Genomic DNA, 72,089 nt, shown 5'->3' on the forward strand with positions numbered 1-72,089 from the left:
TCGTCCGGGCGGGAGGGGGCCCACGATATCCATTCCATATTTGATGAACGGCCAAGGGGAAGTCACTGAGTGTAGTTGTTCACCCGCTTGGTGCATCATTGGGGCATACGTCTAGCATTGCTCTCATTGTTTCATGAAATATGCGGCTTCTTTTTTCATGGTGGGCCAGTAGTAGGGCGCCGCCATATGTCCTTTTGTATAGGTCGTTGTGAACGATGCTATACCTGGTTGCTTGCATCCGTAGTTTCTTGGCCTCTTTTTTTATCATTGGGGAGTATGCCATCCTGAAAATATGTAGCAATACGGTTGCGCCAGTCCTAAGTAAGGTTTACGGTTCTTACCTCGATTTGGTCTATCAACGAATTGAGGAGGTAGACTATACTTTGATCTCTCGTTGTGATGTTTTTAGTGGCTGCTGCCAATTTGGCGAGGCCGTCCGCCTTGATATTTTGTGCTCGGGGAATCTAGTCGAGCTGACATTTGTCGAACTCGGGTAGTAGTTTGTAGATTTCGGTCTGGTATTTTTGTAACCTCTGCTCCTTGATTCGGAAAGTCCCTGTGACTTGGTTGACCACGAGCTGATAATCGCAGCACAGCCTTAGCCTCTTCGCCCTATATTTGAGTGCTAGTCTTAGTCATACAATTATGGCCTCATACTCGACCTCTTTGTTAGTCATGTTCGGGCACCTTATGAACTGGCGAATCACTTTGCCCGTTGGGACTTCGAGTACGAATCCCAGCCCGGACCCAGACGCATTAGATGCGCCGTCGGTGAATAGGACCCAGAGGTTGTGTGTTTGAGAAGTGTAGAGGGCTTCCTTCTCGACTTTGTGCAGTATGTGCACATTGAAGTCAGTGAGGACCTGAGACTTTATCACCATTCGCGGTCGATATGTGATATCATGCTCGCTTAGTTCAATGGCCCATTTGGCCAATCTTCCCGAAAGTTCGGGCTTGTGTAAGATGCTTCTTAAGGGGAAAGTCGTGACAACCGAGATGGGAGGGCATTGGAAATACGGTCTAAGCTTCCGTGAAGCTACGACTAAGGCCAGAGCTAGTTTTTCAAGGAGGGGGTACCTCGTATCGGCGTCGTCTAGTGTGTTGCTAATGTAATAGATGGGAGATTGTGTACCTTTATTTTCTTGGACTAGGACTACGCTCACAGCTATTTCGGACACGGCGAGATAGACGAGGAGAGGCTTTCCTGGTTCCGGTTTTGAGAGCAACGGTGGCGAGTATACCTTCAACTCCTTCAATGCTTGGCCGCATTCCTTTAATGCTTGGACGCATTCAGGGGTCCATTGGAGGCCGTTCTCCTTTTTAAGTACGTTGAAGAATTTATGGCACCTATCGTAGGATCGCGAGATGAACCTTGACAGGGCGGCGATATGACCGAATAGCTTTTGGACTTGTGTTTTGGTGGTCAAGTGCTCTGGTATACCCTCGATGGCCTGTATTTGGTCGGAATTGACCTCGATACCCCACTGCAACACTAAGAAACCCAAGAATTTTCCTGAGACCACGCCAAATACGCACTTTTTGGGGTTTAACTTCATGCCGTATTGCCTGAGTATGCCGAAGGATTCTCTTAAATGAACGATGTCATCTTTTTTGTTTATGGATTTGACCAGCATGTCGTCGATGTATACCTCCATCGTCTTTCCGAATTGTTCTTTTAATATTTTCATCACCAGTCTTTGGTTAGTTGCCCTCGCATTCTTCAGTCCGAAAAGCATGACCCTGTAGCAGTACGTCCCCTGGTGGATGATGAAAGTGGTCTTTTCCTGGTCCGCTTCCTCCATAAGGATCTGGTTGTAGCCCGAGTAGGCGGCCAGGAAACTCAACAACTCATGTCCGATTGTCGCATCGATGAGTTGGTCGATATGAGGTAGTGGAAACGAATCCTTGGGGCAAGCTTTGTTTAGGTCGGTGAAATCCACGCACATCCGCCACTTGCTATTTTTCTTTTTTACCATGACCATGTTGGCAACTCATTGGGGGTATTTCGACTCTCTGATATATCCATTTTCCAATAATTTTTTCACTTCTTCACGCACCGCGTCATTGATTGCATATCTCTTTTGGGATAGAGTGGATCAACGTTCAATTTGTTTGTGGCGATCTCTTTTGGGATACCTGGCATATCTGCATGGCTAAAAGCAAACATGTCCGCGTTAGCAATTAAGAATTTGCAAAACTTACATGGCTCTTGGAGTTTGCAGCTGATGTAAGCTTTCTTGCTGAGATCGTCGACATCTAGTTGAACGGGGTCGAGGTTCTCTATAGTCGATCTTGCGGCCTCGACCACATCGGGGTCTTTGATGACGTCTTTGATGTCGTTGTCTACCGACCTTGACCCTGTTGATTGCTATGCTTCCTTCTCTTTGTCTTTCATTTGTTGAGTGGTCGTGCAGTCTAGGGCAATGCAGTAGCATTTTTGAGATGTACGTTGTTCCCCGTGTATGCTGAATATCCCCAGGAGTTGGAAATGTGATGATTTGGTACAAGCTGGAGGGTATAACTCTCATGGTGTGTATCCACGGTCGCCCTATTATGGCATTATATGTCGTGTCCTGATCTATGATATGGAATGTGGTCTCCAGAGTGATGCCACCAGCCAGGACAGAGAGTATGATCTCGCCAGATGTTTGTTCAACTGCAATGTTAAAACCCGTTAGTGTGATGCAGCGTGGTACTATCTTGTCCTCGAGTTTCATTTGTGTGAGTACTCGGGGATGGATAACACACGCACCGCTTCCGTCATCTACCATAATCCGTCTTACGTCGATATCTAAAATTCGTAAAGTAATAACATGAGCGTCATAGTGGGGGAATGCCAAACCGTTGGTATCTGACTTATCGAAGATGATACTTTCTTCGAGTTCGTCATACCGTTCGTGGGTGATCGACCATTTGAGCTTGTGGGTCGTGGTGAACTTTACGTTATTGATGGAAGCATCATCTTCATCATCGATGATCATGTGGATGGTGCGGGCTGGTGATGGTGGCTTCGGCGGTCCTTGATGTTGTTCACGCCTCCTGGCAAAGTTGGTTCTTCCCCCAGCTCAGCAGTTCTTTGAGGTGCCCCTGTCGCAGCATATTTATGACCTCCTGTCTTAAGGCGATACAGTCTTCGGTTTTGTGTCCTCGCTCTTGATGGAACTCGAAGATGGCGTCTGATATTTTGGAATTCGGGTCTGACCTCATCTTTTTCTGCCACTTCACCTTTGATCCGAGCTTTTTCAGGGCGTAGACGATCTCTATAAGTGACACGCAAAAGTTGTGAGCAGATCATAAATGGGGCATACCTCTTTCATTCCGGTGAGTCCCTGTTCTTGACCGGAGTAGGCCTTCTTCATGGCGGGGTGGGGGTATAGCGGTAGTTCTGACATATGGGAGATATCGGTCCTGGTTTTACCGTGAGGTTGCCGGATCTCTTTTAATATCACTTCTCCGATCTTTTCTGGATTCTGCTTGTACTGAGGTTAGTCAATGACTTGGCCCATTGAGGTCGTCTTCATCTGCTCGAACTTCGGCACAGTATGCATTATGTATTTCGTTCCAAGTTGTTGGGGAGTATTTCATAAGCCGGCTCAATAATTTTCTTGTCGCTCCCGAATAATTTCTGTTTAGTCCGTTTTGAAAAGCGGCCACCGCCATTCCTTCTGATACATTAGGCAAAGTCATTCTCACTCGGTTGAAATGGGCAAGGAAATCCCTAAGTCTTTTTCCCGGTGACTGTTTGATAGCAAAGATATCATTCACTCTCGCTTCTGCCTTTTTGGCTCCGGCGGTCGTCACGAATTTATCGGCCATTGCTTCAAAGGTTTCGATGGAACGGACTGGTAGTTGCGAGTACCTCTCGTGAGGGTTTTGCCGAACTTCTTTAGCAGAACGGAGGATACTTGTCCCTTTGTAAGGTCGTTGCCTTTTACGGTGGTGACGTAGTGGGTCACATGATTCTCGGGGTCGGTAATGCCGTCATATATTTTCAAGTAGGGCAGCATTTTGAAAGTCTTCGGTATGGCATGCAGGGCAGCGCCGTCGCTGTACGGCTGCTCGACAAACAGACCTGCATCTCTCTTCGGCAATAACTTAGGAGCGCCCGATATTTTATTGACCCTTTCCCGGTGCTCACTCATTTGGTCCTGCAGTGCCTTGTTCTCATTTTTCATTTCTTCCATCCTTTTCAGAATGGTTGTGAGGGCGTCATTGTCTGCACTATTAACAACATTGTAAGTGATACATGTCATTGCGGGTGGGGGGCGAGTTGATCATGTTGCTCGTTCTCTGGTGGCGTAGCACATGTTCTCGCAGTTGTTGCAGCCACGCCCTGAACGGGCTTATGGAGGACGCTGGTCAGTGTATCAGTTAACCAGGCCTCAAGGAGCTTCTCTATCACTGGCGGTGCCTCCTCTTCCATGGATGTGGAGGCTGTCTTGCCAAGGGATTTCGTGATGCTGCAGTAGGGAGGGGGTGATCCATCTCGCCTAGGAGAGGCATTGGGCGTTGTGTCCTCGTCCACTGCTTCTGAGCTCTCGTGGATGATGTCCATGAGGTTGGTTGGGAGGTCACTCATAAATCTTGCTCTTGCTTCTTTGTTACCTGCCATGTTAGATCTATGCAAGTGGAGAGAAAAATGTTTTTTTTCTTTTTTTTCTTTTACTTCAGCAATCAGTGCCGGTTGTAGATCTAGAAGAAACTAAAAAACTTAGCTAGAAGATCCCCCACATACGACGCCAAATTATTTAACCAAGAAATATAATCTCCGATTAAACTATTAAATTTATATAATGAAGGGTCAAATCTAGTTAAGGATAATGACTCTAGATAATAAGCATAAGGATGCACGATAGATGAGACCGAGTTCGCATATGATTGATGATAATAAATATGAAACACTCTTGCAACAAGAACATTAAATGAGATATATCTAGCAATAAATGTTAATAAATGGTATTTATGTAAATAAAAAAAAAATTACCCGATAATGAATGGACAAGGTGAATATTCTGCCTGACAACGATGAATGACAAGTAGATCCAAGATTTGCATGAACAATCCTTGGATATGGTGGAAAAGTGGGGAATAATATGAACGAGAATCTTTATAAAAAGGTAGCCTTTGTGTTTTTATCCGAAAGGGAGTCTTCTTCTCAAAAGTGCTCTTATCAGAGAAATATTATATGCCCTTATTATTGTCTCTTCTTTTTATATATATGAGCCCATTTTCTTAGAAAACCCTAATAGTACAACCACCGGGAATATTTACTAGAATATTTCCCTTTTTGATACCCTATTGACAAATTAGCCGTTACAAGTCTCGACCCTTGTTGACATTTTGACTGCGATCTCTATTGATATCTCGACCATGGCTTATATCGACACCACAACCATTAATCTCACTATGGCTTAGGTGAGCTCAAACGAAGACCTTCATTAATGCCATTCTATGCTAAATAATCCAAGGGCAGATTTTTAAGCTATACAGCTAGCTACCACTTTTTTTTCTCACAGTCTCTAAGGTTCTTTTGTTTTCCCTCCTCCTTTTCACAATAAGAAAACAAAAAGAAGTAACGTATGGTTCGGATAAAACATTACCACGTAACCATATTTTCAAAAAAGTTTTCAAGCTCGGGTCGAGATAGACCATAGAATTTTAGGACAAAATTACTACTCCCTCCGTTCATTTTTACTTGGCACGTTTTGACTTTTCATGCAACTTAAGAAATAATAAATGAACTGCATAATTTATCATGATATCCATATTAATTGATGCATATTTTATTGGATTTGAAAAAATAATTTGAAATGAGTAATAAATACTGTGGGTATAACAGGAAAAAAAAAATTGTCTTCTCTTGATATGCGTAAAGTGACAAGTAAAAATGAAAATCTATTTTTAGTATACATGTCAAGTAAACTATGCAACTTTCGTCTATTGTAGTTTAGTTCGAGAGCATTATTATATGCAGATTACGAGATAACCATTGTAACACAATGTCATAATAATAAATGGATTATATCAGTGAGCTTATATTTGTTTAGGATGATTTTAAGAAGAAAAAAACAAATGTCATACATTAAAATGTAAGAAAGATCGGTAAATAAAATTTGCATTTCTCTTTTCAGTATGAACTATGAATTGCATATTTTAAAGCTTTGGGATAACTTTAACATTTACTATATAGATATTACTGGAAATAGACGAGGAATGTAAGATACTAGCTAAATAATCTGGAGTATAAAAACATTACAGCCATGTTATGTGGTTCTTATAAAACTATTGTTAATATAGACTGTTATTACACATTGCTTTTGGCATAATTAATCTAAAAAATATTATAGCATAACTTATACGGGATTAGCGTTACCAAAAAAAAAAAGGACAAGTAAACATTCACCAGTTGATATTATATTCAAAATATATATCACGGGGCAACCGGACTAATATTTTCTTAAGTCGCATGATTTTAATTTAAGAAAACCATAAATGCCTAAATGAGAAGAGAATTCCAAATAATACTTTCTTTATTCGTCGCCGTTGAAATGTTCAAACAACTGGTTCAATGCGTCAAATCAGAAGCTTCCCACAATTTAAACCGTGAAGATGGCGGCGAGAGTTAATTTGAATTCTTGTCCCTTTGTCTCATACGCCGCCGTGCTGGGAGTTTTCTGCTGACTCTTCTTTTTTTTCCATCCGTTGACTCCTATTTTCTTTTACCTTTCCACTGTCGCACTCAAACTTTAGACTCCATTCTCATCTTTTCCATTTTTCCCCCAACTTTTAAACTCCCCTTCACCTCCTACTTAATTAGATCCAAGTTTCAATCTTTTTTGTTCTAGATTCTTATTAAAGTTTCCACGAGGCAATTAAAAGAGTTGTGCAGAAATGGGAAGTGGAAAATTAGGTGAATCAGGTATGATTGCGCTCACCGCAAAAATCATGATGGCGGTAATCATATTCCTTTTCCTCGTAGTTGTTTTCATATTCTTTCTCCACTTATACGCCAAATGGTTCTGGGGGTACCGGCAAGAAGACAACGGCAATCCGAACGCCGGCACAAGGCGGCAGCGCCGTCGACGTTTCGACTTTGGTGGCGGTTATCAAGAAGTGAATGTACTCCGCAGCGGACTTGACCCTTCCATACTTAAAACCATTCCTGTAGTTCCGTTTAATATCAAGGATTTTAAAGACGGATTGGAATGTTCGGTTTGTCTTAGCGAAGTCTCTGAGGGTGAAAATACGAGAGTTTTGCCAAAATGCAAGCATGGGTTTCATGTTGATTGTATTGATATGTGGTTTCATTCTCATTCCACGTGTCCTCTTTGCCGAAACCCTGTTTCAGAACAGTCTGCAGAATCAATTTCCGAGACCATTGGGTCATCGGTAGAAGAGGGTTCAGCTTCTACAGAGACACAAAATATTCCTACTAATGTTCTGTTTTGGGGAGATGAGACTAGTACTACATCCTCAGCATCTACGAGCAATAGACCAGATGGGATTTTGGTGATTGATATTCCAAGACAGAATACAGAACAAGAAGAAGAGGAAGGACAAAAGACACCAACGTCAACACGATTGAGATCATTAACAAGGCTTTTTAGCAGGGTAAATCCTTACAACGTAGATGTAGAACAAGGAAGCAGGGGCCAGAGCTAGGATGGTTGATTGATCTATTGCATTCCACTGGTAAAACATTTTGGTAATTTCTGGCACTGATGCTCGAATTTGGAGATACGATCAATATAGCTTATCCTAAATTACTTGGCATTGAGGCGTAAAACTATCATTTACTAGGTTTAGGTTTATTGATTGATTGATTCTTAGTGCAGATGAAAAGGTTGTCTATAATTTTTAGATGTCTATGTATATGTGTATATATTGTATATGTATAATACACAATGCAAGCGCCAATGTGCTTCTCTGTTTGAGACTTGAAGTGAATCTATCTTCTCGTGTTAGGAAAAAAGATCAATACGAGGATTGATGTACATGTTTTGTTTCGTTTTATGTGATATATTTGATCAGACAAAGTTACTTAAAAAGAACATGTTATGATGTTTTTGTGACTTTAATAGCATGTCATTAAAAGTAAGTGAGAAATTTTAAATTGATTGTTTCTAAATAAAAAAAATTATTATTCTTTTTTAGATAGAGTAAAAAGTATGCATATAGAATGTTCATATTTCTAAATTCTAAAATGTATTGCTTTTTAGATAGACTAAAAAGTATACATATAGAATGTTCATACTTCTAAATTCTAATGTATTGCTAAAGTTATTTTTAAAAACCTAAAAAAAGAGACAAATTAGCCTACTACATTACAATCATGTGTGATTATATTTATAGGGAAAATAGAAACCTTGATGTATACGTTATTATTTCATTCAAGCTAAGTCCCTATTATATTTGACAAATTACATTTAACCTTTAATAAAATAGAAACTGTGATTTTACTCCAATCATTATAGCAAATAGTACATTTACTTGTACAAAGACAATTTAGGTCATCTAAGTTAAAAAAGATGGGGAGTTCTGGGAGGGAGGAAGCCGAGGGTCTATCAGAAACAGTCCCTCTACCCCAAGGTAGGGGTAAGGTATGCGTACACATTACCCTCCCCGGACCCCACCAGTGAGATTATACTGGGTTATTGTTGTTGTTGTTGTAAGTTAAAAAAGATTCCGTAATTTTTTTTAAAAGGGATATGCATTTTTTAACTTTGTGGGGTCCTATGACCCCTCCCCGCATTTGTTTGAAATGCTATTAATACCACTTTTGAGCTGACATGACACTTGCTCGGGTTTGCACTCACTGAGTGCGCGTGCAAACCCTAAAATATCATGGTTTTTTATTTTTTTTTCATATTTCTCTTTCTTCCCGTCAGCATCTTACAGGGGATTATAAGACTCCGCAGAATTAAATGGTGTGAAATGTCGTTCACTTTTTTGTCCTTTAAAAATAAATTTCACATTAGGCAAAATAGTAATTTAATTATTCTAACATTTAAGACTTTAAAATTAACTAAAATCTTACATATTAAATAATTACCTTATTTGAATTTTGAACTATTATGTAGGAAATCCTAATGTTTAGAACTTAAATATCAATACAATTTTACCCTATAGAGCTATAAGATAAATATAGTAATTAAAAAATATATAAAACCTAACCTAGAAGCTTCAGATAATCTATACTACTTTTTTTGAGGTATGGAATCCAACGGTAAATAAAGAGTTGAAATAATCAAATCAAATTTGACATTGATCTTGTTTATTATAGGTCTTATATGATTTTTTTTCTTTTACTTTTCGGATTATCGTTACATGAATCCATAAAAAAGATTAAGTTGATCAAATATTTTATGTGGAATAGTATGTAAGAAATAATAGTAATTGATATTGAGTGTATTAAAAATAAAGTATATTTCGTTTGTTACTCATTATAAATGTATTAGAGTATCTTTTACCTTCTTCTAATCTTTTCAAGAATATTTTCTCATCTGGTTTTGAATATCTCTCTTATTTTTACTTTACTTTTCTGTAAATTCTTTGGCCCTTATATTGTGTATTACTGGTTTATTTAACAATCTAAGCTTGCTATTAATATTTATAAATTTCAAAAGCTTACATGTTTGATACTAACTGAAACATATTTTCATGATATTTATTATGTAATTTTTAAAAATTTGTATTCAGAGACTAAACGTTTTAAATAACAAAATTTTGTACATTAGATCCTTCCTTGAATTATATAAGTTCTAATACTAAACATCTTGTATGAATAATATTAGTTGGCAGTCCTGCGATTTCTCTTATTCTTAATTATAGATTTATAACTGATCATAAAATTAAAACTAATTAATTTTATATAATTTAATCATCTTAGTAACAATAAAAAATGAAAATATAGAGAATGAATTTTTGCGAAAGATTATGTTTCATTCTCAGGTTATATTCTAATACAAATCCTACTAAATACTATTATTAGGTATAACTTATCTCATATTCATAATTATTATACTTTTTAACTCAACGTCAAATTTAAAATACTATCGAGTGAGACTTAATAATTGCACAAAAGATATGTAAAGTTTAATAATAATTCTATAATTTTGTAAAGTTTAATATTACTGATATAGGTTACACATGCAAAGCGCGTACCCTAAAGCTAGTATACTAAAATTCATATAGATAGTACGTTATATATTTTATAGAAAAATAATATTGGGAAGAGATATTATTTTATTCACGCTTAAGTCCCTGTGATATTTAATTAATACAGCTCGATATTGTCAAACAACTTACAAATCGCATTATTTAATTGTGATTATAACTCTGCATTCACAAAATGCTTCTTACAAATCGTATTCACTAAATGCAACTTAATTTTGTTTACCAAATGCGACTTACAAAAATAAATGTGAGTTACAAATCGCATTCGCTAAATGCAACTTACAATCTCATTTACCAAATGCACCTTACAAATCGCATTTATCAAATGTGATTTTTGAAATGTGTTGTTAAATACAATTTGTAACTTATAAAGAAAAAGGTTAAATGCAATCCCTTAAGTTTGGGTATAGACTCAAAACCAGTGGCGGAGCCACCTTATAGGACACCCCTTCACGGAAAAAATACACTGTGTACTTCACGGAAAAAATATACTGTGTAGCTAGATAAAAAAATAAATTATATATATATATATATATGTATTATGTATTGACTCCCCTTAATTTTCTGATATGTTTACTTTTATATATTTTGACACTCCTTAAAGAAAATTGTGATTTCGCCACTGTTCAAAACCGTCTATCATATATATACATGAACACTAATAGTCCTTGTAGTTTACATAACGTGAGTGCTATGTGCTGTCTGGCTTCGACAATTCATTATAAATCTATTTTACAGCTTACTTAAATATCTTGTTGTGCAAATTTTGTTGGTCTCAGCTATTACTTGTTATAACCTTATGTAGTGGACTTTTATAAGGCATTAACCATTGCACTCTAAGATCGCAATGGATTTAAAGCGGCTGGAGATACCAGCCAAATATTATGTATTTGAGTTTGGACAATATTTGATTGTACGTGAAAAACAGAGTTTGAATTTGAAGTGAAAAAAAAGAACATGTAGAAGTTAGACTTTTGTGAGTGCAAATTATTACTCACTTGAAGTACTATTCACATAAGTTTTTCAATATTTTGCCAGTATTTGCAAATATTGATGGTCAAACTTCAACTTGCAAAATCACTGAAGTATTTTGCCATCCCGAAAGCCTATATAATATATTGCAAGCCTCATTGATGATAAGATTTAGACTTATATTCATTTTTATTGGCAGCCAAACAAGTAGCTTAAGTCAGCTAAATTCAGGTTGGTTCAGGCCTATTTTCTTTATTGGTTGCTCATGTATGTGGTCTTCTACAGGGTATTGAATGATTTGGGGTTTTCTATGTGGGTTTTGAATGATTTAATCTCTTTATAAGGTAAGTAAGTAATCCCTTCGTCTCATATTATCAGTCGTGATTACTAAAAATAGTTGTCTCAAATTATTTATTATTTTAGAAGTTCAAGACAAAATTAATTATTTTTTCTTTTTTTTTTACCCTTAATAATAATTGTTCTTGAAGATGGAGATAACACATAAATAAAATAAATATTCAATGAAGAGAGATTTTATCTTAAAACATAAATAAGGATAAAATAGTCTAATCCCTTTCCTAATTAATATTTTTTAAGGGAGGTATAAAAGAGAAACACGAATTGATAATTTGAGAAATAATTAAGTCCAAGAAGAATTCGTTCACCTTATCACTTAGTTGATCCTTGCCGTATACGATACAGCTGCATTGATTACAACTGTCTATAAAAATGCTGGAAATTGGAAACATATTTGTGGAAAAAACTATTGAGCGTGACACTTTTCAACTATACGTTTTAGCCATGAGTACTCAAAACTTAAGCAGTAGACATGTGATATTGCATATGAATTCTACTTACGAATGTGCTTTGATTTTCCTGATACTTTGTCAAACAAAAATATCCTTTGCACCGCTAAAAAATCACAAACAAACTTCCTAGGTTACGAGGTAAATAGGTCCGTGGGATCGAACATCAGGAGAACTATTCTTAAACTTCTGAAGACAGAGATATGGTATTTCATTGTCCCCTCTGTTCATTGGACTGAAAAAATTTGTGAGGGGCCCTGAAGTGGGCTTTTTGGGCCTGACAGCTATAGCACCCGGCCCACTAATCCCTGTCATTGGACCCGAAACACATCCACGCTTTGGCTTGTTAATGGTGGATCCTTTTAAAGGTTCTCTGTTTCTCTGATTCTTCTTATTCTTCAGCCATGAAAACAGTGATCTTTTCCATGATTTCCTGCAAGTTTCCTTAATATCCTTTTCAAAATTGTTCTTTCCCAATTCCACAGGACGTGGAGGCGTGACACCAAATTTTTTCTCTTCTGATTCATGATTTCTTACTTCTGTCAAGAACTATAAAATTGTGCAAGTCGTAAATCATCAACAAAGAAATAAAGACTTTTTAAACGTGTACCGATATTTATGTGGCTATAAAATAGTGTAATATTGGATAATTAAAAAATATAATCTTAAATTATTTCTAGATATAAAATGATGTTATTATTTTGGAAACTGATTAAAAATAAGAGTATCAAATTAAATAGTATTCCCTCCGGTCCATAACAAGTGACTCTTTTGCTTTTTTTATTTTGGTCCAAAATAAGTGAACTTTTATATAATTAAGAAGGAATTAATTTTATTTTTCCAAAAATTCGCCCTTATTTACATATCCCATTGAGTCAAGTTAACAATATGCAAATTTTAATTATGGATAATTTAGTCAAAATACCTATTTTCTTCTGACAGTTAGTAAAGTCACTTATTTTACTGGTAAGCTTGTCACATGCATACAATTAATATTTCATATATACCATTAGACAATCTAAAAGCATTTCACCCCTATGGAAATTGGTACATATGATGAGGAAAGAAAGAGAATAAAATATGAAATATAATTGCTTTAAACTATATAGAAAGAATAACAATGACTTACATCCGTAAAATCTGATTGAGGATCAAACTCATATCCACAATAGTCCCCAGCTTCATATCTTGGGTATATAGGAAACTTGTTCATGATTTGCATTAGACTTTGAGGAATGCCGGTTTAGCTTCTGCAGTGTGAAGTGAAATTTTTTCAGAAAGCGTTAAAAATCATACCAATAGAGATACATTGTTCATTGCACCCGAATTTCCTAGGTAATTTTGTAGAAAGTAGAGGCTTCCCTAATGTTAGTAGATTCCAAAAGATAAAAGCTATTTTCTTTGATAAAAGGGGGAAAGGCCAGCTAATGCTTTTCCTATATCCCATTAGAGTGCATAAGAAATTATGGCAAAGAATGGTGGTTGGATTAGTTACAGAAAGCTATATCTACCAAAGCAGTGAAAAGAATGGAGCTACACAAGCAGCTGTTTTTTTTATAGTTGAAATGGGTCAACATTGTCATCAGCAGTACACAGACATAAATGAGCTAAATTACAAATCTGAAAAAAACGATATTTAAAAAGATAATGAGTGAAGGGATACCGTTTTCCCAATTCCATAAAATACATACCTAAGAAAGGAGCTTCTTCAAAAAAAACTGTCATTTCTAGCACGTTATTCTTGAGCTTTTCTGGAGTGAAGATTTGGATTCATGAAGAAATTAAGACGTGAATAAAGGCGCAATTTATTTCTCCTAATTAAATACTAGTTAAAGCAAGGAATAAAGGCGCCCTTTTTGTTACGTCAGACTTCTTGTCTCCACTATATACTACTAGTAGAGTGCTAAATTTATTTCTAAATTTTAATAAGATGAGGTATCACATATTATTGAGAGAGAGAGAGATGGAGTTTAAGAAAATGGGAGTTTTTACGGCGCAATTTTCGGAGTGTGGAGCGAGAGATTATTATAATTTTCCAGTGGGCGACAAGGCACGTGAAAAGAGGATTAAGTTAGCATCATCATGCCAGGGGTTATGGGTTTCAAGCATGGTTCTTGCTATTATGGATTTTCAACAGTTTTACCATACCTTAGTGCTAATAAATTGCTGATTAAGTGAAGTATAAGCGATTAACGGAAAAGCAATGATAAAATTATCTCCGTGTCTAGAGTAGACCTACGTCACTCCTAAACCATAGTCCTTCCCCGAATTCATTATAAACGCAAAATGATTTGTACACCAAACTGTCATTCAGTGATGTAGAGGTTGATAGTATTCAGACAACCATTCAAACTTATGGCACTGTGTTGTTTTATCATAACCTAACTAATCGGCAACAGACACGTAGTTGGCTAAGTGATATATTTCTGTGTTCCATAAAAAAAAAAGAAACTCAGATTTTAACGAACAAGTTTAAACCATGCATGGCCTTGTCACGAGTGAGATCCTCACAGAAATAATTGGTTTAGTTAGCAATAAGTTACCCCGCACGGAATAGTTGATCGAACACGCGAACATCAGCACGAGGAAAAGCATTAGTAATGATAGTTTGCTTTTTATGCCACCATTTTCATACTAAACAGATTTGTTGCTGGAAAGAAAGAGTTGAAGCACTTTCACTATGCTTGAATTAGCACGGCTGTCCCTCTTTGCTGGTTAAGGCTCGGCCTTTGACTTTACTTGCTGAAAATGTCAAGTGAATTTTTACCAAGTCTATACAATATACCTCACAAGAGCATACACCCCCTACCATGTTCCTCCCTTCCCCAAAAACGAAGGAAAAAAAAAAACGATAAACCCACATTTCAAAACTACATGGAAAAAGCAAACAATTACCTCCTGCAACTCTGAGCCCTTCATCATAAAACCACATAATGTTATCTCCACTCACGTGCGCAATAGGAAAGAAAAGCACATTAGCTAGATTAAAGATCAGTTTAATCTTGCCCTGCCTATACAATCTCCCATAGGTAAATGAAGGACCTAGACAAGTAAATATCAGGAACCCAGAGCGGGATAACTATATATCTGTGATTTACTGTGCTCTCTTCTTCAGCGTAGTGCACTCGACAAGATTCCATTCATCAAAGCTGAAGCAGAGGCAAGGCCATTACAACACCAAAAATTGAAACTAGCAACAGCAACAACCAAGTAGGGAAAGATTGCCTCTGTCGGTTTTTGACATCTTTTATAGGCTTCACTCTATTCACGTCATCCTTAGTGGAATTACCATGTTCATCCAACAATGGTCTAGACTTTTCTGCTTGAGTTGGCACGGATGATACCTGCTCTGGAACAGGTTGGGCTGGTAGCTGCTGCTGTTCATACTTCTCCACATACTCGGGAAACAATTTCCTAAAGGTTGGGCTATTACAAAAAATAGAGAGTAAGTTACCCCGACCTTATAAAAATGTAATTAAACAAAATGCAGCAGATCTTCAACTGTGGAAACTAAAAAGCTTGAGGCAGTCATCTGAGAGAAATACAACACAACAGTAAGGAACTTGTAGTCAACTCACTTTTTACAATTAAAAGCCAGAGACGTCTTTGCAAGCTTCTCTTTCTCAGCAACTGATGTTGTTACACTGCCTGTGGTAGGACTATTGTCCATCTGCAAGTAATACATTGATAGAACATGAAATTAGCAGCTGCATTACAAAATGCATCATTAACCAAATATATTTTGCGAAAAGAAATGATTCAACATATGCAGCAGATGTTATATAAGCAAGACATCAACTGAATCAGTAAACGATCTGTTCAAGGTAGAGATGGGAGACTTGGTTCATGTTTCTGAATATATTTGGTTTCCACTGGGCCATTCCAGGTGGTCGGAGAGAAGCTATCATCAGCTGGAAGGGTCAAAAGATGGATAAGAAGTGGTGATTTTTATGGCAAAAACCATACAGTTGGGCATCCTCATAGCAATGATGGCACAGGGAGGGTTTGGAATGCACTTCTTGGTAGGAAGACGTAGAGCCACAAGGGGTAATTTCAGAGCAACATCACCAAGTAGCAGAGCTCCCTCCTTTCCCCGTATACAGAGTGAGCTTTAATGGTTAAATTGATCTTACAACTTCAGATTGTTCTCAACCTCTAGCAGTGGTTTTGAAATGAAGAATCTATTCACTAGTACGGCTTCCATGCACACACAGACAGACAGACAGCACTCAATTGTCCAGACACATAAAAAATAAAAATTTGATAAAAGGAAATGCACGAAGCAGTTCAAGCACAACTCAGAATATATATCAACAGATGGAATGAGAACACCAAGGGTCGTTCAAAGCTGCATCAGTTGCGATGAACTTTACCATAAATGAGAGCAGTCCTGTCAGTATGCTGCATGCAATACAGGGAAAAATTAGCCCAAACAAGGAAGAAAGTATTTAGTCCAATTGATAATAAAGGTTCTCATTTTAGTTGTAGAAAAATAAGTAGACATTTTTCGCTACTCTGTTTTGAAAAGAATTCAGAAACATGTTAGATATCATATACTGAGTATAAAAATATTCATAACAAATTAGACACACATGGAGGGAAGTTATTGCAAAAGACAAATATTCTATCGGAAACTGTTTTAACTTAGCGAAAATGGAATAAATGGATGCAAAAGATCCATATAGGACACCAACTAATTGGGATTAAGACATATGGTGCTGGGGTTAGATTAGGTCCACTGTGTGTCAGGAGTTTTTTAATTTGTTAAAAATTTTTATGTTAATAGAAAAATATCAAGAACCTCTAGCGTTGAGAGCCCTTGATTTGTCTAAAAAGACAAACTATAGAGTATTTCTTTTACCAATAAGACAAACTATTGAGTATTGGTATTAAATGTGAGTGCAACTGGTGTCTGACATTTCATGACTACACCTAGTTTGGAATTGAGCATAGTTCTTTTTGTCATAGAAAGCAAGAACAATTTTGGTACGCAAAAAAAAAAAAAAATTCAAGAAAATTTACATAAATTGAGTGGATGGGACAGGGGGAGAGAGAGGGCAAGGGTTTAAGCTAAGGTGGAGGAAAAGGGAAGGCCTGGACGACCGTGGATAGGGCATCTTTTAGGGTGAGTCTGGACAGCACTGAGGCTCAGGTGGCAGGGAGAGACTGAGTAGTGGTCCAGAAAAAGAAAATGTTTCATAAGAGAAAACTCAAAACACATCTAACCTTTTAGTTTAGGAAATGATATTTTCTTTTGAAAATTACAAGAAAGATTTGTTTTCCCTTGTCATTGCAGAAACAAAAAGAGACAAGTTTCTTGTTACCAAACAGGCACTAAAGAAACTATTGCCCTATAAATAAGCATTATGGCATTGTTGATAGCTCATACCTTGAAACGGACCACATTGGATTCCAACTCTCTGGGTGGACTGTGAAGCAATATGGAGATCAGAAGTTAAGAACAGATAAAGATCATCTCAAAGCAACAGAGAACTGTGGCTACCATGAAATTCTAAAAGCACTTACAGTCACTCATAGATAAGCAGATTTTCTTTTGTGTCATGAATCTTCCGTTTGGAGTAGTCATACTACAGAAGAAGAAAACATACATGATGTACAAATCAGCAGGAACCAAACCCTCAAACGCATGGAGACAACCTAGCTTGCAAAGATGAAACAAGACGGGGATTTTCAAACTCATCTGAATTAGATTACCTGATTCCTGGGGGTTTAAACGGATATTCTGGAGGAAACTTGATCTTCCCATAATAATATCCACCTAATGATAGGAGATGGTATCATTTCATGAACAACAACAACAACAAAAGGAGCATAGTTCCGGCAAATGAAAAATATTCAATGATGACAATAAAAAATTCCAACAAGATGGATAGGAGGAACAAGAGTGCCATCACCCAATAGGCCAACAATATTAGCTAACCATATAATACGAATACTGACCTGCAAATGGTGTTCCTTCACTCCCCTCCAAAACATAATCTGGACACACAAATTTAGGTATAAGTGGGAACCTTAGGAATATCCAAGCAACCAAATGATGAGTTAATTGATAAAGTGAAGCCAAAGGGAAAAAAAGGAAAACAGAAGGTGAGCCCTCCCAGCAAATAAGCCTATTCAGCTATATTTATTAGGAAAAAAGCATCATTGTTATGTCTCAATTCAATTCCAACATTGACTACAAGAATATGAGCAGAAGTAGGACTCACGCCACTCAAGAATATCATTCGGAGAAGGTCGGGCGACAACATGGGAGACAGGTTCCTGCAATGGAGCATGATCATGACATCAGAGCACTGTAGAACATACTCAAATGTGCAGTGTGTAGAGTAGTCTAGCCACAACAGGTATAAGGGGGTGTCATCGAGTATCATTTGGTCCATTAAGTAAGACTCTCACCAAGATATGACAAGAATTTAAGAATACAAGTGCCATACTTTCAGAGCCAGCAATGGTGTGGAGACAAGCAAAGAATCCATCATCCATAATTAACAAATATTATGGCTAATGACTTCAATGCAGTACTATCCACAAAGTAAATATAAGTATTTAGAACATTCCTGATGATTTGAGGAGTATTTAGAACAATGCGGTAGCTTTGCACTTTAGAAGCAATTTCTTTGTTCAATTAATAGGAAATTGGTGGAAGAAGTAAATAACTTTAGACTGATGAAAATTATGAGGTAAAGATTCAAATGTAGAACAATTACCAGCAGCAAAAAGATTACGTACTTTACAAAGTGCTCTATATTCCTTCTGAAGGCGCTTTACACATGCTTTTTCTGCCATGTTTTAGCTTCAGAATATGTAGAAACTGAGTGATAATGGTGCAATCCTTCCCTTATTCTTTTGACCACCAAAGAAATGCTACAACCTGTAAACATATGAGATGCTTAATAAACCCAAGAATTTCAAAGTGATGAAACATAGAATTTTTAGGCCATACATTTCCAGGTAGACGCGTGCCAAAGAAAAATCATTAAGAGACAGGAAAATAATGCAGAATCAAAGAGGAGGCAAAGCTGTTAGATAAGTAAACTCAATTTCTAATATTTTATCCCGATAGGCGACAACTAAGCCTGGTAATCTGTTTCTCAATAGTTAAGGCCCCGGGAATTAAAGGATGAAAGGAACTTACACAGGGAAGGAAGTAATGTGCCTTTTCAGAGAAAACAATAAATAGGGAGCATCAGAATCTTTTTAAAAGGTTTCTTCTAGACTCCAAATTCCAAATACAAATAAACTATAATTTTAGAGGTTTTTTCCTGATAACAGTCGACAAGTTTCCACAAGTCATTACCTTCAATTACAATTTTAAAAACGGCAGCCAAAGGATCAGACAGGTCTCCCAAAATAAAGAGGGAAAAGAATAATGGAATAAGCCAAAAAAGATTTTTCTATGAGTAAAAAGAAGTTATTGATGAGGAAGGAACACAGTAAGGTAGAACAAAAGGATGTTTGTTAAAGAAGCTACTCTTCAGCCTTATAGGCTATATATACTACGTTTTTCTTAAGAGGGAGCAAAACCTATCAAGTCCTTACTCTATAGTGTAGGTTCAAACACCTATAAAGATTCCACGAGCATTGTGGAGGAAGTGTTTGAAAATTTTGGCTTACTTCATAGAGTACTCAAGGAGCTAATCACGGATGAAGATTGAATAGAACAACAACAACAACAACAACCCAGTATAATCCTACAAGTGGGGTCTGGGGAGGATAGGATGTACGCAGCCTTACCCCTACCCTGGAAGGGCAGAGAGACTGTTTCCGATAGACCATCGGCTAAAGAAGGTGAAAGAAGCCCTGATAGCAAATAATAGCAAGACAAATAATTAGAAAACTAAATCGAAGATAGCAACAGAGAATGTGAAAGGGGTACTGATAAAGTAATAGCAAGATAATAACTAAATTCAAGGCAGCAAACGAGAATATGAATGAAGTACTGCTAGCAAGCTACGGAATTAAGATTGAATGAGTACAAAATCACTGGCAAAGCTTATGATATAGCCAGCAGATAAAACTAGGACATGAATCTCTTCAAGCATGGAAGATCTTTCTTGCCAAAAGGTTTGACATCTATATTTTTCTACTCGTATGGTTGTTGCATGAGAAAAAGTTCAATGCCATATAGTGCAATGCCTGTTATTTCAAATGGCACTTTGCTGGACCTAACTTTGTCAAGATATCTTCAGAACTACTCTCCATTCATCTGTTTGTTTAAATGGCTGCTAAAAATTTTGATCAGCCGATTGCTAGAAATATTTTGAGATTCCAATCTACCAAAATTAACTTAATTATCCACTGAGCCCCAGTAATAGAACTATAAATATACTTTAACTCTATCTGGTTCATATATGTTTGAGAATTTATTTCAAATGGCACTTTGATGGACCTAACTTTGTCAAGATATCTTCAGAACTACTCTCCATTCATCTGTTTGTTTAAATGGCTGCTAAAAATTCTGATCAGCCGATTGCTAGAAATATTTTGAGATTCCAATCTACCAAAATTAACTTAATTATCCACTGAGCCCCAGTAACCAGTAATAGAACTATAAATATACTTTAACTCTATCTGGTTCATATATGTTTGGGAATGCCGCCCCCCCCCCCCCCACACACACACACACACAAAAAAAAAAAAAAAAAATCTCGCAGAAGAAAAAGGCAGCATGTTTTATTGCCTTTTTTTAAATAAGGAAAAATCAACCAAAAATACTTACATTTATAAGCAATTTTTTGTTTGTTTCCTTTTTCTCAAATCTACAAGGAGGGAAAGCCTAAACATAATCCAATACTCAAAGGAAAATTGGTGATGGAAATGCTACAACTAGATAGAAGGAACAGTTCATGGCTGAAGCAAGTAATTCAACAAACAATTGTACCAAGTAACCGGAAAATACAGTAATTAACTACAGATTAACAAATTAAAACACTAGTGATTATAAACTCCATTAAACCAAAATCAAAATCAAAATTAACGAAAGCAATGACACATGAACAACATGTACGTACATACATACATACATAAAGAAGAAGGTACAATGTATTACCAAAGATCGTGCAGGAATATGATTAATTGGGCGAATTGAGATTTTTCAGAATCTGAATCTGATGAAGAGAAACTTTTCCTCGTTTTGGGCTTCAATTTGATGGTGACTGACCCGAGCCGAAGCTGAGTCCGATTATGCAATTTGATAAAATTGATATAAAGACAAAATTGACCTCTCTGTGACTATATTCCCATTTATTAATGGACGAATTTACCCCTATGGCGAAATTTCCTGGATTTGTCCTTCTCCGTGTGGCACTGTGACGTGTGCACGTTTTGCTCCTTCCATTTCTAAGAATGATGCTAGTATTCTTAATTCTATTTTGTATGGTATTCTTTAATTTGTGGAGTCAAATAATTTTTTGGTTATAAATTTATATGCAACAATAACACAATCCACTAAAATATCATTAGTGGGTCTGAATAGGGTAGAGTGTACGCAAACCTTACCCCTACCCCGAAAGGGCAAAGAGGCAGAGGCTGAATCAGGATTTTAATCTTATAAATTCAGAATTGTAATCATTTTAAATTATTGGGTTCTAAATTAACAAGTTGTACATATTCAACAGATTTTTTAATACAAATACATGGTTTGAGCAAAAGCTACTAGGTTCGGTCGAACCTGCATCTCTTACTCTACCTCCGCCCCTGTAGAGAGACTGTTTCCGGGAGACCCTCGCTCAACTGTGGTTATAAATTTATAAGATTTTAAACATTTTATGTATACAAAACCTTAAAATAATCTGTGTTTGGAAGTGTCGACTCATATAGTCCAACTTCCGTCATTTCATTCTAAAAGAAGAAGGTATAAAATGAAAGATAATACTAGAAAAGTACATAATAGGAATAAGTACAGACGCAGAACAGAAAATAGAGGCCAGTGGTTCAACTGTTCCCGTTTTCATGCACTAATGCTTACCAAGAAAGACTATAACTCACATAACATTATATTATTCGGTTAAAAAGAAGAAGAAGGAAAAACCGCAATGAGATGTACTTTTAGAAATGGATGAAATGTTCTTTATGTTAGCTTTCTGAAGTGCAGTAAACTTCCAAATGGGACAACCATATATACTATATAGTCCTCTTTGCTTTAAAACTAAAAAAATTGTGATATCGTGCTAAAGACTCGAATTCATTATTTAGTAGTCTGATGTGATTTAGATACAAAATGATATATTTCTGAAGCTTTTCCTTAACAAAAGCTTGTTTATAAGTTGATTATAACAACGAAATGCATAGCTATGTATGCAGCTGAATAAAGATAAATCTCCTCAATTGCAAAGAATTGCTCTATATAATTGTATTGTCTAAAAATTATCCTAAGGGCCGAGTCAATTAAGAGAACCTTCGAAGGCTGACACACGTCATCAATGTGTTCTCAACAAAGGACGAAGGCGAGATCGGAGTGATCTGACGAAGGACGAAGACGAGGTCAAGTTGGCTCAGCAGAGGAATGAGAACGAACACTCCCTTAGAAGGACAGTAACGGCTAGTTTTAATGATAAGACTTTAAGGAGAATACTCCAGTAAATATTCCTCCGATTTATACTATTAAGGTTTTTGTGGCTCTTGTGCCCATATAAATAGAAAGATAACAAAGGGGGGTTGGACACTCATTGTAAAGAACAACATATTAGACATTCTCTAAAGATTCTTACATACATATCGTTTGTCAGGAGGAATATCACATAATCTCACCTTTTTCGGTTACCTCACTTGCATTTATTTACATCAATGCCATTATATATCATTTATTACTTTTTAATGCCATTCCCTTCATTCTTGTACCATTGAATATTATTTATTGTTACACATTTACTGCTATTTAAACGGAATTTGTGGCATTTTGCCACGAAATCAGTTAAACAATCTTTTGAATATTAATATTGGCTAAGATTAACTCTATTTTATTACAAAATCTAATTGTTTAAACCTAGATCTAAATTTTGGATCAAACAATAGGTATTTTATATTTTAAGGCACACCGACGTTGAACTTTAAATTGTTTGCCACTTTGCTATAAACTTTATACCTAGATATTTATTACGTAATCAGTAAACCAATAAAATACATATAAATATCATCAACAGCCACCTCCCTTAACAAAGAAATAAAAGAAGAAAGCTGCAAATACTTTTACAGTGGGCAAAGATTGTCTTATGACTAGGAAATTATTAGTTGGAAAGAGAGCGGCTTAGTTGTATCTAATGTCGATAGACTAATATACGAAGCAGCTTAGGTAGATGCAACTTTAACGCCTCTTGGTCATGTTTTTCAACTGTGACTCCTTTCTTCTTCAAATTTCCAGATTTCACACCAAATTTCCAGGGAAAAGAAAGTTAAAAAGTGCCGGTAATCACCTTCATTCATGTTTTATGTGTAAAGATTGTTGAGTAATGGTACCCATTACTGTAGATGTGGCGGAATAGAGGATATCTGCTTCCTTTAATCAGAGATTTCGGTTTTTAGTCATTAGAATGAAAAAAAATGTAATAAGAAGTGTTGTCCTACTATGAGCTCAACTCGACAAAAATCCGAATTAGTTATGTCACTAAAATCTGAATTTCGATTGGTTATAATAGGACGGATGAGATTGTTAGCAAAGAAAAAGATAGTGTCAACCCCTTAGGGAGGGGGGAGGGGTGTAGGTAGGCTCGTGAAAGTGCTAATTGGTCGATGGACAATGGTCTTTAAAATAATCGGGATCTGCGCTTCTAAGGACACCGATTATCAGAAAGCTAATCTTTTTAATAATAGAAATAACGCCAAATAAAAAGTGAAACTCTGCTTCCTTCCATAAAACAAAACATTTTCCAAGACTGCATCCGCAGAATATAAAAATAAGAGCATCTTTTTGACTTGCAAATACTCTGAACCTTTTAAAAAGAAGCCTTATAAGCTACAAGTATTAATTAGACAAACTAACAGGAAAAAGAGAGCCCGGTGCCAGAATCAAAACCATGGGATTCAACTTTATTTACCAAAAGTAACGCGTTTCCTTTTAAGTATCCCCAAAAAGGATGAGGCAAAAAAAAAGAAGAAGAAGAAGAAGAAGAGACGCATTTCTCCTTTTATGCATTCAGATTGCCTTACGCCAAATCCAGTGAAAATTTACACGTTGTGCAAGAGCTTAAGGAACGTATTTGAAACACAACAAAATGGCAAGCACAAAAAGTAGCTGAGTTAAAGGAAAGGCCAACTAGTACCACCCCATTTAAAACAGCTTCCGAAGAATTAGAATAAGATCAAAGCAATTCCTCAAGGAAGTAATCAAATCTTCCAATATCAAAAGCTCGAGACAATATTATAATAACCACCTCTTCAGGCTTCCAGTAAATAAAATATTATCACGTGCCAGGTCACATGACCACTCTGAAACTTTTAACAACTTATCTGGAAATCAGAGTTCCAACACAGAACAGTCAAAGGAACATCACATGATCCAACTAGCATCGGATCCTTCACTACATTCAAACATCATATATAAACCTCATCAGCTCAGCTCCAAAGACATATTATCTTGATCACCTCTTATTCCACTCACCCTGCAGCAAAAAACCCATCATTAACATCCTTAAACACAACTTACAGCAAGAAAATGAAGAGCCACTCAAGAATACTAGCTGCTTTTGTTCTAGCACTTCTATTGATTCTTAGTTCAGAGTCCAATCCCGCACATGCAGCTCGCTTCCTCTTCAGAGAGCATCCATCCACAAAAGCTTCAACATCACAAACACTCAAAGGTCTGCATGCAAAGCAGAAGCAACCATTCAAGAAAGTTGATTCAAGCTTTAGGAGAATACCTCCAAGCAGATGGAATCCTATACAAAACAAGTAATTTCTGAATCCAAAAGTGTTCACATCTTACCTCCATAAGCAGTTTTCTCAAATATCACATTCTTGTACCAGGTTCAAGCCCCCATAGGATGACTAAAAGCATCACCTCAGCAAAGCAAAGTGTCTCTGGAGCAGTTTGTTCATTCAATATGAATGTAGTTTGCTGTTATAAATTTAGTTTCCATTTTCCAGTTAGGATAGTCACTTGCAGTACAAATTACAGGATCCAATTTTGTTCCTCGGTAGCTATTACATTTGTTGCTAGATGTATTTCCCAAAGTTCTACAGATGTGAATAGTTTAAATTTTTTCATAACGGTGCATTTACGAACCAACCATTTTAAACTTATCAATGAAGCATTTAACTAAAATGAAGAACAAAGATTGCATGAACAACTAAATTCAAGTGTACTCAGCATCCAATAGAAGTTCCATGCCTTTCTGATCAAACAACAGAAAGTGACCAAAACTGATCATTCACAGTAACGTAAAATTGAATAAACCTATAAACATTACAGTTAAACTTTAATCTTCTTTCTTTGAGATTCTGACTGACCATCTCTCGTATGCCTTTTCTTCTCATCTTTCGACCTTTTCACTTTTTTGGAAACCTGATGAGCCAAAAAGGGGGTATTTGAAGTTTTGGAAGAAGCCAAAGTTGTCTCGATCTCTTTCCTAATATCTTTCAATTTTTCTTGCTTTGGTTTGGAATGAGTATCAGCAAGAAAGCTATCCTTTACAAGTGATTTGGTTTCCGTTGGTCCGAATGTAGCATAAAATTCTTTGAGAGCAGATTGTTGTGAAGCTTGTCTCGACTTCCACTGATCAGGTTGCCTAGCAAATCTATTTACAGAAAAGGAAGCCAAATAAGTACAAGAGAAACCAGGAAAGTTCAACTCAACTTTAAATGAGTCTGTCAGAATGGTTTCATAAGGTCTGCTCACTGTCGATTTGCGATTGTCTAATGAAGATGAGTGAATAATTACAGCATGTAATCTCAAAGTTCAGATGCTAATGTTAATGATAAACAGCATGAAGTAACTAAATTATAAAGAATAAGAAGCAGTCGTGTTAGGATGAGGAGAAACAATAATCTTAATGTACCTAGCCCTTTAACGTTGTGACAATGAACAGGATCAAGATGCATAGACAATAAGAGTTATGACACAACAGATCCTTGATCGGAAAAGAAACGGTGCTCTCAGCCACAGAGCACTGTGAACTTCCGTCGTTAAGCCACATTAGATAGTGGCAAAGAGGTAAAACCGTGAAGATGGAAAAGAAAAACCCATAGCTTACCCGTCAATATCGAGTTTCCTCAGTAGGTAAGGTCCCTGCTTAGTCTTGGATAGCTCTGATTGGAGAGGTAGCATTTCCGACACTATTGTTTCTCTCAGGGACAAGTTACTAGCAGTGAAACACTTTTCAACTGTAAATGAGCCAAATGGGTGCACTGAGAGCTCACCAAAATGTCCTCGAAGCCTTCAGGTTACAGATCATCATTATTAGCAAATCAATAATATGATTATCAACTGTAAATGGGTAACAAACGTCGGCTGTAATACATACTTGGCCACTAACTTCCTTTTTTGCTTTGCCGATATATTCGAGTTGAGGAAAGATTCAATGACCCGTGAACCACTAGGATCTTTCGATGCCGCAAAAACATGATGCTCTTCCAAAGATGTGATACTAGTAACATAGATCTGTATGAGTTCCTGTAGCATATAAAAAAGGATTATATCATGCTGACAGCTTCAACAACAGTTGAGAACATAACATACACGATAACTACGCACTGGCTTCTGAAATAATGGGAAAATATAAGTAAGAGTTGAACCAAACAAACTAGATAGATCCGCATCAGATGTCAGACTGAAGCTAAAGACTATAAGCAAAGTAATGTAAAAGGCAGGGAATGCTGGAAAGAGGCGAATATGTGACACACATGAATGTACATCACAAAAATAAATTCAAAAGAAGAATGAAAAAGGGACACATACACTGGGAAGTCTAAATACCGACTGCAGAATCAGAGATCCAACTACATGGATCTTTGTTCCTTGTGGCCAACTCCAGTTAGATTTGTCTCCTGAGCAGAAGAAATTTTCAAGAAATAATAGTCGGGGGACGATATACTTGGGAAACTCATCCCCTGTGCATACAGCGGCAGCAATGGCCTGACAGCACTGAAACCAAGAGAAATGGAAAGAAAGAAACATTCAGCTGATCCTTCTTTCTTTCTAGTAATAAAGAATATTTATCAATAATGAAGTAAAATAGGGTATGATGATGATGAAGGAAATTAATACAAAAAGACATATTTTCCAATAAATGAACTGAATACTAAGTAAATGGATATTTATTTTCATCAGACAAAGTATATTTTACTGAAATCATTACCAAGATGATACAGTACGAAGTACAAAACAACTTAGAACAGTTCCTCCCCTATTTCCTCATATCGTCCAAAAAGAATATCCAGAAATCATGAACACAACCATTGGAAAATATAAAGTGTGACCATCAATATCCACAACAAACCTCATGTTCATGGCTGTGGAGCCTTTGAGTTGCAGCAAGGACAGAAGCAACAACTCCAGACTTTCCCATTTCGAAAAGATCGCGAAACTTTGTCCCAAGCTCCTCCCAGATCAAGTCCATCTTGTAACAAAACAGGGTATGAGTGATACTATAAACCAACATATGATTAAACATGAGAATATGTTGACAAAACCTATTTCAAGCTTACAGTATAATGTCCAGTAAGAGTTTTAACTGTGCAATCAAAATAGAAGACATAAAGGTCATCTGGCGCACTGCATACTGATTTTAACATCTACCAACATTTGTATCTAAACAAAGTTTTCAAGGTTGTCTGATTCAATTCTACTGGACCTTCGGCTTATCTTACATGAAAGCAATATCGTAATATTGAAGATTGAAAAGCCTTACATGTTCCTCACTTTTGGCTTGAGATGCTAAAGCCTGCACGACGAAGTTCGCACAGTGATGAGATGACATTCGAAACAATGACTTCCTGAAAACTTTTGTTAACAACTCACTGTACAATGTTTCAGGAGCAAATTCCACAATGACCTGCAACATTTGTGCATTAAAATGTCAAACAAGTTCTAACAAGGAGAACATTGTACAAGTTAGAAAGCAAAGCAGCTAAAAGAAGCACAGTAAATCATCATGTCAGCAAATTTGCAACGTCTCTATAGACCTAGGCTTCAGCTGATTTTATAGGAAAAAGGTGGATAAATGTTGACAAACCACAAAGAACTTATGCTCTCTGCTTCCACGATTAACAAACATTTGCCTTAATCGTGGAAAATTGCCTTAACAAACATTTGCCTTAACGACAAAGAACTTATGCTCTCTTTCAGATGGTTGGATTGTCTAACAGGTTCAACCACCTTCCATCTAGTAGCGATTCTAGATTGCATAAATAGAAGGTTGATATGCCAAATATATGAGGCGGGCAACTAATTCAGCTGGAATTGTACCAAAACTGTCGGCTCATAAGTCATAACAACTGAGCATTTCACCAATTTAAAGGTTACGACAATCACTGTGGGGCAGCAGCATAAGGGGGGAAAAGGTTCATGCATCTAAAGTAGATGCTGAAGTGTACTATAGTCCTATGACCAAGCATATATCTAAATGTTCCGTTCAAATTAGACTGAACTGTCACTATCTTGATAATACCATTAACAGAAGCGGAGTACAATGAGTGCAGCATACAGATAGATTCATGACTACGGAGCTCTTAAAACAGTTAAATATACAACACTACTGTTGGAAACGCATGTACAAAGAGGAAACATAGGCAGACATCAATGATATTTTACCTCCATTAAATGACTGTATGCAGTTTCTTCCACTAGCCTTGAAATGTTTCTCATGGTTTTTCCCTCTAACAAGTTTCCAGTATTGGCACTTTCAGCGCTGCTCCCAAGAAGAACTCGAATTAAATGCAACAATTCCAGTTCATTTCCGGCCAATAATTTCAAAGCAGTCTGCAAATAAGAGAATAAAATCAATCATTGCTCATTGATATGTAATTCCACAGTTGTGGTTTAAACTAGTGGCCTTAAACAACATATGAATCATTAGTTGGCACACAAGCATGTATTACTAGTGTTTCCAATTTTCATAGTGGTCTTTATCATCTTTTGCACATTTACATACTGTCAGCAAAAAGACTGATGTAGCAATGGAGCCTGGGAACATAAATTGTATACCTGCAGAACTAAACTGCTGTATTGATTAGTTTGAAGTTTTGAAATGTCTTCACTGGCAGCATTTAACATCTCTGATACGAAATTTTTAAGCAAATTAGGAAATATTTGCTGAAACCGCAGTGAGCCATTGTCTTTTGCATGAGGCGTCCTGAGATTCAAGCGTTCAGCCAAGACAACTGATGACTTTGTGGAATGGAACTCTTCTAAAGGCACCCCTTTAAGTAGGCAAAGAAGACTCCGAAGCACATGAGATCCATGGCAGTTGCACATTATATCAACAGGATTGACAACAATTGCCTGATATAGAAAAGTAAAAGAACCAATGAACAATCAAGTTAAGAACATGGATCATGTATGCCCAAGAAATTATCATCCACCTTTTATTCTGATCCACTATGACATTTTCCAACCTTAAATCTTATAGCAGATTTCAAAAAGGGGTTTCACGTAGAACCACAAGAACAGAAAAGGATTAAGCAAGCAAATAGCATGTTGTAATGCAAATTAGGCAATAGGAAAACATTTAACCATTATAAACAATGACGATGACACTATTTCATACCTTACAAATTTTAATCAAAGCCTGTTCAATCAGAGAATGGTTCTCACTTTCCTGAAGGTGATAAGATAGAGATTTTAAAGCTGTTTCGACCACATGAGAGCCTGATCTATCGGCTGCAATATGAGAGATATTCTTTGCACAGCTCTGAAGGAAACTACAAAGGTGATCCAAAGAACAACCTTCAAGTAGAGTTTGCAAAGTATGGCTTATTATATAATCAGTTGCAAGTTCTGCTTCTTTCCCTCTGGTTTCTTCCAATGCATTTCCACAAATGACAGACCGCTCCTCTGGGTCAATTTCTGTACCTTCAATGGCATTAGCAATCTCCGCAAAGTATTTTGCAGTCTCGGGATCAATCTGCTGTCTACATAAGAATATTAACAAGGTATGAATGCTTCAGATTGCAATACGTCAAATAGATCTTAAAAAAAGGCAGCATGGTGCACTAAGCTCCCGCTATGCGCAGGGTCCGGGGAAGGGTCGGACTACAAGGGTCTATCGTACGCAGTCTTACCCTGCATTTCTGCAAGAGACTGTTTACATGGCTCGAACCCGTGACCTCCGGGTCACATGGCAGCAACTTTAACAGTTACGCCGAGGCTCCCCTTCAAAACGTCAAATAGATCATCTAATAAAATTGGAAATGACGAATATGCGATGAGAACCTGAGAAATGATGTTTGTGGAACAGGGGCTGTCTTGTCGGGCTTACGAGATCTATCATTGCCATAGGTGTTCCCTCCAGATACACTTTCAACAGTACTATCAGCATCGACTCCAGCATGCTTTTTTGACGTCTTTCGGCCCATTCTTCTTTTCCTTTCTCCCTAATTATTAGTTTTATCCTCTCAAGCAGTTGACTGGTCCGTCAAATCACAGGCTTTATGTTTTCTCAAAATTAAAGCTTGCAGACCTACAGAAACCATGGGTTTTTACACTGCAATGCTTGCCTACTGTAAACATAAGATTCAACAGCAAACCTAAGCAAACATTTATAAATTATTCAAAAATTCGAAAAGAAAAGCAGCGTCTTTATAACGTCAAAGAAACATATTTAGGTATTTTCACTAAAAACATCTCAAGGTCAGTGTTTTGGAGAGCGAGAAGCGGAAAAATGCGAGGAGGCCTTGCTTCACCGAAGCGAGAAGCTAGGAGCGTGTGCTTTTTTTTTTTGCGCAATTTAATACATAAATAAAAAAATATTAAATAGGCAAAGATAAATGACGAAGAACTCGATAAAAATAACATATTAAGCAAATGTTTCAATTCTTAAATTAAGAAAAAAATAATAGATACTAAAACTAGGTAGGCAGTAATACTCAAAAGTCATAACATATTAAGCAAATGCAAAACCAGATCACAAAAGAAGCAAAATACTAGTCTTCAACAAGGGAAGAAGGGAAAAGATGAGAGGAGTCGAAATACCTGTTGTGAAATGCCTTTTCACTTCAATACCAAAACTATAATCTTATGAAACTAGACGTTATAACCAGCTAAATATGGCAATTGATAATACTGAGCCCATGTAATCATGTATAGACAATCCAGTTGGAAAAAACACCCTCATTTAGCATAGACGGGGCTTAAAACAAGAAACCCTAGATATTTCAATGCATTATCAGTTTATTCGCAAAGTGACGGCTCTAGGGTGAACCTCTTGCCTTAGGCCCCTAAATATTTAATATGAAGTACTACTATATTATCATATAATATATCTAAATTAATTTTTGTATAAATATAAATGAAAGATTTCAAATTTTAACATTTCTAATAACCAATTTTTTGTAAATAATTAACATAGCAGAAAGCGCATAAAGTGAATTGCAGAGGCTTACATAGTTACAAAACACGAAAATAACTATTAAAAAAAAATATTTGGAGTACAAATGCAATATACTTAGGTCAACAAATTCTTACACTAAATTTCTTACGGGACAAAAGCAACTGATATTCTCGAAAAGCAGCTCTCTTTCTGCAATGAGGGCAGCAAGACGAGGAGCAAAGCCTGTTTGGCCGTGCTTCAAAAATCGGCTTATTTTGATAATTACTTTTCTCAAAAGTATTTTTTTAAAAAATATTTTTTGTGAGAAGCACTTTGTGTTTGGTTAATTAATTTGAAAAGTATTTTTGAGCAGTAATTAGTGTTTGGCCAAGCTTTTGAAAACTGCTTCTAACTATATTTTTCTCAAAATTGCTTCTCAGAAAAGTGCTTTTGGAGAGAAGTTACTTTTTTCTTCTTCTCAAAAATTGTTTCTGCTTCTACTCAAAAACATTTTTTTCATTCCAAAAACTTGGCCAAACACCTTAATTTTTGGCCAAAAAATGCTTGGCCAAACAGGTTATTGGTCTTGATGACCAATTTTTGTTCGTTGAGGTCTAATTTGTTGAAGGCCCAATAATAGGAGTTGGGCCCAACAGCACTGAAACAGGCCTATTACCGTAAGAACAATTAACCCAAATAGCCGTCCATCTAATCACTTATAAATATTTTGAGAGCAGATATACAGGGTCATATTCGGCTACTATCTTATACTTAAAAATTTATTAAATATGTATAAATTATTAATTTAAAACTCACTAACTTAAAAATAATAAAATTCTGAACCATAAACTTCAAATTCTAACTCCGCTGCTCGACCTTAACGGGATAGAATGCTACCTACTAGAAGTTCTTTGTTTCAAACATACCACTCAAATTGTTATATTAACAATATCTCTTTTTATCGCTGCTAATTTTTTTAAAAAGAATAAGAAATATACAATAGAAAGGAGAAACTTTATCTTTACCCCTAAAATTGAGATATTAATGAATGACGGGTAAATTCAAATTAGTCGGCCCAAAACAAGTACTAGACACCAGAATAGAAACTGTAGACGGGTAAAATCGGGCTCATGGTATCTCCGGTCTCCGACAATATAAGCCAAGCTCGAGACGTGATGATAAGGGACCGAAATCAGGGCAAGAGTCTCATCGAGTCATGGTTCGGAATCGGTGCTAGCTTTGAACGACTTCGAAGAACATGGTCGGGCAATCAAGCACGACCAACGGAGGGCCATTATATCCTAGACCGACCGGATATACCTCTAGTGCTAAGGCCCGAACAGAGCTTACCACCGGAGCTATCGAGACCACGCCCCCGGATTCGGTTCGAGCTCCAAGACCTCGGAAAAGCATCGCCAAATGGTTACACATGACTAACGAAGGGCCGTGTTATCCGCGTCCGACCGGATATCACGGCGTGGTTCTCGGACCGTATCGGCAGCAGATCAATGATTAACGAAAAAGATGATTTTTACCTTTTTTAGAATTGTACTAGGGATGAAACTCTCCTACTATATAAAGGAGATGATTTGTATTCAATGGCGACATTGTAACAGGCATTCCAAAGCAATATATTATTATTTTCTGTGTTATTAGCTATTTCTCTTGTTCATTAGTGCTGGCCATAGCGAGCCTGGATCGAGGGTAAATATTTTAATATTTCAATAAGGCTCGAACTATCCTCCCAGTATGGTTTGAATCTATTTTATCTTTGTTTGTTCAATTTGACTTAATTTATTGCTTTGTATCAAATTAATCCGCGTATACTTAAAATTACTTACAAATTTAATTATTATCCGATTTTGATGGTGAACATAAATAAAATGAAAACATTCCTTAACTGACATTGGGGATTTAATTGAAACGTTTGACATTACTATACTTAACAATTCATCAAGTTAGCTAAGGGAAGACAAAAGTGAGTTCGTCATCTGTGATTTTATTATGTTTTAATTGTTGTCGTGGTTCTTGAATTTTTGCTAAATCAAATTTTGGGAGAGAAATAAAACCTCTTACCTACTCCTGGAGCAAAATCATGATCGTTGTTTCAGATTTGGAGTTTTTTTTTCCCGCTTTTCTGTTCATATAAATCATATTCTTTATGAATAGAATTTGAACTCGCAAGGTGGCTTGTGGCTTCAAATTGGAGAAGATGATGTGACTTGATAATTTAAGTATCATGTTGCAAAATCAAAGACAATTGGTCCTTTTGGGTTTAAGCCTCTTAGAGCTTAAAGGAGGGTGAATGGGAGATGGAGGGAAAAATAAAATTTTGATTTTTCCTCATTGACAAAGGGACATTGTTCCATATTGGAGGAGAAAAAGTGTTACGACACGAAATTTTCCACCGACGGGACCGTGATGGCGCCTAACATTCCACTTGCCAGGCAAGCCAACATTAGAGAATCATTAAACCAATTCCTTATTTCCATTCAGTAAATAGCAATAATTAACTAAAATGAAATATAATAAGTGCGGAATATCATAAAACTATATTAATTACTACCACCCGGATCTGGAGTCACAATTCACGAGCATTCTAGAATTTACTACAAGTAATAGTCTCAAAGAAATACAACTGTCTAAATGAAAGAAAACAGGAGGACATAAAAAGATAGACGTGGACTTCAAGGTCTGTGAACGCTAATATATCTACCTTGAGTCTCCGGACAGCGGACCAATAGCAAATCTCGATCAACCTGAGCCGGTATCAAAATCTGCACAGAAAGTGCAAAGTGCAGCATCAGTACAACCGACCCCATGTACTGATAAATGTCGAGTCTAACCTCGACGAAGTAGTGACGAGGCTAAGGCAAGGCACCTATAATCAACCTGTACAATTTAACAGTATATACGCAAATAACAGGAATGAAGAACTAAACAGGAAATGTCGGGAGGGGAGACATACTAAGGGGAATACAGATAAAGAACTACAATAGAATGATCAGCGGAGCAGTCAAAATACCATGAATCAACAGGAATAATGAATACAGTAAAGAAAAATGCACGGCATCACCCTTCGTGTTTTTACTCTCAATCTCCCCATAAAATTAATAGAAACGGCACGGCATCACCCTTCTTACTTTTACTCTCATATTATGGCACGGCATCACCCTTCGTGCATTAACACTCACAATATGGCACGGCATCACCCTTCGTGCATTAACACTCACAATATGGCACGACATCACCCTTCGTGCATTAACACTCACAATATGGCACAGCATCACCCTTCGTGCATTAACACTCACAATATGGCACGGCATCACCCTTCGTGCATTAATACTCTCCCTTACCATAATGCAATGCATGAATAACAACAGGGAGATAGAATAATAAGTACAAACCTTACTTCAATATTTGGTTCCATAATATCAATCTCAACTTTGAAATAAAAACTCAATTATCATCAGAAAGTTCCGTAAACATGATAAGAACGATAATTTGAATAGCACCAGTATAACACGTAGCAATTTGGCATAGGAATAAGACAATATAAGAAAAACAGAGAAACATGGAAAACAAGTAAGATGGCGGCGCATAAGTACTCGTCACCTCACATATGCACCGCTCACATGAATTTCACTTAGCAAATAATCTAAGGTTCCTAATTCCCTCAAGTCAGGATTAGACACAATACTTACCTCGCTCTGAAGGCCACTTAATTCTCAATCACAACTTTTCCTTTGGAATTCACCTCCGAACCACTCGTATCCATTCAAAAATGACTCAATAATATCAAATATTGCTAAAGGAATCAATTATATTTCATAAATTAAAATTTCTAATTTTTCCTCCAAAAAATCGAAAAATTGACCCCGGGTCCGCTTGGTCAAAACCCAAGGTTCGGACCAAAATCTTTTTACCCATTCACCCCCGAGCCCGAATATGTAATTAATTTTGGAATCCGACCTCAAATTGAAGTCTAAATTCCCGAAATTCTTATTTTTTACCCTAATTGTACCATGAAAACTCTAGATTTTAGGTTGAAAATTCAAGAAATGTAATGGGTAACTAAAAGAAAATGGTTTAGAATCACTTACCAACAATTTGGGGAAAGAATGACTCTTGAAAAATCACCCCTCACCGTTTGGTTTTTGAGAAAAATGAGTTTTTTGGCAAAAATCCCGATTTGGATTATGTTAAGTGATGGGCGACAGTGTTCATCGCGTTCGCGAGAGCACTGTCGCGTTCGCGAGAGCACTGTCGCGTTCGCGAAGTATATGGCCTGCCAAGCATTCGCGTTCGCGAGACAGTGCTCACGTTCGCGTAGGCTACCCTTCCTTGGTCTTCGCGTTCGCGAGACATTGCTCGCGTTCGCAATGAAGAAAAGGCTGACTCCCCATCCCCAGTGCCTAACGCTATGCGTTCGCGAAGGGTAACGCCTCCATCGCTTCACGTTCGTGACCAAGCCTTCGCGTTTGCGGAGAAGAAATGCTCAGCTGTCCAGTTTACTCCTCGCGTTCGCGAGAGTGCCTTCGCGAACGCGAAGAAGGACATGCCAGAACACAGATTCTGCAGAAAAACAAGATTTCCAAAGTTCAAAACATCCCGTGACCTATCTGAAACTCACCCTAGCCCTCGGGGCTCCAAACCAAATATGCACACATGTCTAAAAATATCATACGGACCTGCTCGCGCGATCAAATCGCCAAAATAACACCTAGAACTCTAAATTTAGCACCAATTCAAATGAAATTCTCAAAAACACTTTAAAATTTCTATTTTCTCAATTGAACGTCCGAATCACGCCAAATCAACTCCGTTTCTCACCAAATTTCACAGACATGTCTTAAATATCATAATGCCAAAATACATATACCAAAATACAAATAGGGAGACCCGATACTAACAATGCCAAATATTAATCAATTCTTAAAAATAAATAATTTTCAAACTTTTAATTTTTATCAAAGATTCATAACTCAAGCTAGGGACCTCCAAATTTGATTCCGGGCATACACTCAGGTCCCATAATTCGATACCGACCTACCGAGACTGTCGAAGCATAGATCCAGGCTCATTTACAAAAAATGTTGACCGAAGTCAACCAAAATCAACTTTTAAGGCAAAAATTCTTATTTTCATTAGTTTTTAACATAAAAGCTTTTTCGAAAACCTGCCCGGACTGCGCACGCAAAATCGAGGAGGGTAAAAATGAGATTTTTAAGGCTTAAGAGCACAGATTCGAGTTCTAAAATATAAGATGACCTTTTGGGTCATCAAAAAAAAGACTTTTGATGGGTATATATATAATTGCTCTTCTTCTAGCTCTTAAAGAGTTGAGAAGAAGGCAAGCCTTGCGTCGCCATCGTCGCTCGCTCGGCTTCGGCTTCGGCCAAATGATCGATTATTATAACGGTAATTCAATTTTCCTCCGTTTTAATTTTCCCGTTATAATTTGAATTCGGCAGTTTGCATAAATGGTCGTTTTTATAAAACATCCATTTTAAGTTGCAACCTTACCTGAAGAATTGTAACTCTTCAATATAACCCAACGTTTTTTAGCTATAAATACATGAACTCTCCGTCAGATTTTTCTTACGAAAATTCTGAGGTCTCCTTATTCTTTATGTATTATTTTAACAGAAAAGAAAACAGCAAGTGTTATTTACTACTGCTCTTTGAGTTCATTGATCACTGGGGTTTGAAGTACCGCTACACCGGTGAGGTTATCCATTCTATCTTGGATGGAAATAATCCTAAACCCCGGGTACTAGGAGGGGATTAAGTTTCTTAAGGAAACACTATAAATTCAGTGGGCTCGGATTCATTTTCTGTTCTTCTACATTTCTGATTTTTCCATTGCTACTGCTTTTGAATATATTTTCGAATACATAGATATAACAAGCTTAAGGAACTTAATTTATTTTTTTGTATTCATCTTATATTCTGTTTGTAAAGAGACTAAAATCTTCGGATTTTCTACTCCTTTTGTATTCGGTTTGAAGAAATAAAATCTTCACTTTTGTATATAATCTATTTCTGATAAAGTTATTTGGTTTGAAGATTTTAATACTTCACCGTTAATTTATTTTGTTTCTGGTTTGTGATTAACAGAAATGACAGAAATAGGAAATCATGTGGTTGGCTCTACGAGCAATGTTGCGTCTTTTAGTCGTTCTGTGCCACCACCGGCTCCGTCAGAAAAGCCCAGAAAACTTTTCGGGATTGACTTCAAACAGTGAAAACAAAAGATGTTCTTCTATTTAACTACTTTGAGTCTACAGAAGTTCATCAAAGAGGACGTTCCAGTTCTGCCGGAATCAACTCCTGAGAATGAACGTTTTATGGTGACTGAGGCATGGAAGCACTCAGATTTCTTATGCAAGAATTACATTATTAGCGGACTGGAGGATGATCTTTAAAATATCTATAGTAATGTGGAAACTTCGAAAGAACTATGGGAGGCGTTGGAAAAGAAGTATAAAACCGAGGATGCCGGTTTGAAGAAGTTCGTTGCAGCCAAGTTTTTGGACTATAAGATGGTAGACAACAAGCTTGTCATTACCCAGGTTCAAGAGTTGCAAGTTATCATTCATGATCTCCTTGCTGAAGGTATAATCCGAATTAATGCTTATGTTAAAAGTATTAATTCTGTTACTAATTATGAATTTTTTGTTGAAGGTTTGGTCATCAATGAGGCGTCTCAAGTTGCAGCAATGATTGAGAAGTTGCCTCCTTTATAGAGGGACTTTAAGAATTACTTGAAACACAAGCACAAAGAGATGAAACGCGAATATCTCATCGTTCGATTGAGGATCGAAGAGGACAATAAAGTTGCAGAAAAGAAGACACGTGGGAACTTAACAATTATGGGAGCAAATATTATTGAAACTGCTCCAACTAATCCGAAGAAGCGGAAGAAGTCTTATGGACCAAATAAATATCCAGAAAGAAGAAATTCAAGGGAAATTGTCACAACTATGGAAAGGTTGGACACAAAGCTGTATAATATCGTGCTCCAAAGAAAGAGAAGAAAAAGGCTCAAGCAAATATGATTCAAACAAATGATGATATTGATGACTTGTGCGCTATGTTGTCTGAATGCAACTTAGTAGAAAATCCTAAGGAGTGGTGGATTGATTCTGGTACCACCCACCATATTTGTGCTGTTAGAGAAGCATTTGCTTCATATGCTCCCGATGGACCCGACGAGACCATTTTTATGGGAAATTCTGCAACAACCAAAATTGAAGGTTATGGAAAGATATTCCTAAAGATGACCTTTGGCAAGGTGGTGACTCTGAACAACGTTTGTCATGTTCCTAAAATACGGAAGAACTTAGTTTCTATTTCACTTCTCGTCAAGAACGGGTTTAAATGTATTTTTGTTTCAGACAAAGTTGTAATAAGTAAGAACGAGATGTTCTTAGGAAAAGGTTACCTTACTGAGGGCCTTTTTAAGCTGAATGTAATGGTTGTTGACAATAATAAAATTTCAGCTTCTTCTTACTTACTTGAGTCAAATGATTTATGGCATATACGTTTGGGAAATGTCAATTATAAAACCTTGCGGAAAATGATTAATTTGGAAGTATTGCCTAAGTCTGAATGCGACAAATCAAAATGTCAAATATGTGTGGAATCTAAATATGTTAAACATCCTTATAAGTTAGTTGAAAGGAATTCAAATCCTTTAGACTTAATTCATACATATATTTACGACATGCAGTCAATACCATCTCGCGGTGGAAATAAGTATTTCATAACTTTTATTGACGATTGTACTCGATATTGCTATGTTTACTTACTTAATAGTAAAGATGAAGCAATAGTTGCATTCAAGCAATACAAAAATGAAGTTGAAACGCAACCTAACAAGAAAATCAAAAATGATAAGAAGTGATAGGGGTAGTGAATACGAATCTCCTTTTGAAGAGATAAGTTTAGAATATGGAATTATTCATCAAACAACGGCCCCTTACACGCCCCAATCCAATGAGATTTCGGAAAGAAAGAATCGATCACTAAAGGAAATGATGAACGCTTTGTTGATAAGTTCTGGTTTGCCCCAGAACTTGTAGGGGGAAGCTATTCTTACGGCTAATCGGATATTAAATCGAGTACCCCATAGCAAAACGCAATCCATTCCATATGAAAAATGGAAAGGAAGAAAGCCCAACTTGAATTATTTTAAAATGTGGGGGTGTTTGTCAAAGGTGCAAGTTCCTAAACCCAAAAGGGTAAAGATAGGATCGAAAACCATTGATTGTGTTTCCATAGGATATGCGACCAATAGTAAAGCATATCGTTTTCTGGTGCATAAATCAGAAAAATCCCAACATTCATAATAATACGGTTATAGAATCAGATAATGCTGAGTTCTTCGAAAATATATATCCGTATAAAAAGGAATGTGAGTCGATTGGTGAAGGATCTAAACGACCTCGGGAGGAGATAAAAGAAAGTACGTATAATCGGGAGGATCCAAGACGGAGTAAATGTCAACGAACGTCTACTTCATTTGGACTATATTTTGTAACTTTCTTATTGAAAAATGAGCCTCGAACATTCAAAGAAGCTATGTCTTCTTCGGAATCATTATTTTGGAAATAAGCAGTCAATATTAAAATAGAATCCATACTGAACAACCATACATGAGAATTGGTTGATCTTCCTCCAGGCAATAAACCATTGGGTTCTAAATAGATTTTTAAGAGGAAAATGAAAGATTATGGTACTATTGACAAATATAAGGCATGACTTGTGGTCAAAGGGTATAGACAACGAGAAGGTCTTGACTATTTTGATACATACTCTCTATTTACAAGAATTATGTCCATACAAACGTTAGTAGCCTTAGCTGCGGTATATGGTCTTGAAATTCATCAAACGGGCGTTAAAACGGCCTTCTTAAATGGAGATTCGGAGGAAGAAATTTACATGGAACAACCTGAAGGGTTTGTAGTTCCAGGTAAAGAAAAGAATGTATGTAGACTTGTTAAGTCACTTTATGGACTAAAACAAGCACCCAAACAATGGCATGCGAAATTTGACCAAACAATATTGTCAAATGGCTTTAAGATAAATGAATGTGATAAATGTGTGTACATTAAAACTGTTGCAAATCACATAGTCATTGTTTGCTTATGTGTGGATGATATGCTGATAATGAGTAATGACATTGCTAACATAAATGCGACCAAGCGTATGCTAACTAGCAAGTTTGATATGAAAGACTTGAGAGTTGCCGATTTAATTATGGGTATTAAGATCCATTAGACTTATCAAGGTATGGCTTTGTTGCAATCTCATTACATAAAAACAGTGCTTGAAAAATTCAAGTACTTCGATTTTAAAGTTGCAAAGACTCTGATTGATGTGAATCTTGCACTTGCAAAGAACAAAGGCCAAAGCATATCACAATTGGATTATGCTCGTGTGCTGGGATATTTAATGTATATCATGAATTGTACTCGACCAGATATAGCTTGTGTAATAAGTAAATTGAGTCAATACACGAGTAATCAGGTCAATCTCATTGGATGGGGATGAAACTAGTTTTGGGATATTTAAAACATACCCAAGACTTTGCTTTGCACTACAGTAATTATCCTACAGTGATTGAGGGATACTGTGATGCAAATTAGATCACCGGTTCAACTGATTCTAAGTCCACAAGTGGATATGTATTCACTATTGGTGGAGGAGCTGTATCTTGGAAGTCGTCCAAATAAACTTGTATTGCCCGCTCTACTATGAAGGCTGAGTTTATAGCCTTAGATAAAGCCGGCGAGGAAGTTGAATGGCTCCGGAATTTCTTGGAAGATATTCCATTTTGGCCCAAATAGTTGACACCAATATGCATATATTGCGATAGTCAAGCGGCAATTGGAAGGGCTGGGAGCGTCATGTATAACGGTAAATCTCGTCATATACGACGAAGACATAAAACTGTTAGGCAGCTACTCTCAAGGGGGATCATCACAATTGATTACATAAAGTCAAGCGACAATCTGTCGGATCCACTTACGAAAGGCCTGACTAGAGAGGTAGTTGAGAAATCATCGAGGGGAATGGGACTATAGCCGAGGACAAGTCATTATGGCGGTAACTCTACCTAGAAGACTGGAGATCCCAAGATCTAGGTTCAAGGAGATCAAATAAAGTCATTAATGACGGTTCAACATTGTCAACTAAAATTTTGGTCCATAATCGTGATGATACATTGTTTAGTATAAAGGATAAAGCATAAAGGCTTTTTAATAGTTTCTAAATTGATACGGGGTACATCAAATAGTGTATCTACGGGATGACACGTTTAGGAATCACATATGTAAGTGTGAAGTGTTAGCCGCTTTAGGAAAACTTTGTAAGGCCAGTTTTCTACGCACTTATGAAATCAGGCGATGTTCATGGCTAAAACGAACACAACAATGAGAACCAAAGACGGTTAAGGGTTGATTGTGTGACTTATGATTGTCTAGGTATACACCAAAGTTCGACGGTTCAAAAATATCAAATCTACCGATTGATCGAGTATATCCGACATAAGTTCACTACGGAAAGTTCAAAGGGAAACCTACTTATCCATATGCGATTAATCCTTGCTTGTAAATCACATAGTTTTTCATGCATATTTCCGTGATATAGCCATTCCCCATTCATGTGGGGGATTGTTGGGTTTAAGCCTCTTAGAGCTTAAAAGAAGGTGAATGGGAAATTGAGGGAAAAATAAAAATTTGATTTTCCCTTCTTGACAAAGGGACATTGTCTCATATTGGAGGAGGAAAAGACTTTTGATGTGTGTGTATATATATATATAAATTGCTCTTCTTCTAGCTCTTAAAGAGTTGAGAAGAAGGCAAGTCTCGCGCCATCGTCGTCGCTCGCTCGCTCGGCTCGGATTCGGATTCAGATTTGGACTTGGTCAAATGATCGATTGATTGATTAATTTTTTGGACGACCGTTACTGTAACGGTAATTTAATTTTCCTCTGTTTTAATTTTTCCGTTATAATTTGAATTTGGCGGTTTGCATAAATGACCGTTTTTATAAAACAACCATTTTGAGTTGCAACCTTACCTGAAGAGTTGTAACTCTTTAGACGCTACACCGGTGAGGTTATCCATTCTATCATGGGAGAAAATAATCCTAAACCTCGGGTACTAAGAGGGGATTAAGTTCCTTAAGGAAACACTGTGAATTCAGTGGGCTCGGATTCATTTTCTGTTCTTCTACATTTCTGATTTTTCCATTGCTACTGCTTTTGAATATATTTTCGAATACAGAGATATAACAGGTCCTTCGATATAAAATATCCTTTTTGGATTATTTATAATTAAAACAATTAGGAAGATAGAACTGGGACACGTTTAATGCTAGCCTACTAGGCCTTTCTGAATGATTGTTATTTCACATGGAAATATAAAGACAATGCAAAACAAAGGGATAGATGTAAGAGTAATGAAAAAGGAGTTAGAAAGTTCTCAACGAAGTAACTGAGCTTTGTCATTTTGTATTCAACGATAGTGCTCGAATTTTTAGTGAAAAGTTTGTCGTAAAATTCCATTGATGGTGTAAAAGTAAAACTATATATTTAGAGACGAGAGCCTTTTGCCTTTCTTTTCTTTCTAACCCTTCGCACGATAGTCTTACCTTAGTGCAAATGTTCGTAAGCGAAAGAAATATTCTTTTAATTCTGTTGGCATTATTCTTCATTTAAGCATACTATTAGCCTGAATATTTTACAATTTACTCCATAAATTAAGTCAAAACTTCATGTTAGTTTTTGCATAAGTCACGCAAAGCGAAATTCGGTGGAAAGAAAGAAATACTATGACGGAAAGTGTATAAATTGTTATGAAAATAGTTATATTATGGATGTTCATTTATTACTCCGATATAGATAATCTTCCTGAAGAAGATTATCCATTTAGTACTCTGTTGAAGTTTATCTACAAGCAACTGATGCAGGTTGCAAGCAGCTCAATGAAATGATTTGTAGCAGCTTCTTATTAAACAAGCAGGTTGCAAGCAGCTCATGCAGACAGCTTATAAGCAGCTAAAGAAAAGCCTTGCAGCTGCTTTCTGAAAAACCTCGCAGCTGCTTCCTTTCTTCTATAAATAGAGGAGTTTTCAATTCATTATGTACATGAATTTGAAGTTGAATAAAATATCAATCTCCCTCTATACTTGTCTTCAGTTTATTTCTTTTATAGTCTTTATTTTATAACACGTTATCAGCACGAGTTTCTAATCTTGTCATCAGTCTGAAAGTATTTTTATCAGAATGAAAATCACCAATTGACTGTAGGCAACTCGGCAAATAAAGGTGGAGTGCTTCTTCTCTCGTGACGTAATTGGTGAGTCTTTGTTATAAATTTCATTTCTCTGAACACCTGAGATGCAATCCTACTGGTATTCTTAAGATAAGTACTACTATTAAATTATGTTCTTTATGTCTTTTGAGCTTGAATAAATATATGTTTATCATATATGTTAATTACTATCTTTCTAGCCAACTAATGATGCCGATGCCGTTTTACTTGGATGTGATCTCGTGAAATTGAAAAAAATAATTGATTTTACTTAAGTTGTTATATGGTAGCGAGACACACCAGTTTTTATATGGCAAATGATTGCGGTCTACGTACATGTATACAATAGTTATTTTGTGCTTATTGTCATCCTAATTATCTTAATAATGGATTACAAAGTGGATATCATTGTTAGATCCACTTAAACTTCAGCAGAGTTTGCAAGAAATATACAACCACCAGAAGTGGTTATGTTTCGTATATCTCATTGTAACTAAATTTTGTTAACCACCAGAAGTGATAATTTAGGCTTTCTGTGGTTACAATTAAAGATAAGCTAGAGAAATATTCTCTATATTACATGCACGCCTCGATTTGCTCCTGAAGTAGTAAATATTTTAAAAGAGGTTGAAGCATCACAATTGATGTGATTAATGCGCGTTCAGATAATTATATTCGATTTCCTGAAGGATGAGAATTTTTGATAAATATTAATCCATTCCCTGAAGTGAATGTGATAATATTAATAAAGTCGTAAATATGAACGTGCTCTTGATGTAAATATATTATAATTCACCTCCAGAAGAGGTAATATGATTGAGAGAATATATACTCAATTTTTCATATTTTAATTTGCTCCTAAAGAAGTAACACAATTGAAATTTTCTCCCGAAGCAGGAAAATATTATGAAATTGTGTCTTTCTGTGCGTAAATAAAATAATGAGCTATTCAAAATTATTTTTGAAGCACATTTTCATTCCCTGTAGTGAATGAAGAAATACCACAACTCACCTCCGGAAGAGCTAGAATAACAAATGATATAAATATTATTTTTGTGGCATAAAGATCGTTGTCGCACGTATCTGTTGTACGTAAAATATTTTGGATAATTTTATTAAGTATCATTCTAAGGCAAAAGCATTCTTGTAAAATATTTTCTACTACAACCACATTAATATATTATGGTTAGTTATTGAGTTCCCCGAAGGAAATAACAACTCGTGTATCTTTTCTTAAAAGATGCAATGACTATGTGATTGCCGTATTGATACAAAATATTCAGATGTTAATGATATTTCTCCTTAAAGGAGATATATTTATCACAAAGTTAGTGGTAGAAATATTATAATTCTTAATTTTCGTCATTTACAAATTTAGAATTAGTTTTATATTGTTCATTTGATTATGATTTTCTCTCATGATACCAAAAGTGTCTGAGCAATATTTGATAGTACAAAATGTATCAACAACTCTTGAAGAGCTAATTGTTGTCTAGAAGACACATGACACCAGTAGTGTCTGGTAAATATTAGATTGTGGATAATAAAGAAAAGCTCTCGAAGAGCTTATATACAAATATGTCATTCATATTATATGATTATGGTCAAAACATATGTTGTAGTAAACTCGAAGTTTACTGATACATATGGCTATTATATTGAGACCACAAATGATTGGAAGACTGAAAATCTCCATGTTTTCACAATCATATGGGGTAAAATAATATGTATGTGAGAAGTTACCCGCCTTATTCTTCAAGTTGTACTATATCATGTATCACAGTAAACCAGAAGTTTACTAATGCAAAAGCAGTCACAGTAAATCAGAAGTTTTACTGAGGCAAAAGTGGCTACAGTAAATCAGAAATTTACAGATACAAAAGTAGCCACAGTAGATCAGAAGTTTACTGATGCAAAAGATTATGCCATAGTAAACCAGAAGTTTACTTAGAGATAGCACATGCTATGATAAACTTGAAGTTTTCATTTGCCATCTTTAAATGAGCTATTTGAGAATTCAGATAAGCATATACTGAAGAACTAGAAGATTCTTCAAGAATTCTCTTGTGTTGCTTGTTCTCACAATAACTTGATTATACCAGCTAAAGTTGGGACTAAAATCCCCGAATTCTAAAATATATAAAAGGTGAATAGGGGCACATTCACCTATCATGTGAACCACTTATAGATGCATATATAAGATGGTTACATGTATGTTTATTGTCAACCTATAGTTTGGCATTTGAAATTATCTTTCTCAATTAAGAACATAATTTTCAGATTATGAAATCAAGATAGTTCATCTTGATGATGCTGGTTTATATCCAAGCTAGTTTAGCATTGAATACCTCCTATTAATGGCTAAACTATTGCTTATGAGAACAAAGCCTCATGTGTTGGTCTAAGATTTTTTAAATTGCATACAGTAGCACTTGTATGCATCAGACCAACAAAATATGATAAGTCCTCCCCTCATAATTGGTTTAGGATCAGAAACCAAATATTTTTACTATCTAATAACTTTTGATGTGTGGTATATGATTAATTTTTCTACCACAATGCACAAAGATAGGTTTTTCAAATAAGATTAAGGATATGAGTTAGTTTTTCTAACATTTGGGGGATGGAATAAAACAACTAAAAAATGTGCTATATGATTTGAATTATCATTAATATGATCCTCGCTTATAAGATAATTCAAGTCAAATGCCAGAAGCATTTGTTGATCCAAAATTAAATATCATATTTCAGCTGCAAATTCTCCTATTAAAATTAAGTCCCTGAAGGATAGAGTTTACTGTACGCATGAAGCGTGGTAGACCAATCGGTTCCAAAGGTAACAATCCTTGAAAAGAATAGGAGCAAATGATCAAAATGATCATAATAAGGAGGAAATAAGCTCTGGAAGAGTCCACGACATAACATTTCATAAAACTCCGGAAGAAGTTCAGGTACCTGAAAATAAAGAAAGTAATGAGATCTCAACAAGTTATGTCACTTGCGAACCGATATAAAATGATCGTCGACGATATATTTGATACAATATAGTGCACAATATTGTAAAAGATTGTGAGGATCGGACCTGTAGTCCAGACACCTGAAGATGTCATGCCATCTAAATGCAAGGCATAACCTATATGACTCATTTGATTAAGTCTATATGAAGATCCCTGAAGGATTTAAAATGCCTGAAGCATATAGTTCAAAGCATCGTGAAATGCATTCAATCAGAGTACAAAGATCTTTGTACGGTTTAAATTAATCTGGGCGCATGTGATATAATCGCCTCATTGAATTGATGAATGGAGGTTATGTAAATGAATGCATTTGTCCATGCATTTTTACAAAGAACACAACATCATAGCTTGTTATACTTGTTGTTTATGTTAACGGCATAAATATCATAGGAACTCCAGAAGAGCTCCAAAGGGAAAAACTTTGTCTTAGTCTGCAAATTGAATATTTAGCAGACGAGATCTTTATCCATCAATCTGTCTATACAGAAAAGGTCTTAAAAACGCTTTTACATGGACAAAGCACACCCATTAAGTACACCAATTGGATGTTCGATCACTTGAAGTGAATAAGGATCCGTTGACCTCCAGAAGAGGATGAGGAACTCCTTGGTCCTGAAATACTCTATCTCAGTGCAATTGATGCACTTATGTATCTTGTTAATGCTACAAGGTCTGACATAGCATTTTCTGTTAATTTACTAGTAAGATATAGCTCTTCTCCTACACGGAGACATTGGAATGGGATTAAGCATATATTGCGATATTTAAAGGGAACTCTTGATATGAGTTTGTTTTATACCAACAAAGGTAGTGCAGATCTTGTTGGTTATGCAGATGCAGGTTATTTATCCGATCTCCATAAAGTTCGATCTCAAATCGGGTATGTGTTTACATGTGGAGGTATTGTCATATCATGGCACTTCACAAAGCAATCTATTGCTGCTACTTCTTCAAATCATGCTGAGATAATAGTTATTCATGGAGCAAGTAGGGAATGCATATGGTTGAGATCAATGATTCATTTTATTCGAGAAAAATATGGGTTGGAATGTGATAAAAGACCCACAATTTTATACGAAGACAATGCTATATGCATAGCCCAATTGAAGGGAGGATTTATAAAAGGAGATAGAACGAAGCATATTTCACCAAAATTATTCTATACACACGATCTTCCGAAAAATGGTGATATTGATGTGCAACAAATCCGTTCAAGTGACAATCCAGCAGATTTATTCACTAAATCTTTACCAACTTCAATTTTTGAGAAGATGGTATACAAGATTGGAATGCAGAAACTTAAATATTTGAAACAAGGTTTTCATCAGGGGAAGTAAAATACGCGATGTACTCTTTTTTCCTTACTAAGGTTTTTTCCCACAGAGTTTTCCTTATAAGGTTTTTAATGAGGCAGCTATCAATCCGTATTACTAAATATGTGTACTCTTTTTCCTTCACTAGGATTTTTTCCCACAGGGTTTTTTCCTAGTAAGGTTTTAATGAGGCATATTATCTTTTAATGAACATCCAAGGGGGAGTGTTATGAAAATAGTTATATTGTGGATGTTCATTTATTACTCCGATATAGATAATCTTCCTGAAGAAGATTATCCATTTAGTACTCTGTTGAAGTTTATCTACAAGCAACTGATGTAGGTTGCAAGCAACTCAATGAAATGATTTGTAGCAGCTTCTTATTAAACAAGCAGGTTGCAAGCAGCTCATGCAGACAACTTACAAGCAGCTAAATAAAAGCCTTGCAGCTGCTTTCTGAAAAACCTCGCAGCTGCTTCCTTTCTTCTATAAATGGAGGAGTTTTCAATTCATTATGTACATGAATTTGAAGTTGAATAAAATATCAATTTTCCTCTATACTTTTCTTCAGTTTATTTCTTTTATAGTCTTTATTTTATAACATAAATGAGTTTTTAATTGTTTGGCACTTGATTTGTATAGCATCATTTGACAACGACAACATAAAGTAGAGTAAATTTCAATAAAACATAAAATGAGTCATTCTCGTAAAAATCATTCATGCATGCGTACATTCTACTATCTTATAAGAGGGACTTACTTAGCTCACACCTGGACGACATGGTTGCTCGGCACCTCGAGGGCAATATTGTCTTTCCATTTAACTTTATTTTGGCTTCACTTGGATTATATCGACTCTTCTTTGGCTTCTCTCATCTCACTCTTCTTGTTCTTATCGGTACCAGGCAGACAGGTCTTTCAGAAATCTGGCAGATGGAGGTTCACTGATCAAAAGGTTAACACCCGAGTTATATCAGAAAAGCTCCACCGTCTGCAAATTTCCGTTTTCACCTTCTCTCTCCTCACTTTTCCTGTTCTTATCTCTACACTTTTGGTGAATTTTCCAGTCCGGATCTTTGTTTTCCTGTGAGTTATCTTCTTCTCATCTTGTATTTCTCTGTTTCATCTTTTACTTCACGCTAAGACTTTGTTCTTTATGTGTTTGAATAAATTCTTGAATGTATCAGTTTTCAGTTGGGTGGTGACATATTCTTAGATTATTCCGTGTGGTATTCGATTCACCTTGCCTTTTCCTCCGTCTTTCTGTTTAATTTTTTGTTTTCTGATATACTGGATTTTTGCTATTAAAAATTCAATTCTATACTCTTGGAAGTAAATTGATTTTTCCTAGAAGAATATGGTTAAGAGGTGAGCACAGAGACACGTCCTATTTTAATGCTTTTTTTGCCAATCTAGCAACATATGAAAAGTTTCACAATCTTCAAACTCCTCTGCGACTGCAACCCTGTCTCCCCTTGCTCTTCTTGTTGTTAGCTTTACCCTTTGGTCAATTTATCGTTTGGATTGTTGTTTTCGTGTGAGCTTGCTTCTTCTTATCTTGTGTTTCTCTCTGCCATCATGGGATGCTAGGCCTTTGCTACACAGGAAGTTTAATTGTCGAGTTGTGTTTGCTCTTACTGAGGAAATTGTTGAATCAGTCAAAGTTTTTACTAAACGTTTACCATTTGTCTTTCAATCTAATTTCTTGCTCATCTTCTTATGTATTCTATCCATCTATATGTGTTTGACATAATTCTCCAACGAGCCATAAAAAGTGCACCTATCTACTATATGAGAAGTGGCCAATCGAGTGAAGCATAATTTCTGCTATTCAGAAATGGATGTCATGGTAATTCATAGTTACCCGCGTTGGGGATCGCCGATTCAGATTTTGCTTTCTCCTTTTACTTTTTTTTTTAAGCAAAATTCAAAGAGTTGGATTTGTGAAATTTCAAGTAAAAAAACTAATCGAGGGTTGCAACGTTTGCCGGTTTAAAGAGGTCCTTTTTTGGGTATTTTGATTAGTTTTTGCCGCTGCTTTCTCTGAGGAACAAAGCATTTGTTAACTCAGGGTTACACTGTATGCTGGTTTCACGAAATACATATTTTTTTTTTCTTTTTATGACCGATGATAAATTTGTTTCGGATAAACCGTAATAGTTTGATTGGGGAAAAGCTTTGAATTTAGACACTAAATTTGAGAAACTTCGATCTTAAAATTTTTGTTGTAAACCTTTTTGAGGTCGAGGGAGTTTTGTGATCCTGGCCTTTGATTCCATGGTATCGAAAAGAGAAAAGGAAAGTGTAATCCGATATTGTGCTATATAATATTTCCTTTTTTCCTTTGCATAAAATTAGACCATAAATAGGTAAACTTTATTTGAATTTTAAAATTATAGATGAATTATTGTTCTCCTTTAAAGTCCGTTAAAGCTCAGGATTTTACTCAATTCGTGCTCAATACTGAGTTCTGCTTGCTTAATGCTTTTTCCCTGCAGAACCTTGAGCTTCTCGCAATATATTGCTCAATATCTGTGCTGTATACTATAGTTATTAGTCAATATTTAGTTAAGTTGTAAAGCAGGAAATATAGTCAAGAGAAGATTCTTGATTTCCTTTTTCTTAAACATGCATACTACGTTGGCTGAGTGTTTGTATTTTGCCGGAGCTCAAGTTTTAGGCATTTACTTGCCTCCATTGCATGCTAATGTAAAGTCTCTTTCAGAATGGATAGAAATTAGACTGTGTTGTACTTTGTTTTGATTGATCTTTATGATGTTAGTAGACTCAACTTCAATGGTTTATAAACTTTTTTGAAATAGCCAACTCATGAATGTTGTCCTCTGTGAAAGGTAATTCGTAGTACCATAGTTTGTTTAATTTGGAACTCTTCTTTTGATTATGACAGGAACAACCTTGAATTACTATCTTGATGTCAAAATTGACGAAGCGGTGATTTTTTCCGGGGTTGGATGCGTCTTGATTTGTTTTATAGGATCTGCTCACTGATAACAAAGCAAAGTTTGATTGTTATTCAAATGACTGAGAAGATAGCATGAGGTATGCGTCAATATGACCACACACATCATTTATATGTCTTTACGAAATGGTCAATGACCAATAATTATGGGTTGGTCCTTTTTTTCACTTCTTAAAAATAGTATATGAAGGCTGGGCTATATCTTTTTGTCTAAGGTTCATGTCATGACAGTGTTGATAATAATGTATGCCTCGAAGGAGAGTACTGAGCACTCACTTCAATACCGATTTTCTATATTATTTCATTAGTTATACACCAAAATGATGCCAAAATATTGAAGTGAACGCTTAACTCGAGCACATTTATTTGACAAATTAACGCCGTAATCTTAATTAACTATACCCGGTGTGTCCATATCATTACCTAGGATAAGAATGCTTGAGATTATTTTCAATGTTAGAATGTATACCACACTTCATCATTCTTATTTATGGATTGGGGGGAGGAGGGGGAATAGTTCTTATGGACTCAAATCTAAGGCGGAAAAATATCAAATAGAAATACAGGACAATTCCTAGGAGGCCTTTCTTTACTTATCAATGACTAGATATTTTCTTATATTTATCCAGGATTTATCTCTTCCTGTACTTTTATGACGTGGGCAATCCAAAAATCTAGAGGAGAAAGTGTTTCTTGGACTACTCCCAGATAAAAGCTTATTTCGGTTTATCAGGCGGGTAAACGACCAATTTCGTAGCTTTGTTATCTATGTCGTTATTATTTTTGATTCAGATATCAGTTGGATTCCACACGATTGAAATCAGATAAAAGGAATTGAAACATTCTTTTCCTTTTCCTTGCACTAAACTTTTGCTGCTTTCGTTATACCATATTGGTATAGCATTCTTTTTCCCCGCAGCATTCTTTTGCTGCAACTGCTCAAGCAAAGAATTCTTTGCTTGCATTCTCTGTGTTATTTTCTGTCAGTATAATCAAATTACTATACTGTCAGGCTTATATCTGCCTGTTGTTATTGTATTCAGGTTATACATATACGCTATGCCACTGGGAAATGGGGATAATTAAGCACCAGAGAGTATTTTAGACAGGATGTGTTCCTTGAGTCTCTACTTTTGGGTTTATGTAGTTCATAATAATTATTCCACAATTTGTGCAGTTTTATTCAAATGAATAGTAGGTGGTAGGGTAACCTCTTACGTGGAAGGTCTAGGTATATATTCAAATCAAATAACTAGGAAAATAGTAGTCAGGTACGACGGTTCTCTTAAACACACATTTCTAAGCACATATTATACTTATAGCAAATATTTTTGGTTAGGAAGTTAGACTTTGTTTGTCACATGTATTGATTGGTTAAACATATTACTGGATTACTGACTGTAAAATACAGCAGCTTGAGGAGACATATATAAAGGTTAACAGTTCAGAAAACAGAAACCAGTTAAATAAATCTATTGCAGAATATATTTAGCTTAAAGGCTGAGGGTTCTATCTTAAAACAGAAGGGAAGAGTGAAATGGTTAGAAGATGGAAACTCTAGCTTAGCTTTTGTTTAAAATGTCATACGGGATGGGAGCAGGAAACCAAACATTCATAATATCAAGAGCGAGCAATATAGTTGATCAGAAGATGAAGGGAAATTGCAGAAGTAGCTGTAACTTTCTACCATCAGCTATTTTCACAAGAACTGGGGAGAAGAAGATTCGATAAGAACTAGGGAGAAGAAGATTCGACTACCCATATTTCGTATTTATGGACAGTATCCATTAACAGTTGCTGATCGATCTCTGAAATTTTTATTCTCTACACCAAAGAAAAGTATGTTATCCGTCACTACAAGCAGATAATGTATCTTTTTCCTCTAAATGTTTTTTCCTTATCTTTGGGAAAGAAGGTAACGTTTGAAAGTTCGTTGGATGATACATACTTTTTCCTGGATTCATATATAAATAGGGTAATATTATCCAAAAACTTCACACTAACTAACCAACAAAAAAGAAAACGTTTTCACAAGCTTCACCTGAAGAAAAAAGTCATTGTTTAATTTGATGATGGGTTGTCAAACTCTTTTGTAAATGCATATAAAGTGAGGAAAAGGGATGTATTGTCTCTACTAGGATGACTAGGGGTGCTATATATGATTTATAATGGATTGATGATTGACTAACAATTTGATTTATTGAAGCTTCTGACATCTTCATTTGACCAATAATTGCTTTCATATTTTTCCTTCGGTGATGTTGGTTATAACTTATCCTGGTAATATGTTATGAGTGTTATTTCATTGGGATAAAGATATATATATTTGATTTAGAGTGAATAGAATTATTTCTGACATCTTAGTTTTATAGAAAACTCCTTTTATATTTTTGTTTAGGTAAAATTAGTTGTATTTGGTCTTTTGATAAGTGATATGCTTTACAGAATCCATACGGACTTTCTCTCATACACTGCTCCAATTCTTATGGTATACAACCTCTAATTTGGAGTCCAGATCATATTTTTCCAGTTAGAAAACGAACTGGTAAAGATTCATATCATTTGCCGTATAAAAGGTGATGTCGTGTTGGAATGTATTATCTTGCACGATGACCGGGAAGAGATGATGTTTCGAACCATGTTTAACACATCTTTTATTAGGTCAAAATATTCAGATACTTAACCGTGATAAAATTGACACACTGTGGGATGCTAATGATCAATTTCCAGAAGACTTCAAAGAAAAGGTATCGTTGTTCTTTTTAGATGCATCTTGCTGTTTTTCATGTTCTCTTTAGAAAAAGAGGAGTGTTTTAATTTGCTATGAAGCTCGGGATGAATGTTCTTACCTCAGGGATGCATGTTGCTAAATCCGTAGCCCCATTTGATTTATCCTATTTTAAGGAGAAGGATGGCCATCCATTGGATGCATTTGCTAAAACTCAGGAAATACTTAATACCGTGAATTAGCTAAATCAAAAGGGTGATGCTGCTGGATATATGCTCCACCAACCAGCTGCGACAAATTTTATCCTGGAAATATTAGAATCTTCGCCCGAGACTACAGGTACTGGCATGCCACACTAGCATGCTTATGATCAATCAGCTTCTAAGAAGCCTCAAGAGGCAAAAATTTGCAGTATCGGAAATAATGCCAAGGGATTGAGTCAATCTATCATCCACCAAACGGGCCTCTGCAGCATACCACATCAACATACCCGACAGGTGATACCCGACATATCCAGTGAATGCAGAGAAATCTAGCAGTTACACCAGTTAAAAGTCTGAAATTGGCCATGGTAATAGTTATGGAGCTATTATCCATAAACCATGTATATATATATTATTTTAAAAAATAATTATCTTGCTTTGGTCATGTGAAATGTATGTATGGTCTTATATGCATTAGGTTTGAGAATAATTGAAGCAAGATGCATTTTTACTGCCGGAGCCTAGATGTTAATCTAAATTTCATGTTGGGGCGGCAACACCTTACTAGTATATATTATAAAGCGTAGCTGTGTTTTGTTACTTGGATGGTACATTAAGAATATTGGAAGTCTGCCTCAATTATCATTTTTTAAAGTCAAATTGCATTGATTAAAAATTTTTCTTTTTCTTTTTCGAAATGTTCAGAAAAACCCGCAGTCGCTATCCTTCGGGTGCGCACGGGATAATCTGCTTACTGTGCAATAACGCACAAATCACACATGAGATATAAACCGCTCTAGTCAAGCCGGGTGCGATGAGCTCTGATGAGGCTGCTGGTGAGGAGAATCCATCTCGGGTTTCCATCAGAGGCGGACCCAGGATTTGAGCACAGCGGGGGCACCGTGCTATATATATATATAAAGCTATCGTGTTAACTCCTTGAAAATTTAATGATTATGAGTCGGTGATTAAAAAGATCTTTTAAAATATAAAAAAATGTACTCAAATAAAATTAAGATTAAATATTCATTAAGCAGTTCAAGCAGAGTCTCAATCGTTATCGCTAAATCGACAAAGGTATGCTACTTTGCCGAAGTAATTTTTGAATTTGCCGAAGTAATTTTTGAAGGCAAAAGTATTTTGGAGTTTTTCTATTACTCTTTTTGGGGGAATATTTTTGTTAAATTACTTATTTTAATACAAGTCAAGAAAATGATGATGCTTATAAGCTTAGTTATAGGAAAAAGAATATAACTGGCTTCTTGCTAATGGAATATTTTATTCCCCTCCCAATTTCCTTTAATCTTTTTATGTCTCTCTATTATCTTTTTCAACGTCTAGAAAGACATTTCTCAAAAATGTTTTTGACTATTTTATGTAGAAGCACTAAAGAACTAATCGTGGAGAGAAACTTGGTTTGAGGCTTTTTAAGAGAGAGATTTGAAGGGGGGAAAGCTAAACTAAGTTTAGTATATGTACTAGTGCAAAAAAAATTTTGAACTCAGAAAAGATAAAAAAGAGAGAACCAAATCGAGCACTAAATACAGAATACTAAACTACCCTGAATTCAAAGAGGAAAAAAATAAAATGAAAATGAGCAGCATTGCTGCGGAGCTGCGTCTTGAACGCTAATCGTCTAGAGAGGGAGGAACAAATGCTGCATGTCAAACCACCCCAGCAATCTAACTTTTGTGTTTTAGGGGTACATCAAAATTATTTAGGGGGTCCTTGATGTATATACAAATATACATACATAGTTTTTGTCGAAGCTAACGGTTCCGGTGACCCCTTTAGTGACCATGTAAGTCCGTCTCTGGTCTCCATGTGAAAAATTACTCCTCCAACCCCATGCGGGCCATTGATTAAGATGATGCCATTGTATCCTTAAATCAAACCTCATTCTTAATTTGATTTGGTATTCATTAATCCAATTTCAACAAATCTCATAAAATTTGGTGGACGTATAATGTTTTCCATCGATCACTCATAAAACCTTTCTGTTTGGATTTAAAACACCAACAACTTTATGCTTGATAGAGCATAAATCATAATCCTACTTATATTCCATCTCTATTTTTCTTCCTTATGTACACTAATTATTCGTAAGTGTTGAATCAGGCTTATTGGAAATTCAGAAAATGACCCCCAAAAAATAATGATGGAGCAAAGACAATAATATTGATGGAGAATCCAGGCTATATATATTAAACGTGATCCATGCGCATCACCTTTTTTATTTCATTCGTTGTCTATTACTTGCATTGAAGTTCGATTAAATTCAGATTCGTGCTGGAAAATCTCACATTAAGAAGTAAAGCGTTTTCGGACAAAGGTGACTTTATACTTCTCAAAACGTTTGATTAATAATGAACAAGTACGTATCACTCCACCACTAACAAGTGTGCCGTCATACATACAACTACTCTACAAATCAACCTCCAAAAAATATCATTTCCCTACTTGGTGCTATAAAGCGTTACAACAGTAAAGGATGACGCATCGAATAAGGAGAAAAGAAAAAGAGGAAAAGGAGAAAAGAAGCATCAACGTTTGCCATTGTAAATAATAGAATCCAAAAATAAGAAATCTTTCCAGCGAGACTTACATCAAATATGGCGAAATAATATTCCTGTATTATTATGTTGTATTTTCTCTCCCCACCCACCCTCACCCCCCAAAAAATGAAAAAGAAAAAGGTAGAATAGTCTAATAGACACCACTACTTGTCCCGTTTTGAGATTCCGACCCTCATACCTTACGAAGTTTTATTCAGACACCTCAACTCGTTCAAAATAACTTTTTTAAATCCCTCTGACTATTGACCAAGCTTATGAGGTGCTAAGCCGGCTGAGTTGGACGAAATGTGTGAGATGCACGCATATAAAGCGAATGGAAACAATGAATTTGATTTTAAAAAGATTAAAATAAAGATAAAAAGAAAAGAAACTTAAAAATAATTGCTAAGCTAACTTTCCCATTCCCTTCCCCGTACTCTTCCCCCACTATCGTGAATTCCCTCGTCTGTACTCTTCTTCACTCCCATACTCTTCTGCCCCACCCTCGCATCTTCCTATACTCTTCAGTCTCAAGATACAGGCAATAGTAACTGTTAGACGGAGCATTAACAAGAAGATTTCCTACTTCTATTTCAAACTCTTTGATACTTAGAAGAGTTGTGTTCCACCTCCGATTCTTGGAAGAAAACATAATCTAAAGGTAAATTAGTAAACAACAACTAATTGAACAACGATCTAGGGCAGTGGGTGAGATTTAATTGAGATATGAGAAGGTGGAGACCCAAATAAATATGAGTTTTATCTTGTTTAAATAATTTTTTATCGTTAAAATGCTCAAAAGTATCTGTGTCTTCTTGTTGAAGCAATATCTTGAAATCATCATCAATATGATCAATGTATCTACTGAAGAATAGGAATTGCATGGTTCCCAAGAGTTTTTTTTTTGGATGAGGGGCGCAATTAGCAAGGATTTTTGGAATGATTTTTATTTATTTGTGAGCTTTCGAAAAATGGTTGTTGGGTGTATTTGGAGCTGGGTTAATGGAGGAAAAGGGTCCATTTGGGGTGGGAGAAGGGACGAGTAGATAGCAGAGCAAATATTGAGTGAAATTGAATAGTGAAAAATGATGATATGGCATAGAGAATTTGAGCTGGACATTGACGTGTCATCCATATCGCGTGTTTGAAGAGCACGCGAGGTCAAAGAGGTTTAAAAGAGTTGCTTTGCACGAGTTGAGGTGTCTGAATGAAACTTCGTAGGGTATGGGGGCTGGGATCTCAAAACGGGACAAGTAGAGGCGTCTGTTAAGCTATTCTGCCAAAGAAAAATAAAAGAAGTTGTCCATGTGTTTAACCTAATGGAGAAAAAAAAATACTCCCTCCTTCATTTTTAGTTTTTCGCTTTAAATTTTGCACTCCTTTTAAGAAAAAATAAATAAAGTATATATTTTATAATTTTATCCATAATAATGATAGCATTTCAAAAAATATTGAAAAATAATTTTGGAAATGAGTAGTTAATAATAAGGGTCAAACAAAGAAAAAAAATTATGTTCTTCTTGAATTGTAAAAATGGACAGATGAAAGGAAAAATATATTTTTAATATAATGAATATGTAAAAGTACGGAGGGAGTATGAAAAAGCTAAACCAACATATGGGATATTGCCTTCTTTTCTTGGGCAAACAGGGCTGGGTATAAGCTACTAATTGATTTAACTGCAAAAATGACAAATTAAAATGCAAATATTTCTAGTAGTTGAATATATATTAAAAGAAAATAAAGCTTTAGTCATTTCAACCCAGTTATTTAGTAACTAAGTACAATGACATTTGATGTGCTCTGGCTTATATTTTGAATTCATTTAGATTAGTAAATTATGTACTTTATTAGGTACATAAATCAATAATGTTGGTTGAGACATAATCAGTTTGTTAGAATATTAAACGGAAATAGCGGACAACAACTGTCTGGAATTCTGAATAATACAAAGCCAACCTAGAAGGATCATTGGACACGCAACTTGCCATGTTAATAGTGACCACAAAATCAGAATTTAAAATTTATTGGTTCTGAATTGTCATCAAATTTATAGTTTGATTAAGTCACTTGATTTGTAATTAAATATTTATATATTTTTAAAGAATTTATTAATACAAATATGAGTTCTAATTGAGTAAAAAAACGTCCGATTCATAGCTAATGTTGTAGCTCGGCCACGCCATGTGAATTAAATGGTCGAGAGAAGAAAACAAAACAAATGGACGCCGATATTGATTCTTCTAAATTTGGGATTAATACAGCACAACGACACAGCTACTACTAGCAATAATCCATTAACAGCTAGCTAAGTCCATGGCCCCCCTAGTCAACATTACTTCGACGACTAGCTGCAGCCTTAATTTCTTATCTACCATTTTGAAGTTTCAAATCCTGTTGACAATTAATGATTCATTACAGGCTTGTTACATCAATCTTTCTTCTGTTTATTTTTCTTCGTTATAGTTAGAATTGATAATTTAATTTGTTTCCTAGCTAGTAAATTTTTGTTTGGTAATGCACAGAGAAACAAAATTTAGGATGGTATTACTGCAAAATTGATACGAGTTGATATAACTTCCCGTCACCTGGTTGACGTTTTGAGTTTGAGTCTCATCGCTATTTAATTATTGAAATTTTTTTTCTTGTGCTTAACAAATAAAAAAGAATCAGACAAATACACCGTGTTAAAAATATAATAATTAAGTAAATAAAAAATATGATCTTTCTAATCATTTAAGTTTCAAATGAGATAGTGACAGAGTTTCACCCAAACTGATAAAAAACGAGACTACTCAGCTGCGAGAATATTTATTGGTCAGTGGGAACTAATCAGGGAAATTAAGAGTTAATTTCTTGTTTCTGGAAATAAATTTGATTGTCCTATTTTCTTGTGGGGTTGTCACCGTTGAATCTAAATTCTAAATATGTTGGATTTCTCTGATATTTTGGGGAAAATTAAGAGTGAAATTAATAACGAACGGAACTTATATATCGTTTTCGTATAATACTAGCATGTCCACAGAGTAGCATATTCGCACCTTTATTTATCACACATGGGGCATAGTTTGCTGGCTGGCTTTATTTGAAGCTAATAAAGTTAAAGTAGTGGCTGCTTCACTGTTTTATCATTCCAAAGCAGCATTTGCCAATACAGTCGAGGGATTTAGTATTACGTTAGTAGTATTTAGTTAGCTACAATACATTTGTCTTTCAAAGGTGATACTCTATTTCGGTTTTTTTGGTTTCGCACACGGTGTCCGGTACCCGCATTGAAGTTCGACTATATTCGGATTCGGGCCGGGTAGGATCTCATTCGGGAGTAGCGCTCCCTACCAAAGATTTTTCCATACCCAGTACTCGAACTCGAGATATCTGGTTAAGAGAGGAGCAGTCCCATCCACTGCACCATATCCCGGTGGTGATACTCTGTCCAGTTAATTTCAGAGCACATTGGATCCTTTTACTGTTTAAGAAGACGTGAAAAATCTAAAACTGGTCCCTCTTCTCTCGTAAGTGGTACAGAAAATGTGGATTACAATAGCTAAAGCGTCAGTCTGTCTTTGTTGTTGGGATTGCAACTTTGGATTCTAAGGACTCAACATGGACATATGGAGTCTTGATTGGCGGCTTTTCACCCTCAAGGCATCACTACTTGAGTTGTGCGGAATGTTCAAAATTTTTGTTTTAGCCCCGAGGCGAAGTTAGATTTTGAGTTTATGAGTGCAGTAAAAAATAACTTACTGGAATTTTGATAAATTATTTTTATATATTCAATATAATTTAATAATAATATAGGGTCTCAACCAAAAGTATTACATATATTTTAATGAACATGTAAGCAGAATTGTTGCTCCAATTCTGGATTTCAATTCACGAAGACACAAGATCAGTAGCTGCCTACTACATATTACTCTTCCTGTTTCATTTTTATATCGTGGTATTCGATACAAAGTTTAAGAATTTTTTTAAAATTAGTTGGCTTAATACATATTACGACATTTGTATGTATATAAAAAATATATCATTAAAGGTTAAATAAGACTTTTAAAGTTACCAAATCATAAAAAAAATTACATTTAATTTTTTCGAGATAAATTAAAAAAGAAAAATAATGCCAGTGTTCCACGATTCTTGTTTTAGGGCACTTAGCTGCTCCAAATTAGTAAAAGTTTAACAAAACACTTGGGCAAAAGAGCAAGCCAGTGAATGAAGATTGGCCAACAAATGTCATGCTAAGGAAACAAATACGCAGAAAATAGACCAAGTAAAATAGACATTCACTTTGATTCGTCATTTTACAATGACCAATATTATCCTGTAAGTTACCCAAGGGCCAAGGCTAAAGCCCTTTTGCTTCGCCAACTTGTCATTCTTGTAACACAAGTACACAACATATAATTTTTAACTAATCTTGTCATTATGCCAACATCACTGATTAGAGTTATAATAATTGATTAAAGTTGATAAAGGCACGAGGTCAAATGGGGCACACATCGAGAAAAAGAAAACGAAAGAAAACAAAGGAAAGAAAAGTATAGATACCAATCCCACCATTCATGTGGCATCTATTATTACATGCAAATTAAATTAGTACTAAAACAAAATTTAACAAAATATTGAAAAAATAGGACCAATGTCACTGATATAAAACCCCACCAATCCAACACTTCTCTTCACAACTCAACCTTTTATTTCTTCATCCAAAATGACACGTGTCAAAGATTTCTTCGCCGGAATATTGGATTCCGGCAAGAACGTTAATTTTTCCAAAGGAAAAAAGAAACTATTCTTGGCCGTCGTTGCCTCAGTCCTACTCGTTGCTGCAGTTATCGGAGTAGTTGCCGGAGTAAAATCCCGTTCGAATAACTCCAACGACCACGCAGACATACAGGCCATTACCTCTGCAGCTCATGCCATTGTTAAATCTGCGTGTGAAAACACTCTGCACCCCGAATTATGTTACTCTACAATTGCAAGTGTTTCAGATTTCTCCAAAAAAGTAACTAGCCAAAAAGACGTCATTGAATTGTCCTTGAATATCACTTGCAAGGCCGTTCAACACAACTTCTTTACGGTCGAGAAACTCATCAAAACAAGAAAAGGTATTAAGTATTAAAATGCATAACCATCTCATTTGAAAACACTTAAAACTATCTAACAAAGTACACTTTTAATTACAGTATTTAATTATATTATACCATCGCCTGTATACCATATTAAACTGTGTAACTGATATTTTTAGTAATTATTTAATTATACAGGTTTAACGCCACGAGAAAAGGTTGCGTTGCACGATTGCCTTGAGACAATAGACGAGACTCTCGACGAACTCCACACGGCCATAGACGACCTCGAGCTGTATCCCAACAAAAAGTCTCTGAAAGACCACGCAGATGACCTCAAAACTCTAATAAGTTCCGCAATTACTAACCAAGAGACTTGCCTTGACGGTTTTTCTCACGATGACGCCGATAAAAAGGTTCGCAAAGCTTTGCTGAAAGGTCAAAAGCACGTAGAAAAAATGTGCAGTAATGCTTTAGCTATGATTTGTAACATGACCGATACAGACATTGCTAATGAGATGAAGTTGAAGGGTACCACTACTAACAGGTATTAAAATTTGTGTGGTCCGATTATCTTAAAGTTCAACAGTGCAAGTAGTATTGTTATAATTAAAGAGTATTCAGTTATTTACTTAATTATATCTTAAACAACAGGAAGTTGAGAGAGGACAACAGTGAATGGCCAGAGTGGTTGTCCGCTGGGGACCGAAGAATGCTGCAGTCTTCGACGGTGAGCCCCGACGTGGTTGTGGCGGCGGACGGAAGCGGAAATTTCAGGACGGTGTCGGAGGCGGTAGCAAAAGCACCAGAGAAGAGCAGCAAGAGGTATGTAATAAGGATAAAGGCTGGTGTTTACAGGGAGAATGTAGATGTTCCGAAGAAGAAGACAAATATTATGTTTATGGGAGATGGCAGGAGCAATACTATTATTACAGGAAGTAGAAATGTGAAAGATGGTAGCACTACTTTCAACTCCGCTACAGTTGGTAAGTTGTTCAATTATTTGTATCCAGCTAGCTTAAAAACAATTGTGACTTTTTTCTTCTGCTTAATTCCTTAGTTTACTACTAATACCAGGTAGAGTTAGTTTAGGTCTGCGGCTGACTATCGCTAATTGGACTTAATGCTATTTTAACTAATCTTAAATGGCGTGAATGTCCTTAAACTGGCGGTTTAATATTATTGCTGATTGATTGATTGATCTACTTGCTGTGACTACGAGCAGATATTAAACTTAGGACCACCTCAGTAATGTGTTTTATGGATTAGATAAGAACCATAATGTGAAAAGTAAGTAAGCATACGATTTAATTTTGTCGGCAACAAGCATTTCTTGATAACATTTTCAAAATGATTTAACTTATATAGTTCATCTTTTTTTAACAATATCATGTCAGTTAATATGTTGTATTAGGTTACTCTTGCCTTTTGAATTACTTATGACAGAATTATTATGAAAAATTTAATGTAAATCATTCTTTAGGCTGAGTGTATATAAGTTAAACCCATTCCAAAGTCGAAATCATTGTTTCGGAGCTGGAATCCTGGTAAATGTGCTAATAATTCCCCACACGAACAAAATAGTACGTAATGTTGCAAAGGAAGGCAGGGATGTGGCCATGTGGGAAGATACTATTTAGGAACATTATCTTTTCTTTTGGGTGCAATTTAGGAACATTATCGGTCCCTACTCCATCCTAAAGTATAAAATTATTAATATGTTACATCACATTTTTTAAAAATTAAGAAAATAAAGCTGATCTATTCTCACTTGAAAATAAGAAAAAGTTCACTAATTTACCTTTAAAATGAGAAAAGAAGAATTAAAGTTCAGTACTTTTATTTGTTTGGTAGCAATTGAACAGAATTTAGTGTCTAGCCTTTATATTTTACTCGATCTAGAAATCGCGAATCTCACGTCTGGAAAGGTATAGAAAAGCAAATTGGAGGGACAGCAGGATTTAGATTTGTCATCCACTTTGGCCAATTATATCTAGTGATAATATGAGCAAAGGTTACCGTGCACTCGCTGCTGCTTTCCAGCTGGGACTGGTGTCTTTCCTCTTTAATACTATTTCATAACTTTTGACTTTTCTGTATCAATGAGGTCACCTTTTTGACGTTTATTAGCTTTATTTAAGACTATAATACTATCCCTCCTTTTATTTTTACTTTCTATATTCTAAATATAAATTTTTAATTTTATTTGTCACTTTTAACATATTTAGAGAAGATAATTTTTTTTTCATATTATACCTACAGTATTAATTACTCATTTTAAATTATTTTTTTCAAATTTATTTAAAATATATATCAATTAATATAGGTATCATGATAAATTATACCTTTTATTTATTATTTGTAAGGGTATACAAAGTCCATTATAAATAAATAAAAGTAAACGGAGTGAATCGAAGGAAATTGATATTTTATTATAATTTTATAACGGTAGCAAAGGTCCTTTTCTTCTTTGATTACGGCCGTGATAACTGTAACGGAACCGAGATTTTCATTAAATGAGTCAAAATATAAAGAAATAAATTTACCAAAAAATCATGTGTGTATATATATATATATATATATATATATATATATATATATATATATATATATATATATATATATATATATTTATTTATTTTTATTTTTATTTTTATTTTTTTAAAAAAAATATATAATAATATAATTTTCTGATGAAGGAGTGTCGGTTAACACCCTCACGTGCATGTGGCTCCGCCACTGCCCGATATGAATAATTCACTGGTACAATCTTAGCTCACAATAATAGTGACGCTCTCACCTTTTTTGTACTCTAGTCGCTTGGATATTTATTCGATTTCGATAGGGAAAGAACTATCTGACATTTGAAAATTCAAAATCTAACATAGCGGCGGTATTTCCTCTAAAGGGTTCAAAAGAAAAGCAAAAAGTTAAAAAAATGTAGTCAATGAGAATTGAATCGGTGACCTCACAAAATTTTTGAACCCTCTCAACTATTAAGCCATTCTTTTGGATTATTTCAAGTACCATAGAGGCATGGGGCAGTCTATATATATATATATATGCCGTTACCACCATATTCAGAACTAAGCTGATGATTAACACATTAGATAGTTCGGATGGAATTATTGACGAGTTGTCTCAAATTGATGTGCAGCCGCGGTAGGGGAAAAATTCTTGGCCCGAGACATAACTTTCCAAAACACAGCAGGGGCCGCAAAACACCAAGCCGTAGCACTTCGCGTGGGATCTGATTTGTCCGCTTTCTATAGATGTGACATTTTAGCCTATCAGGACAGTCTCTACGTCCACTCCAATCGTCAATACTTTGTTCAGTGTTTAATTGCTGGCACAGTCGATTTTATTTTTGGCAATGCTGCTGCTGTTTTACAGAACTGTGATATTCATGCCCGACGTCCTGGTTCGGGTCAGAAGAACATGGTCACTGCCCAAGGAAGAACTGACCCGAATCAGAACACTGGTATTGTGATCCAAAATTGTAGAATTGGTGCAACGTCTGATTTGAGACCAGTTCAGAAGAGTTTTCCCACGTATCTAGGAAGGCCGTGGAAAGAATATTCCAGAACTGTGATTATGCAATCGTCAATTACTGATGTTATTAATTCTGCTGGATGGCATGAATGGAATGGGAATTTTGCGCTTAATACTTTGTTCTATGGCGAGTATCAAAATACTGGAGCAGGAGCTGGCAACCACTGGAATATTACAGAATGATCTAAAGAGGGTCATAGCTTATTCAACTTGCAGTCAATTAGGCTATATGATCTTTGCTTGCGGCATCTCTAACTATTCGGTTAGCGTCTTTCACTTAATGAATCACGCGTTTTTCAAAGCATTACTATTCCTGAGTGCAGGTTCGGTGATTCATGCCATGTCGGATGAGCAAGATATGCGGAAGATGGGGGGGCTTGCCTCCTCGTTCCCTTTTACCTATGCCATGATGCTCATGGGCAGCTTATCTCTAATTGGATTTCCTTTTCTAACTGGATTTTATTCCAAAGATGTGATCTTAGAGCTCGCTTACACTAAGTATACCATCAGTGGGAACTTTGCTTTCTGGTTGGGAAGTGTCTCTGTCCTTTTCACTTCTTATTACTCCTTTCGTTCACTTTTTCTAACATTTCTAGTACCAACTAATTCATTCGGGCGAGACATCTTACGATGTCATGATGCGCCCATTCCTATGGCCATTCCTTTAATACTTCTGGCTCTCGGGAGTCTCTTTGTAGGATACTTGGCCAAAGTGTGACCTGTTAGCCCATAAGTAAGTACTGTGACGAAGCGGCTGTTGCTCACCCGACACGATCGTACGAGGTCACAATTCACCCAACACGATCATCCGGGGTGAACAAGAATTGGGGATCGGATGCGGGCGAAATTCCCGCCAATGGCTGAGATGTTCAGTCGACTCCCTCCCCCTTTGTGGGGGTCCCCCCTAAGCACCACACTACACGTATAGACGCGAACCCCCCTCGTTACCGTACGTGCGACTCTCACCGCATACGGCTCGCACAAAGACTCCTAAATCCATCCCGAGCCCTTTCTTCCACCTCTCCTCTCCAATCCTCGATCAAACTTGCGTTCCCCAGGCGCTATGAAATGGGGGTCTTTCCTTCGCCTATCGTATGTATCGGCTTGGCTTCGTCCCGAACCAAGGAGGCATTCTGGCGGACGCATGCGTGTAGGAAGGCCGACGACTACATAAGCTAAAAGACTACGACTACAAGACAGGCCGGAAGCGACTCGCTTCTATTCTCGTTGGGATTGGATATAGATGGGAAATCTATAGATCGTAGTAGTTCGCCAACCTCTCTAACTAACACTGGTGGTTGTTTCTTGTTGTAAGTGAATGCAACGAAAAGACCCGTAAATAACGAATAATGAAACAATTCATATATTGACATTTCGTGCTCATTTCAAAATTTCTGCTTTGTTATTCCCATCATCCGGTAACCACAGGATGATCCACAAGAAAGGTGGCAGGATTCGAAACTATGGCCGGCCTGCCCCTGACCTGCTGGGTTGGGTGGCCGGGTTAGCACCCCTCGTCGCCTCTGTACCCGAAACAGATGCGCTGCGCTACCCAGCGCCTAACCTTGTCTCCCCTACTCCTCTTCTGGTTGTGCCATTACCAATCGCGGGTAACCCCCGGTCCGGCCGCCCCTGACCTAAGAAGAACTATTATCCTTATGACCAAACAAGGATCAGCTTCTTACTTCTCGAGCGATAGTTCCACGATCCCGACCAGCAACTTCTTGGGAGTAGGGGCATCAAAGCTTGCCCAACCTAGTAAAGGGGCTTGGGGATAGAGGGTTTTCTGGGGGAGAGAAAGTTTCCGCGGACACACCTGCGCGGATTACAGGTGACAGTTACAAGAATGGCGGGGAAGTTAACAGTACCCGACGACATTCAGGGATGGATGTAGACCCATCGGGCAGGGATAATCATTCCGGTCCTGGGAGAAGTGGCGACCATTCTCAAGAACCAAAAAGACTGAGCTGAGGGAAGCCCTATGAGTCACTGAAACGACGGCAGGAGTGCCCTTTTTCTATCAATAGAGGGAGCAAAAAACGGGCTTTGCTCCCCTTTACAATATGAAGAAAGAAATAAGGGTCGAAGTTTAGACCGCTCACAGTAGTTCTACCTATAGAAAGGATCATGAAAGAGGCGATCAGAATGGTACTCGAATCCATTTACGATCTCGAGTTTCCAGACACATCGCACTTCCGCTCGGGTCGAGGCTTCCACTCCGTCCTAAGACGGATCAAAGAAGAGTGGGGAACCTCTCGCTGGTTTTTGGAATTCGACATCAGGAAGTGTTTTCACACCATCGAAGAGAATTTCAAAGTTCCATATACTTATCTCTGTCCTAACGTCTTCCCCTGTTGTTACTCTTTGCTTTTTCATTATTCTTCCCTTAAATCTTAAGTAATAAATTAATTATTTTTTAACAGATTAACATGTATTCATCTAAACTCTTGAGCACAGCAACTTGTTCACGATTTAAGCGTGTTACTAATTGTTCTATATGCATGCAACATTACTCAATGATTGAAGTTCAACTACCACCCTCTTGTCAGCTTCCAAAGTTATTTATACCAACCAGTCCGCCATGTTTTTCAAAATACAAAATTGGCTAAAAGTGTATATTATATATATAATATAAAAATATATATTTATCGGCTTATTAATTTTTGGAACAGCTAACCATCCACATTTCTCTACATTGTATACTCAGGTTTGTCCAGGAAAAAGGGACAAGTTGAAATTTACTGATAGTACCGCTACTAGCTATCAAATAAGTTGTGGGTAGGGGCGGTACACAGGCGGGTAGGGGCGGATCGAAAATAGATAATACAAAAAAAAAGATAAATTATCTGACCCGACTCATATTTAATACGGATAGAAAAAGGGTTAACCGGCGGATAATATGGATATCCATATTATCCCGATTTCTTAAATATGATCACTTTTGAAAGAATTCCTAGTCTCCCAAACTTAAGGAACTCCAATTTGAGTATTTGCAAATATAAAAGTTAAACCCATTGAATATCTATTTTTTAAATGAATAATATGAATCTTATCCACATTTGGCTCATTTTTAATCTAATCCATTTTTAATGGATAATATAAATTAATAATTTTTTTATTAATCCAATGTGCCATTACTAGTTGTGGGCTTATGCCCAAGTGTTACTCTTTCGCTTTCTTATGAGTGGACCATGCTCAATTGCATACCTATATTGGGTTGAAGTAATCAAAAGCCCATATGTGAGAGAAATATCTAACCCATTTAACATGGTCAATCTCTTGCTTGGTCAGTATTCTCCATTTTTTGTTAGGGATTTTTACATAACTATACTATATTAAAAACTTATTTATATATGTTCTTTATGTTTTGTAGTTTTAATAAGTATATACGTTTTTCTTACAAAGTGTATACATTGCTCCTTAAATGCTCTACCCCATTATTAGTTACTTCAATTAAGTGATTCAATTACATCATTTCCTTTTCTTTTTTTTCCCTTTCCTCTTCTCCTTCCTTTTTTTACACCAGAATCCCTTGATCTGCGCCAAAAATCTCCATCTTCTGTCTTCCCACCATTGCTGACAACTTTATATTATTAAAAAATCGTCAATTGTATCATTCTTTTATTGGAAGACTAGACAACACTGAAAAAGAAGAAATGTTCATGAATTGTATGATAACTGCATCATAATTATATTTGATTGTATCAGATATATCAATCCTAAAACATAATTGTATTATACGTATATCACAATTGTATCTAACTTGTATCTGGTACATTAATACCCAAAATAATACCTGATACAGTAATAAATTAATATACAATTATCATATATTTGTGATATAAACTGCAATTCGTCACGAACTCACAACTGCTCATAATAATATACAATAAATATATAATTATCATACATTTGTAATACAATTCCTGCAACAATTATGATACATATAAAATTATAATATAATCGTGATACATTTCTGAAAAATTATGATACAATTATGATCTTCATCTTTTTCAAATTTCAATCACAACTCTACACTAAAAATCTAATATAATCGTATTATAATTGTATTAGAATTGTATCGAGTATTGTTTTGAGTATTGATGTATCATATACATGTCACATACAATAAAAAATTTAGAAAGAAAGAAAACAAGATAAAAAAAACTTACCCACAACTTGATTCTAGAGCAATATTTCGAATTTCATATGCATTGTATCAATAGGAAATAGAGATTTTGGGTGATTATTAAGAAAGAGAGAAAGAAGAAACATAATCTTAAATGTAGGGAAGGGTTATTAGAAATGGGGGAGGATGTCGTGTAACTGACATGCTAAAATTAAGGGATCTTGATTTTTTTTTTCTTTTTTTATGGTTTTGTATATACTTGTAAATATAGATATACAAAGTAATTAATAAGGAACATAAATAAAGGTGGTAAATAGATTTCTATTATAGTATAGCTAGGTAAAAATCCCTATTAGTTTTATATTGGTCCATTTATGCGATGTGCCCAAGCGGTCCCAAATAAAAATAGGGATTATTACATAAATAGCCAGTCTGATTTAATGTTTAATTTTTGTAGCCTGTATACATATAGTATACAATAATTATACATATTTATACATATATTGTGCAACAACAACAACAACAACCCGATATAATCTCACTAGTGGGGTCTGAGGAGGGTAGTGTGTACGAAGACCTTATCCCTACCCTGGGATAGAGAGGCTGTTTCCGATATACCCTCGGCTCCCTCCCTCCAAGAACTCCCCACCTTGCTCTTGAGGTGACTCGAACTCACAACCTCTTGGTTGGAAGTGGAGAGTGCTCACCACTAAAGTAACCCACTCTTGGTTGGAAGTGGATGGTGTACATAAATTATGCATATATTATAAATCATCCGGCTATTTTCAGTTTAAGAGATTAGGTGGGCGGCTATTTGGGTTAAATCTTCAAAAAAAAAAAAATTACGCAATGCTCATTTTGAAAAATATTACACTTCTTACCTATTTAGGGAGTAATATCTACAAAATGCTTAACATGTACGTTTTCTATTACCTTAGGGTCATAAACATTTTGTTATACAATGCAAAAATTGATAATATAGATTAATAAGGTATATAAAAATAGTTTCGGCCGGTAAATATTTTAGGCCTAAATAAGCAAGATAATCTTCTTTAATATTTGGCTATGTATAATTGGAAGTCTGTGTACTCATGGGCGAAGCTAACCTTCCGGCTACGAGTTCGGCCAAACCCAATAATTTTAGTTCAAATCATATATTTATCTTAAGAAATTCATTAAATAGATATAAATTATTAAACTAGAATCCAATTCCAAACTCATAAACTATAAATCTTACCTCTGCATCTTATGTACTAACTTTTTTCCCACCATACTAACTGTCACGGGGGCATTTTTAGTCAGCCCAAAGTCACACCCGCGCGGCAGTCCAGTTGCGCACTTGACTACACCTTCCCAACACTTAGACAAATTTTTAGCAAGTTTATAATTAGAATTATTTTAGGCAGCAAAGGTAAAGAGAATACAATAAAATAAGAAAAAAATTCCAACCTTTGTATTAATTCAAAAACTTATAAAGGAAACCCTCACTTGACTATGATCACAAGTTGATCACAATCCCACTTTGACTAAGAACACAAGTCGTTCTTTAGCCAACACTAAGACCTGTCCAATGCCTAGTCTTAGTCCCTTTTGAGACACTTAGAAACCCTCACGGTTCACTCTTATTTTCCTTTTGAATTTCACACGAAATCCCCACATAAATATGACTAAGTCCAAAGGAACCTATTTATAGCACATAGGTAGTCTTGGCACTTGACAGCATATTGACACTTGTTGCCTACAGTTTTTGCCACTTGGCGGGCTAATGTTAAATATGTTCTTATATTGTGGTTGACATCCCATACTACATACTCCATTATCTACATGAAATAATAGTGGATACAATCACTAAACAGACATAGGTACAGGTAGTTACAAAAAGGTAATATCAAACTACTTTGGTCTGCACTGCATGTGCGCTTTTGCTGGCCAGCTGCTGCACGCCGAAAGTTGGAATTGTGCTCATCCTTGGCTCCTTTTGACACTGCTCCGCACAAATTCCTTCACCGTAACCCGCCGCTCATTACTTTGCCGCATATGCCCGACACCACTGCCGCCCGTACATGTCTTGGCCGAGTTTCTGCCTTGTCCATGTCAACCCTTATTTCACTCGTGCCATTGCTTGTATTTTGCTTCACATAGCATTGTCTTAGCTATTTAAAACCTTTAACATCATCCCGCACTGTCGTGCCATAACTTAGCCCGCATTTGGCGCTGCCAAAAACCCAAAGTGCTCGTGTCATTGATTTTGGCACGCATGCCATGCTATGCCGCCTCAACTTGCCCACACTGTTCTTGTCAATCCCTTTTTCCAAGCATGTCTTACCTTCCCCAATGACAAGTCCATCACGCCCAATCCTTGCCACAACCACTCCACGCCCGATGTTAAAGAGTCAGGTTCCTAACAAACTACCCGCACCCTTTGAAATCGATGTCCTCGTCCAGCCAACTCAGTTTATCAGCCCCAACGGGATGTTGACATATAACGCCTCTATTGCTCCATTCACATTTGCCATAATGGCATTTGCCTCCGCCATTTGTTCCTGCTTTTTCACAGCCAGCATAGTATTCACCCTAGCCTGCACTAGACAGTCCTTCTTCAAGTGCGGTGTTATATTTTACATTTTCATACGTTAAAGTTTCGTCATAAGTAGATCAACGTAAGCTCGGGAATGAGATTAGTTTTGAGGATATAGGTATTTATGTTATTTATAACAAGTGATAAGTAATTGTCGTGAAGGTTAGAGGGTAAACAAATCGAAGAAAATAAGTTTCGTTGAAGTTTGA

At 36.1% G+C, this 72,089-nt stretch overlaps 4 protein-coding genes and 2 long non-coding RNA genes across 9 annotated transcripts; 3 read left to right on the forward strand and 3 right to left on the reverse strand.

Annotated features, from left to right (window-relative positions):
• Positions 1-6,678: 6,678 nt before the first annotated feature.
• Positions 6,679-8,044, forward strand: LOC107788948 (RING-H2 finger protein ATL60-like). The gene has a single exon (XM_016610695.2). It carries the CDS (start codon positions 6,892-6,894, stop codon positions 7,660-7,662), a length of 771 nt encoding a protein of 256 aa, XP_016466181.2. The 5' UTR covers positions 6,679-6,891; the 3' UTR covers positions 7,663-8,044.
• A 3,834-nt stretch (positions 8,045-11,878) lies between these two features.
• LOC107788957 (uncharacterized) lies at positions 11,879-13,785 on the reverse strand. The gene is made up of 3 exons (XR_012708426.1): positions 13,646-13,785; positions 13,084-13,204; positions 11,879-12,503 (listed from the first exon to the last, which is right to left on the reverse strand). It is a non-coding gene; the product is annotated as an uncharacterized LOC107788957 (long non-coding RNA).
• Positions 13,786-14,845: 1,060 nt separating this feature from the next.
• LOC107788956 (ubiquitin-conjugating enzyme E2 34) lies at positions 14,846-21,183 on the reverse strand. Its single transcript, XM_016610702.2, has 10 exons — positions 21,025-21,183; positions 18,705-18,846; positions 18,182-18,236; positions 17,916-17,954; positions 17,670-17,733; positions 17,481-17,542; positions 17,344-17,383; positions 16,328-16,355; positions 15,533-15,624; positions 14,846-15,380 (listed from the first exon to the last, which is right to left on the reverse strand). The coding sequence occupies exons 2-10, from the start codon at positions 18,759-18,761 to the stop codon at positions 15,098-15,100; spliced, it is 720 nt and encodes a 239-aa protein (XP_016466188.1). The 5' UTR covers positions 18,762-18,846; positions 21,025-21,183; the 3' UTR covers positions 14,846-15,097.
• Positions 21,184-25,200: 4,017 nt separating this feature from the next.
• LOC107788955 (pumilio homolog 23-like) lies at positions 25,201-30,851 on the reverse strand. Its single transcript, XM_016610701.2, has 10 exons — positions 30,340-30,851; positions 29,675-30,038; positions 29,113-29,409; positions 28,720-28,887; positions 27,818-27,961; positions 27,407-27,526; positions 26,866-27,051; positions 26,432-26,580; positions 26,162-26,344; positions 25,201-25,705 (listed from the first exon to the last, which is right to left on the reverse strand). The coding sequence occupies exons 1-10, from the start codon at positions 30,480-30,482 to the stop codon at positions 25,381-25,383; spliced, it is 2,079 nt and encodes a 692-aa protein (XP_016466187.2). The 5' UTR covers positions 30,483-30,851; the 3' UTR covers positions 25,201-25,380.
• A 17,960-nt stretch (positions 30,852-48,811) lies between these two features.
• Positions 48,812-54,557, forward strand: LOC107788954 (uncharacterized). Of its 4 annotated transcripts, none has more exons than XR_012708428.1 (6): positions 48,812-49,175; positions 50,998-51,149; positions 51,699-51,806; positions 52,113-53,645; positions 53,731-53,816; positions 53,924-54,557. It is a non-coding gene; the product is annotated as an uncharacterized LOC107788954 (long non-coding RNA). The 4 variants fall into 4 exon arrangements; XR_012708427.1 differs by having other exon boundaries at positions 53,515-53,614; XR_012708430.1 differs by having other exon boundaries at positions 51,699-51,802; positions 53,515-53,614.
• A 6,632-nt stretch (positions 54,558-61,189) lies between these two features.
• On the forward strand, positions 61,190-65,823 carry LOC107788953 (pectinesterase/pectinesterase inhibitor U1). Its single transcript, XM_016610700.2, has 4 exons — positions 61,190-61,660; positions 61,820-62,168; positions 62,276-62,607; positions 64,779-65,823. Exons 1-4 carry the CDS (start codon positions 61,264-61,266, stop codon positions 65,354-65,356), a joined length of 1,656 nt encoding a protein of 551 aa, XP_016466186.2. The 5' UTR covers positions 61,190-61,263; the 3' UTR covers positions 65,357-65,823.
• Positions 65,824-72,089: the final 6,266 nt, after the last annotated feature.

Source organism: Nicotiana tabacum, chromosome 4, assembly GCF_000715075.1.
Source record: "Nicotiana tabacum cultivar K326 chromosome 4, ASM71507v2, whole genome shotgun sequence".
Taxonomy (NCBI): domain Eukaryota; kingdom Viridiplantae; phylum Streptophyta; class Magnoliopsida; order Solanales; family Solanaceae; genus Nicotiana; species Nicotiana tabacum.

What these genes read in the sequence shown, in the direction of transcription:
- LOC107788953 (XM_016610700.2), top strand. Translation starts at nt 61,264, where the DNA reads ATGACACGTGTCAAAGATTTCTTCGCCGGAATATTGGATTCCGGCAAG. An exon ending in ACTCATCAAAACAAGAAAAG is followed by an intron (nt 61,661 to 61,819) that starts GTATTAAGTATT and finishes TTAATTATACAG; the next exon opens with GTTTAACGCCACGAGAAAAG. An exon ending in TTTCAACTCCGCTACAGTTG is followed by an intron (nt 62,608 to 64,778) that starts GTAAGTTGTTCA and finishes ATTGATGTGCAG; the next exon opens with CCGCGGTAGGGGAAAAATTC.
- LOC107788956 (XM_016610702.2), bottom strand. Translation starts at nt 18,761, where the DNA reads ATGGCAGAAAAAGCATGTGTAAAGCGCCTTCAGAAGGAATATAGAGCA. An exon ending in GAATGATATTCTTGAGTGGC is followed by an intron (nt 17,955 to 18,181) that starts GTGAGTCCTACT and finishes TTGTGTGTCCAG; the next exon opens with ATTATGTTTTGGAGGGGAGT. An exon ending in TTTAAACCCCCAGGAATCAG is followed by an intron (nt 17,543 to 17,669) that starts GTAATCTAATTC and finishes CTTCTTCTGTAG; the next exon opens with TATGACTACTCCAAACGGAA.
- LOC107788955 (XM_016610701.2), bottom strand. Translation starts at nt 30,482, where the DNA reads ATGGGCCGAAAGACGTCAAAAAAGCATGCTGGAGTCGATGCTGATAGT. An exon ending in CTTTGATTAAAATTTGTAAG is followed by an intron (nt 29,410 to 29,674) that starts GTATGAAATAGT and finishes TTTCTATATCAG; the next exon opens with GCAATTGTTGTCAATCCTGT. An exon ending in AAAAGGAAGTTAGTGGCCAA is followed by an intron (nt 26,345 to 26,431) that starts GTATGTATTACA and finishes TGTAACCTGAAG; the next exon opens with GCTTCGAGGACATTTTGGTG.
- LOC107788948 (XM_016610695.2), top strand. Translation starts at nt 6,892, where the DNA reads ATGGGAAGTGGAAAATTAGGTGAATCAGGTATGATTGCGCTCACCGCA.